The 56,710-nt window shown below is 41.8% G+C and overlaps 2 long non-coding RNA genes, 4 other non-coding genes and 2 pseudogenes across 7 annotated transcripts, besides 1 other annotated feature; 2 read left to right on the forward strand and 6 right to left on the reverse strand.

Moving 5' to 3' along the window:
• COX8CP1 (COX8C pseudogene 1) lies at positions 15,619-15,832 on the reverse strand (annotated as a pseudogene).
• On the reverse strand, positions 16,320-16,391 carry TRA-TGC9-1 (tRNA-Ala (anticodon TGC) 9-1; annotated as a pseudogene).
• Positions 20,822-35,472, forward strand: LOC105374996 (uncharacterized). Of its 2 annotated transcripts, none has more exons than XR_926657.3 (3): positions 20,822-21,294; positions 29,643-29,710; positions 35,413-35,472. It is a non-coding gene; the product is annotated as an uncharacterized LOC105374996 (long non-coding RNA). The 2 variants fall into 2 exon arrangements; XR_926656.4 differs by lacking the exon at positions 35,413-35,472 and adding an exon at positions 30,196-30,518.
• Positions 22,234-22,734: an enhancer, noted in NCBI's record as "H3K27ac-H3K4me1 hESC enhancer chr6:28607773-28608273 (GRCh37/hg19 assembly coordinates)". NCBI's record gives its function as "activates a minimal SCP1, AML or CMV promoter by ChIP-STARR-seq in naive H9 embryonic stem cells {active_cell/tissue: H9 hESC(naive)}" and the evidence as "EXISTENCE:reporter gene assay evidence [ECO:0000049][PMID:30033119]".
• On the forward strand, positions 25,683-25,754 carry TRA-TGC2-1 (tRNA-Ala (anticodon TGC) 2-1). Its single transcript has one exon. It is a non-coding gene; the product is annotated as a tRNA-Ala (tRNA).
• On the reverse strand, positions 30,445-30,518 carry TRT-CGT3-1 (tRNA-Thr (anticodon CGT) 3-1). Its single transcript has one exon. It is a non-coding gene; the product is annotated as a tRNA-Thr (tRNA).
• On the reverse strand, positions 30,524-36,713 carry LINC00533 (long intergenic non-protein coding RNA 533). The gene is made up of 3 exons (NR_135285.1): positions 36,670-36,713; positions 31,134-31,304; positions 30,524-30,889 (listed from the first exon to the last, which is right to left on the reverse strand). It is a non-coding gene; the product is annotated as a long intergenic non-protein coding RNA 533 (long non-coding RNA).
• Positions 36,714-40,474: 3,761 nt separating this feature from the next.
• TRA-AGC4-1 (tRNA-Ala (anticodon AGC) 4-1) lies at positions 40,475-40,546 on the reverse strand. Its single transcript has one exon. It is a non-coding gene; the product is annotated as a tRNA-Ala (tRNA).
• Positions 40,547-56,073: 15,527 nt separating this feature from the next.
• TRA-CGC2-1 (tRNA-Ala (anticodon CGC) 2-1) lies at positions 56,074-56,145 on the reverse strand. The gene has a single exon. It is a non-coding gene; the product is annotated as a tRNA-Ala (tRNA).
• Positions 56,146-56,710: the final 565 nt, after the last annotated feature.

The raw sequence follows: 56,710 nt of genomic DNA on the forward strand, positions 1-56,710 counted from the left end.
TTTGTATGTTACTACATGTATATTTTCTTCATTGTTTCTAATTGTTTCTGGCCAAACTAAGGGTCTGGCTGCTGTTTCTCTATGCTCAATAACGAGATGCAGATGAACTGGGGAGGAAGAGAGTTTTTATTCCTGTAACTGCTTACAGGAAGAAGGCCTGGAAATTATTGCCAGACCAACTCAAAATGTCAAAGTTTTCCAGAGCTTATATACCTTTTAAGCTATATGTCTATGTGTAAGTGTGCATTCATCTAAAGACATAAGTGATTAACTTCTTTCAATCTATAACTAAGGTCTCAGTCTTGAAGACTTTCCTCTGGAGCCTCAGTAAGATTACTTAATCTAAATGAGTCTAGGTGCTGGGGTGATTACCCTTAGCTTGTCCCCTGCTAAATCAAGGTTTGGGGAGTTCCTTCAGACCTCCAGTAAACTTGTTTGTGGAGGCCTGGTGAGTTTCTTCAGACTCCCAATAAAACTTGTTTAATCCTAAATGCGTCCTGTTAAGAACTCCTTCGTTATTTTGTCATGCTATAAGGCCCACGAAAGTCCTAGGCAAAACTCTGAGGGGCTTTTGTTACATTCCAGCCTTTGTATAAGGGCACTGGCTTGTCTTAGCTTTTAATATTTAACTTAACCAGTCAGTCAGTACTGAAACAGTTGTGATACAGGCCTGAGTTGGTGAAACCTGGCCTGCCACATAGTGGATGCAGAGTAGTTCACGTGTAGGTCTACCACTATGATATTTTGAAATAAGAAATACAGACCAGCACAGTGGCTTACGCCTGTAATCCCAGCACTTTGGGAGGCCGAGGCGGGAGAATTGCTTGAGCCTAGGAGTTCAGAGACCAGCCTAGGCAACTCCGTCTCTACCAAAAATAATTTCTTTAAAAATTAGCCGTGGCTGGCTGTGCGCACCTGTAGTCCCAGCTATTTGGGGGGCTGCAGTGGGACATCGCTTCAGCCTGGGAGATCAAGGCTGCAGTGAGTTACAGTCATACCACTGCACTCCAGGCTGGGTGACAGAGACCCTCTCTCAAAAAAAAAAAAAGAAAAGAAATATATATTTTATAGATATGTGTGTGTGTGTATATATATATATATAATATGTGTATGTGTATTATGTTCGTGTGTGTGTGTATACATATATACACACACACACACAATATGTCTGTGCCCCTGGTTACTGACATAGAACTTCTGAAACCCTTAGGTGGGCAGTAGGAAAATCTTTTGTTCTAATGTTTGATCTTTGCCCCAGTTCCTGACACAGAGCTCCTAAGACCTTTTTTTCTAATGAGGAGACTCTTGGTGGGCTCCTGGATAGCCTCAGGAACTGGTTGTCAGGGAAACCAACCATGTGATCAGAGGGATAGAACTTTCAGCTCCAACCCCAAACCTCCAGGGAGAAGAGAGGCATTAAAGGCTGAGTTGATCACCAATGACCAATGATTTAACCAGTCATGCCTATGTAATGAAGCCTCCATAAAAACCCAGAAGGACAGAGTTTATAATAATATATATAGATGATATATGCTAATATATAAATATGTATATAAATAAAAATGTAATATATAAATATCTGATAATAAATGATGCAATAAAAATATTTCCTCATGTCCCTGTACATGTATGTGTAAGAATTTTCTTACAATTTTCCACATATACACAGGAGCATAGTGGCTTGGTGTCACAGGTTAGATTATCTGTGAAGTAGACCTTGAGATAGAGTTGTTTTGTTTTGTTCTGTTTTGTTTTGTTATTTTTGAGACAAGGTCTCACTCTGTCACCCAGGCTGGAGTGCAATGGCGCGATCCCTGCTTACTACAACCTCTACCTCCCAGATTCAAGCGATTCTCGTGCCTCAGCCTCCTGAGTAGGTAGGATTACAGGCTCACCCCACCATGCCCAGCTAATTTTTTTTTTTTTTTGTATTTTTTTTGGTAGAGACGGAGTTTCACCATGTTGGCCAGGCTGGTCTCGAACTCCTGACCTCAAGTGATCTGCCCGTCTCAGCCTCCCAATAGGCATGAGCCACTGTGCCCAGCGAGATAGAGTTTAATGTGCAGGATGTTTATTACGCAGTTTCTTTGAGATCCACATCTGTGGAAGGCAGAGAGTAGACTCAAGATTGAGAAGAAGTCAAGCTAGGATGCATGCAAGGTAGGATGCATGCCTGACAGCCTCAGCTAACACTATGGGGAGGTCTGAGGCTAAGTGGTCCATCTGCTCCACTTTGGGCCCTTAATACTCTTGCCCCTTCGGCTGGGTGCAGTGGCTCACGCCTGTAATCCCAGCACTTTGGGAGGCCGAGGAGGGCACATCACCTGAGGTGGGGAGTTCGAGACCAGCCTGACCAACATGGAGAAACCCTGTGTCTACAAAATTAGCCAGGCGTGGTGGTGCATGCCTGTAATCCCAGCTACTTGGGAAGCTGAGGCAAGAGAATTGCTTGAACCCAGGAGGCAGAGGTTGCGGTGAGCCAAGATCGCACCATTGCATTTCAGCCTGGGCAACAAGAGTGAAACTCCGTCTCCAAATATATATATATATATTCTTGCCCCTTCACTCATTTGATATGAACAGCCTCAAAAAGGATGTGATCTTGGGCAGGCAGCTCTGCAGCTGAAACAATCCCTGAAAGTCCTGACAGTTGTGGATCGTCTGCTGAATGCACTTGTAATAGCTGAAGCAACAACTAGTCCTTCCTTGCAGGTAGATTTGGGCAGAGCATCTGTGTCTATTACATTTGGTCATAGAGAATGTGTTAACATGATTGCCTAAATACTAGCCGATTTCTCTAAGGATGGCTGTGTATTATTCTGCACTTTACCCAGAAGTGCAAACCAAAAACAAACAAATAGAAAGTCAAATAAGGACATAAACAGGCATTTACAAAAAGAAAAGATACAAGAGGCTAATGAGGATGTGAAGATGCAGTATTCGTTAGTAATCAACAATAAATAACAATAAAACTTCATTTTACACTACTGAAACAAGCAAAAGTTAGAAGTCTCAACAATTTCATAGCAAAAACAAATGAACAAAAAGGTTACCTACAGAATGGGAGGGAATATTTGCACATCATATACCTGTAAAGGAGCTAATTTCCAAAATATATAAAGGACTCATAAAACACAATAGCAAAAAAAGGAGTACAAACAAAAACCAAATAACCTAATTAAACAATGGGCAAAAAACTGGAACACATATTCCTCCAAAAAAGACATACAAATAACCAACAAGTATATAAAAAGATGCTCAACATCATTAATTATCAGGAAAATGCAAATCAAAACTACAAAGACATGTCACTTCATACTTGTAGAGATGGCTATTATAAAAAACAACAAAGATAACAAGTGTTGGCAAGGATGTGGAGAAATTGAAACCCCTGTACACTTGTTAGTGGGAATGTAAAATAGTGAAGCAGCAATGGAAAACAATATGAAGGTTCTTCCAAAAATTAAAAATAAGACTACCGGATGGCCAAATAGGAACAGCTCCGGTCTACAGCTCCCAGCGTGAGCGACGCAGAAGACGGGTGATTTCTGCATTTCAATCTGAGGTACCGGGTTCATCTCACTAGGGAGTGCCAGACAGTGGGCGCAGGACAGTGGGTGCAGCGCACCGTGTGCAAGCCGAAGCAGGGCGAGGCATTGCCTCACTGGGGAAGTGCAAGGGGTCAGGGAGTTCCCTTTCCTAGTCAAAGAAAGGGGTGACAGACGGCACCTGGAAAATCGGGTCACTACCACCCCAATACTGCGCTTTTCCGACGGGCTTAAAAAACGGCACACCAGGAGACTATATCCCGCACCTGGCTCGGAGGGTCCTACGCCCACGGAGTCTCGCTGATTGCTAGCACAGCAGTCTGAGATCAAACTGCAAGGTGGCAGCGAGGCTGGGGGAGGGGCGCCCGCCATTGCCCAGGCTTGCTTAGGTAAACAAAGCAGCCGGGAAGCTCCAACTGGGTGGAGCCCACCACAGCTCAAGGAGGCCTGCCTCCCTCTGTAGGCTCCACCTCTGGGGGCAGGACACAGACAAACAAAAAGACAGCAGTAACCTCTGCCGACTTAAATGTCCCTGTCTGACAGCTTTGAAGAGAGCAGTGGTTCTCCCAGCACGCAGCTGGAGATCTGAGAACAGGCAGACTGCCTCCTCAAGTGGGTCCCTGACCCCTGACCCCCGAGCAGCCTAACTGGGAGGCACCCCCCAGTAGGGGCAGACTGACACCTCACACGGCCGGGTACTCCTCTGAGACAAAACTTCCAGAGGAACGATCAGACAGCAGCATTCGCGGTTCATGAAAATCCGCTGTTCTGCAGCCACCGCTGCTGGTACCCAGGCAAACAGGGTCTAGAGTGGACCTTTAGCAAACTCCAACAGACCTGCAGCTGAGGGTCCTGTCTGTTAGAAGGAAAACTAACAAACAGAAAGGACATCCACACCAAAAACCCATCTGTACATCACCATCATCAAAGACCAAAAGTAGATAAAACCACAAAGATGGGGAAAAAACAGAGCAGAAAAACTGGAAACTCTAAAAAGCAGAGCGCCTCTCCTCCTCCAAAGGAACGCAGTTCCTCACCAGCAATGGAACAAAGCTGGACGGAGAATGACTTTGACGAGTTGAGAGAAGAAGGCTTCAGACGATCAAACTACTCCGAGCTACAGGAGGAAATTCAAACCAAAGGCAAAGAAGTTGAAAACTTTGAAAAAAATTTAGAAGAATGTATAACTAGAATAACCAATACAGAGAAGTGCTTAAAGGAGCTGATGGAGCTGAAAGCCAAGGCTCGAGAACTACGTGAAGAATGCAGAAGCCTCAGGAGCTGATGCGATCAACTGGAAGAAAGGGTATCAGTGATGGAAGATGAAATGAATGAAATGAAGGGAGAAGGGAAGTTTAGAGAAAAAAGAATAAAAAGAAACAAACAAAGCCTCCAAGAAATATGGGACTATGTGAAAAGACCAAATCTACGTCTGATTGGTGCACCTGAAAGTGACTGGGAGAATGGAACCAAGTTGGAAAACACTCTTCAGGATATTATCCAGGAGAACTTCCCCAATCTAGCAAGGCAGGCCAACATTCAGATTCAGGAAATACACAGATTCAGAACGCCACAAAGATACTCCACGAGAAGAGCAACTCCAAGACACATAATTGTCAGATTCACCAAAGTTGAAATGAAGGAAAAAATGTTAAGGGCAGCCAGAGAGAAAGGTCAGGTTACCCACAAAGGGAAGCCCATCAGACTAACAGTGGATCTCTCGGCAGAAACTCTACAAGCCAGAAGAGAGTGGGGGCCAATATTCAACATTCTTAAAGAAAAGAAGTTTCAACCCAGAATTTCATATCCAGCCAAATTAAGCTTCATAAGTGAAGGAGAATAAAATACTTTACAGACAAGCAAATGCTGAGAGATTTTGTCACCACCAGGCCTGCCCTAAAAGAGCTCCTGTAGGAAGCACTAAACATGGAAAGGAACAACCAGTACCAGCCACTGCAAAATCATGCCAAATTGTAAAGACCATCGAGGCTAGGAAGAAACGGCATCAACTAATGAGCAAAATAACCAGCTAACATCATAATGACAGGATCAAATTCACACATAACAATATTAACTTTAAATGTAAATGGACTAAATTCTCCAATTAAAAGACACAGACTGGCAAATTGGATAAAGAATCAAGACCCATCAGTGTGCTGTATTCAGGAAACCCATCTCACGTGCAGAGACACACATAGGCTCAAAATAAAAGGATGGAGGAAGATCTACCAAGCAAGTGGAAAACAAAAAAAGGCAGGGGTTGCAATCCTAGTCTCTGATAAAACAGACTTTAAACCAACAAAGATCAAAAGAGACAAAGAAGGCCATTACATAATGGTAAAGGGATCAATTCAACAAGAAGAGCTAACTATCCTAAATATATATGCACCCAATACAGGAGCACCCAGATTCATAAAGCAAGTCCTGAGTGACCTACAAAGAGACTTAGACTCCCACACAATAATAATGGGAGACTTTAACACCCCCCTGTCAACATTAGACAGATCAATGAGACAGAAAGTTAACAAGGATACCCAGTAATTGAACTCAGCTCTGCACCAAGCGGACCTAATAGACATCTACAGAACTCTCCACCCCGAATCAACAGAATATACATTTTTTCCAGCACCACACCACACCTATTCCAAAATTGACTGCATAGTTGGAAGTAAAGCTCTCGTCAGCAATTGTAAAATATCAGAAATTATAACAAACTGTCTCTCAGACCACAGTGCAATCAAAGTAGAACTCAGGATTAAGAAACTCACTCAAAACCGCTCAACTACATGGAAACTGAACAACCTGCTCCTGAATGACTACTGGGTACATAACGAAATGAACGCAGAAATAAAGATGTTCTTTAAAACCAACAAGAACAAAGACACAACATACCAGAATCTCTGGGACACATTCAAAGCAGTGTGTAGAGGGAAATTTATAGCACTAAATGCCCACAAGAGAAAGCAGGAAAGATCCAAAATTGACACCCTAACATCACAATTAAAAGAACTAGAAAAGCAAGAGCAAACACATTCAAAAGCTAGCAGAAGGCAAGAAATAACTAAAATCAGAGCAGAACTGAAGGAAATAGAGATACAAAAAACCCTTCAAAAAATTAATAAATCCAGGAGCTGGTTTTTTGAAAGGATCAACAAAATTGATAGACTGCTAGCAAGACTAATAAAGAAGAAAAGAGAGAAGAATCAAATAGATGCAATAAAAAATGATAAAGGGGATATCACCACCGATCCCACAGAAATACAAACTACCATCAGAGAATACTACAAACACCTCTATGCAAATAAACTAGAAAACCTAGAAGAAATGGATAAATTCCTCGACACATACACCCTCCCAAGACTAAACCAGGAAGAAGTTGAATCTCTGAATAGACCAATAACAGGAGCTGAAATTGTGGCAATAATCAATAGCTTACCAACCAAAAAGAGTCCAGGACCAGATGGATTCACAGCTGAATTTTACCAGAGGTACAAGGAGGAACTGGTACCATTCCTTCTGAAACGATTCCAATCAATAGAAAAAGAGGGAATCCTTCCTAACTCATTTTATGAGGCCAGCATCATCCTGATACCAAAGCCTGGCAGAGACACAACCAAAAAAGAGAATTTTAGACCAATATCCTTGATGAACATTGATGCAAAAATCCTCAATAGAATACTGGCAAACCGAATCCAGCAGCACATCAAAAAGCTTATCCACCATGATCAAGTGGGCTTCATCCCTGGGATGCAAGGCTGGTTCAATATACACAAATCAATAAATGTAATCCAGCATATAAACAGAACCAAAGACAAAAACCACATGATTATCTCAATAGATGCAGAAAAGGCCTTTGACGAAATTCAACAACCTTCATGCTAAAAACTCCCAATAAATTAGGTATTGATGGGACGTATCTCAAAATAATGAGAGCTATCTATGACAAACCCACAGCCAGTATCATACTGAATGGGCAAAAACTGGAAGCATTCCCTTTGAAAACTGGCACAAGACAGGGATGCCCTCTCTCACCACTCCTATTCAACATAGTGTTGGAAGTTCTGGCCAGGGCAATTAAGCAGGAGAAGGAAATAAAGGGTATTCAATTAGGAAAAGGGGAAGTCAAATTGTCCCTGTTTGCAGATGACATGATTGTATATCTAGAAAACCCCATTGTCTCAGCCCAAAATCTCCTTAAGCTGATAAGCAACTTCAGCAAAGTCTCAGGATACAAAATCAATGTACAAAAATCACAAGCATTCTTATACACCAATAACAGACAAACAGAGAGCCAAATCATGAGTGAACTCCCATTCACAATTGCTTCAAAGAGAATCAAATACCTAGGAATCCAACTTACAAGGGATGTGAAGGACCTCTTCAAGTAGAACTACAAACCACTGCTCAATGAAATGAAAGAGGATACAAAGAAATGGAAGAACATTCCATGCTCATGGGTAGGAAGAATCAATATCATGAAAAGGGCCATACTGCCCAAGGTAATTGATAGATTCAATGCCATCCCCATCAAGCTACCAATGACTTTCTTCACAGAATTGGAAAAAACTACTTTAAAGTTCATATGGAACCAAAAAAGAGCCTGCATCGCCAAGTCAATCGTAAGCCAAAAGAACAAAGCTGGAGGCATCACGCTACCTGACTTCAAACTATACTATAAGGCTACAGTAACCAAAACAGCATGGTACTGGTACCAAAACAGAGATATAGATCAATGGAACAGAACAGAGCCCTCAGAAATAACGCCGCATAACTACAACTATCTGATCTTTGACAAACCTGAGAAAAACAAGCAATGGGGAAAGGATTCCCTATTTAATAAATGGTGCTGGGAAAACTGGCTAGCCATATGTAGAAAGCTGAAACTGGATCCCTTCCTTACACCTTATACAAAAATTAATTCAAGATGGATTAAAGACTTAAATGTTAGACCTAAAACCATAAAAACCCTAGAAGAAAACCTAGGCATTACCATTCAGGACATAGGCATGGGCAAGGACTTCATGTCTAAAACACCAAAAGCAATGGCAACAAAAGCCAAAATTGACAAATGGGATCTAATTAAACTAAAGAGCTTCTGCACAGCAAAAGAAAATACCATCAGAGTGAACAGGCAACCTACAAAATGGGAGAAAATTTTTGCAACCTACTCATCTGACAAAGGGCTAATATCCAGAATCTACAATGAACTCAAAGAAATTTACAAGAAAAAAAAAACAACCCCACCAAAAATGGGCGAAGGACATGAACAGACACTTCTCAAAAGAAGACCTTTATGCAGCCAAAAAACACATGAAAAAATGCTCACCATCACTGGCCGTCAGAGAAATGCAAATCAAAACCACAATGAGATACCATCTCACACCAGTTAGAATGGCAATCATTAAAAAGTCAGGAAACAACAGGTGCTGGAGAGGATGTGGAGAAATAGGAACACTTTTACACTGTTGGTGGGACTGTAAACTAGTTCAACCATTGTGGAAGTCAGTGTGGCAATTCCTCAGGGATCTAAAACTAGAAATACCATTTGACCCAGCCATCCCATTACTGGGTATATACCCAAAGGACTATAAATCATGCTGCTATAAAGACACATGCACACGTATGTTTATTGCGGCACTATTCACAATAGCAAAGACTTGGAACCAACCCAAATGTCCAACAATGATAGACTGGATTAAGAAAATGTGGCACATATACACCATGGAATACTATGCAGCCATAAAAAATGATGAGTTCATGTCCTTTGTAGGGACATGGATGAAATTGGAAATCATCATTCTCAGTAAACTATCGCAAGAACAAAAAACCAAACACCGCATGTTCTCACTCATAGGTGGGAATTGAACAATGAGAACACATGGACATAGGAAGGAGAACATCACACTCTGGGGCCTGTTGTGGGGTGGGGGGAGGGGGGAGGGATAGCATTAAGAGATATACCTAATGCTAAATGACGAGTTAATGGGTGCAGCACACCAGCATGGCACATGTATACATATGTAACTAACATGCACATTGTGCACATGTACCCTAAAACTTAAAGTATAATAATAATAAAATAAAATAAAAAAAGACTGCCATGTGATCCTGCAATCCCACTTTTGGGTATATTTGCAAAAAAATTGAAATCAGAATCTCAAGGAGATATATGCACTTCCATGTTCATTGTAGCATTATTCACAATAGCCAAGATATGGAAACAACCTGTATCCATTGACAGATGAATGAAAAAACAAAGTGTGGCATATATATCCAACGGAAAATTATTAGGCTTAGAAAAGAAGAAAATCCTGCCATTTGCAACAATATTGATGAACCTGGAGGACATTATGGGAACTGAAATAAGCCAGTCACAGCACAAATACTGCATGATTCCACTTACATGAGGTGTCTGTAACAGTTAAACTCAGAAACAGAGAATGCAATAGTGGTTGCCAGGGGCTGGGAGGCTGAAGAAGATGGGGAATTGTTGCTCAATGGATATATTTCAGTTATGCTACATGAATAAGTTCTAGAGATCTGCTGTACAACATAGCACCTACAGTTAACAATAAGGTATTGTACGCTTCAAAATTTGTTAAGATGACAGCTCTCACTTTAAATGTTTGTACCACATACAAAAAATAAAGACGAAACAAAACCAAAAAAACCCAAAGAGACATAAGGAAACTTTGGTTGGTGGATATGTCTATTACCTTGATTGTGGTGATGGATCATGGGTATTTCCTTGTGCCCGAATTCATCATATTGTACACATTGTGTGCAGTTCTTTGTATATCAGTTATACCTCAATAAATCTGTTTTTTTGTTGTTGTTGTTTTTTGTTTTTCTGTTTTTGAGACAGAGTATCATTCTGTTGCCCAGACTGGAGTGCAGTGGCGCAGTCTCAGCTCAGTGCAATCTCTGCCTCCTGGGTTCGAGTGATTCTCCTGTTTCAGCCTCCTGAGTAGCTGGGATTACAGGCGCCTGCCACTGCGCCCGGCTAATTTTTGTACTTTTAGTAGAAATGGGGTTTCACCATCTTGGCCAGGCTGTTCTCGAACTCCTGACCTTGTGATCCACCTGTCTTGGCCTCCCAAAGTGCTGGGATTACAGGCGTGAGCTACCACACCAGGCCAATAAATTTTTTTTTAAAAGAAATCTAATGTCAAGAGTTGCTAGATTTGTTATTGCTTTGCAATTGTTCTTTGCATATTCTAAGAATTATTTCATTGCTTGTTTTAAATATTGCAAATAACTTCTCTAAATCTGTCGTTGTGTTAGTCCGAGTTCTCCAGAGTAACAGATTATATAGATATATATTATTATACATATAATTTATTATATGTAAATTTTATAACATTGTAGTATAATTGTAATTAGTATATATTATAACATATCCTAATATAATAATACTTATTATGTTACTATAATAAATATTATGCATATTTACTATATATATAAAGAGACTTATTATAAGGTTTTGCTTTACGCAATTCTGGAGGCTGAGAGGTTCCATGATCTACCATCTGCAAGCTGGAGACCCAAAAAAGCTAGTGTTGTATTTGGAAGGCCTAAGAGCTGGAGGGTGGGTGGCATAGATTCTTATCAAATCTAAGGGCCTGAGAACCAGGAGCATCAAGGGCAGAGTGTGAGTGTTCCTGCACAACCTGTCAAGCAGAGAGAAGGTGAATCCAACCTTCCCCTCCTTCTGTTCTATTCAGACCCTCAATGGATTGGATTATGTCCACCCACATTGAGGAAAGCCATCGGCTTTACTCAGTCCAGCAATTCAAATGCTACTGTCTTCTGGAAACACCCTCACAGACATACCCAGAAATGATGTTTAATCACATGTCTGGGCATCCTGTGGCCCAGTAAAGTTGACCCATAAAATTATCAGATTCATCAATGTGTTAATTTTGTTCTAAGGTATTCTTTGTCTCTAAGGTATTTGAAATCTTTAACAATCTCCAATTTCTTTCAAACTAAAGGCTTGGCCAGCCGTGGTGGCTCTTGCCTGTAATCCCAGCACTTTGGGAGGCCGAGGCAGGTGGATCACAAGGTCAGGAGATCGAGACCATCCTGGCTAACACGGTGAAACCCCGTCTCTACTAAAAATACAAAAAATTAGCCGGGCACGGTGGCGGGCGCCTGTAGTCCCAGTTACTCGGGAGGCTGAGGCAGGAGAATGGCGTGAACCCAGGAGGCGAAGCTTGCAGTGAGCTGAGATTGCGCCACTGCACTCCAGCCTGGGAGACAGAGTGAGAGACTCCGTCTCAAAAACAAACAAACAAACAAAACAACAACAACAAAAACTAAAGGCTAAAATTAAATTTTTTAAAATACATTTTTAATTTTGATTTAATTAAATTTATCTCTCCCTTTTTTTGACTTTAGGGACTGTGCTTGTTAGCGTGTGGCATGCCAATGGATAATAATGATAATGAAAACTATGATGATGACAAAAATGATAATGATGATAGCAGGTAATTTACTGTGTGCATAATAGGGAAGAAAGAATTTTTTATTACTATTCCTTATTAAATTTATTTCTTTTAAAATTGTTTCTTACTATTTCTTATTAAAACTGGGTTGGCCAGGCACTGTGGCTCACACCTGTAATCCCAGCACTTTGGGAGGCCGAGGTGTGTGGATCACTTGAGATCAGGAGTTCAAGATCAGCCTGGCCAACAAGGTGAAGCCCCATCTCTACTAAAAATACAAAAATTAGCTGGGTGTGGCGACATGCATCTGTAATACCAGCTACTAGTGAGGCTGAGGCAGGAGAATCGCTTGAACCTGTAAGGTGGAGGTTGTGGCGAGCTAAGATCATGCAACTGCACTCCAGCCTGGGTGAAAGAGTGAGACTCTGTCTCAAAAGTAAAAAGTAAAATAAAAATGAAAACAAAACTGGGTCATTATTAGAAGTTATTATGAAGAAACAGAACAAAACCATTAATCACAACAACACAATAATAGCTGGGCATACAATGGCAACCCATGCCTGTAGTCCCAGCTATTCAGGAGGCTGAGGCATGAGGATCACTTGAGCCCAAGAAGTGGAAGGCCAGCCTGGGCAACATAGCAAGGCCACATCTCTAAAATTTAAAAAACAAAAATGACAAAAAGCAATGTAATAACTCCTTTGCCTACTGATAGGGCAACCAGAGTGGAGTGAATATGGAAAGCTAGTTTACATATTGATATGATTCGGCTCTGTGTCACCACCCAAATCTCACCTTGACTTGTAATAATCCTCATGTGTCATGGCAGGCACCTGGTGAGAGGTAATTGAATCATGGGGGCACATTTATCCCCTGCTGTTCTCGTGATAGTGAATAAGTCTCATGAGATCTGATGTTTTTATAAAAGGCAGTTCCCCTGCACACGCCCTCTTACCTGCCACCATGTAAGATATGCCTTTGCTTCTCCTTTGCCTTCTGCCATAATTGTGAGGCCTCTCCAGCCATGTGGAACTGTGAGTCCATTAAACCTCTTTCCTTTATAAATTACCCAGTCTTGGGTATGTCTTTCTTAGCAGCATGAGAACAGACTAATATATATATTCAGTTACCTTTCTCATGAGAAACTTTTTGTTTCCTTCAGAACCATTAAAGTCCTGTTCTAATCTATCATGAGAATCCATTCTACTTCAGCTTATGTGTGTTCCATGGTACATATATTTTAAAAGCAGTTGGCTATAATGGGAAACCAGGAAGAGGAGAAACTAGAGTAAATGACATAGTGGCAACAATCATAGTGTTACTGGAAGACAAATGGCTGAGTGGGATACATACCCATGCACTATTCTCCCCTATCCTGCTCCCTCCACCACCAAGAAGTTGATGGAGCCAGAGGTCCTAGCATTGAAAACAATGTGGCTTTATTTCACCATCTGCATGCACTCCTATTTAAAACTAAGATAAAGAAAGGTGGTGGTGACTTAGTTGCTTTACATTTAAATTACTTGGAAATGTTCCATGTTTACATGTCATAGAACACAAGAACTCACAGGCATACAGCGTCAGTGTGATACCAGTAATTTGACAAGTTCTCATCCCTTAGGTCATCAGCCGGTACACCAGAGCAAGTGTGCTATATTGAAAATAAAATAATAGGACAGGCTGGGCACGGTGGCTCACGCCTATAATCCCAGCACTTTGGGAGGCCGAGGTGGGTGGATCACCTGGGGTCAGTCATTTGAGACCACCCTGGCCAATATGGTAAAACCCTGTCTCAACTAAAAATACAAAAAAATTAGCTGGGCGTGGTGGCGGGCACCTGTAATCTCAGCTAGTTGGGAGGCTGAGGCAGGAGAATTGCTTGAACCCAGGAGGCGGAGGTTGCAGTGAGCCAAGATAGCGCCATTGCACTCCAGCCTGGGTGACAGAGTGAGACTCTGTCTAAAAAAAGAAAGAAAGAAATAATAGGACAATAACTGAAAATAAAGAAATTTCTTTGCTGGAACCAAAAGGGAGAAAACATTCATCAAGTGATATTAGACAGGACATAAGGAGATGTTGGGAGCTTTGCAAAAGAATCAATTAAATTCACCACACAAGGCTGGGCGCGGTGGCTCATGCCTGTAATTCCAGCACTTTGGGAGGCCAAGGCGGGCAGATCACGAGGTCAGGAGATTGAGACCATCCTGGCTAACACGGTGAAACCCCATCTCTACTAAAAGTACAAAAAATTAGCCAGGAGTGGTGGCCTGCGCCTGTAGTCCTAGCTACTCAGGAGGCTGAGTCAGGAGAATCGCTAGAACCCAGGAGGCAGAGGTTGCAGTGAGCCAAGATCGTGCCACTGCACTCCAGCATGAAGACAGAGCGAGACTTCTTCTCAATAAATAAGTAAATAAATAAATAAATAAATAAATTCACCACACCAAAAAAAGGTCCTTGCAAAGATCAAAAATCCACTCAGTATCAGCATCTAATCTACTAAGCCAGCCAGCACATGGAATGATACATCAATAAAAAACTAAATAAACATTTATGTCTGTATTTAACTGCCTCAACTTCTGGTGTTTTAATCTATTTTCAAAATTGTTAAGGGGAGAAAGACAAAAGCCTTGTTTTGTTTACAGAATACATGCAATGTCTCACTCTTTAAAAAGACAGGTGGGAAGAGGAAGTTCTGCGGAACAAATGTGGGTCCTCCAATCTTTACCACGGAACCACATCCCCACTGTAGGTATTACTGACTATTCTGATTATTGACCAAAATTGCCACAAAAATGGTGTCTTTATATAGTTTCTTGCAGAATAACTACCAGGAAGTGGGAACAAAGATGAAAAGCAAACACTAGCAGTGACCTCGAAAGAGGAATGAAATAACCTATGAACAAACAGAATAGGTCTTGCTTCATTTTGCTCCTTGTGGGGAAGACAAATTGGAGATACCAAGGATCGAACTGGGAACCCTAGGCATGCAAATTGTAAGCTCTAGCACTTATATCCTTGCAACCATCTCTGTTCTCTCCCCAATCTTGAGTCCAAAAAATTTTCGTAAACACAATTTGCATAGCTGTTTCTTCAAGGTTGTATCAATAATTCACGTCTTATTTTTGAGAAGAAAAAGTTACCCTTTAGTTCATTCAAATGACCTTAAATTCAATTGAACCAGACCAGGTCTCATTCAACAAGCAACTGAAAAGATGGCTTACAATACAATATATGCTATATAAACAGATATTATAGATTGTATATATGACAGCCCCCCCCACCAAAAAAAGATAGCATATTGGTGAAAAGACCAGGGTAACAACGGCAGAAAAGGTATCTTAAGGCAAATAGTTCAGACAGTTCCTGATATAAAGCTCAAAGCTAATTTTTTAAAGTGTTTCAGTTATATTTAATACTTAAGCAAAACATTTTTGACTATACATCTCTATAATGCACAATACTAAAAAAGTCCAAAATTTTTATCATAAAGATGGTTATGAAACTGAATACCACAATGGTTGTAATGTGGTATTACAGTTTATGAAGACAGTTTTGTTTTGTGGTTTTTTTTTTTTTCTTAAAGTTTTTTGGACGTTAACAGGCGCTCAACATCTTCTTCCATTTACTCCTTTCTGAACTGGCTCAGACTGCTTAGCACATACGCAGACGGTGTTAAGAAGGTCGTAAAACACCAGAATTCCAACAGCCATATTTCCATGGCATACATGGGCTGGCGCGGAGGCTCAGAGTGGGCAAGGCAGGGGTCGGGCTGCAGGGCGAGCAGGGCCACGCAGCGGTGGTGGCAGAGTTGAGGACAGAGCCCGGGTAGGCGAGGCATGGCGCGTCAGGTGAGATAAAGCCAGGCAAGCCAATGGGAGGGACCGCGTGAGTGGGTTGAGGCCAAGCGGCGCGAGCTCCAGAGCTGGTGAGGCAGCTGGTTTGCGCTGGAGCCCCAGCCACGAGGAGGCCCCTGCCCAACCCTTCCGCCTCAAAACTAACTCTTAAGATGATCCTCGTGGCTGAGAGAGGGTAGAATCATCTTCAACTGTGCTCCAAATAACTGTATTTCTGGTTACAAATCATGTACCTTCAGTCATAACAATGTAAACCCAATTTTGTTAATGAGTGGTAAGATTTAAAGGTGTTCTAAAGCAGTTAGCAGTTACAGGATTTTGATAGTTGGAGAAAGTTTGGCACTATGAAAGTGTGCCGTGTTAAATACATCTGACCTTTAAAGCCACCGACCTATTTCCAAGTATTTGAAGACGTCAGGAAGTTCTACCCAAGCCTAAACAAAGAGGAGTAACCAACCAGTATGCTAAAGTGGAAACGCCAGGGATCGAAACCGGGACCTCATACATGCAAAGCGCGCGTTCTACCACTAAACTACATCCACCTAAGCACTAAAACCTTCTTTTCCTTTTATTTACTCATATAGCCCTTAACAATATAGAGTAGCACTACCCAATTCCGTCGGCTTTTTCAATTTATATTCATAGAAAATCAAGTCGGTTCAACAAATTGTTATCAATGCCATACATAACTTCCTTGTACTTTCCCTAAATTTCATTTACCACAAACACCTTATAAGAGTAGATTTATGTTAAGTTTGTTCCCTTCTCTAGTAAGGTAGCTTCTGGAGGGCAGAGGCTATTTTTCTTTCATCAGGCTTCCCACACCCTTAGTATAGAGGTGGAGTACAGCAGCCACTCACAGAGCAGTGAGAAATAAATTACAGGTGCCCTCTGTTCAGGATATATTTCACAGTACAGAGACTTGCAATGAAGTGTGAAGGTGGAGGAGGGAGGATTCAAAATTACATAAACAGATCATTCCAATAGCGTATGACAAGTGCTCTGGCAAAGATAAGCATATATAACTATGGCATTAAGCAGAAAGTATACCACTTTCTTGATCAAAAATTGACGACTCCAGGAATTTTGAAAGACTTGACCAAATAAATAAAGGCCGAGAGTTACGCATGAGAACCAACATGGGTTGTGCTTCTCGGATTCAGGCCAAAGTTCTCTGCGCCGGTGGGTGGAGCTTCGTTGCACGAAATGAACACCCAGTAGTGATCTGCCCGGCTAACGCTGGGGCTTTGCGGACCTCAGGTCTTAGGCAGGAGCTTGCGGGCCTAAAATGCATTAGCTGGTTTTTACTGAATTTACGCTTAGCAGAGACCTACAGAAAAATGAGATCCAGCTCGCCGCTGGAGGGAACAGCTCTGGCCTCCCAGTGACGCTGATATAGACGCGAGGCTGGAGTGATTTTTTTGATAATCCTGCTAGAGACAGAATGGGTAAGGATGGGTAAGGGCGACCACCACCGTTAAGCAATGACATGCGAGCTCCAGCACCGCGTCTCCCCGGTAGGATGCTCACTGCGCTAGCGGGAGGGGACCGTTAAGTATTTTCCGGAACCGTTTATCAGCTCGGCCTTGGACATATGTCCTTTTACCCTTCAGCAATAAAAACATGGCCCTTTCTCCCCGCTCTCGGGCGGTTAATTTTAACCCGCAGATCGCAGTTTCAGCGGACTAACATTCCTCGCAGACCAAGCCTCGTCTCTGCCTTCTTAGGATTCAGCTTGGGGTGGTCCATTGACTTCTCCAGGGAGCTCCTAGCGTTTGCGGCCGCGTCACATCTCCAACCTTTGCCTCGCCCTGCCTGTCATCCCGGTTTTCTTTCTTGCCCGCCTAAGTGTGGCGGACAGGGATACTATTCCCCGCCTTCCATACCGCCCCTTCCTCCTTGTCGCGGACTCCTTGTCCTTGCCGGTTCACCTCCCTGTGGAGGACCTCCTCTCTCTGTCATTGGAACAAGCCTTGCTCGGTCGTCAGTGTGGATGTTCCTGGGTCCCCTAGAACACTCGAAATCTCCCCAAAAATACCAGAGAGTAGCGGTGGGTGCCCTGCCCCTTGCTGTACCCCTCTGTCCGCAGCCGTGTTGTGGAGGGAAAGGGAGAATAGAAAACCAATGTGAAAAAAAAAAGGCAAAAGCTAAGATGAAAGCTTTTGAATCAAGTAAAAGAGGCCCCAAAATAAATAAATATAAATCTCTAGAAATAAGCAAAGAGAGCCTAACTGGAGGATAAAACCTTTGGCTCTTTGCTTATTTCTCTTGCTGCGCTTCTCTGCATCCCAGACTAACTCCTTTCCACCCACCACCTGCCGCTCCCCGCTGCCGCAAGTGGTTCCTTAACAGACCGCAACGGGTGGCGGAGAGATCTGGGTGACCTGACTCGGGCGTCCATCCCCCGGCCTGGGCTGCGGGACACGCTGGTAACCAACAGGCCAATGCAGGTTCTAGGGATGTCAATCCCTGTCTACTGCTTAGCCCTGCGTGTTTAGTTAAAGCGGTGCATTTGTTAAAATTGATGACCTAAATTGACACATCAGTATTACTCAAAGTCCACAGTTTACAATAGGGTTTACGCTTGGTGTTGCACATTTTATGGGTTTGGATAAATATATAATGACATACTTCCACCATTATAGTATACAGAGTATTTTCGCTGAGCTAAAAATCCTTTGTGCTCCACCAATTAATCAGTCCCTCCCTCTCCCTCTAACCCTTGGCAACTTCTGATCTTTTACTATCTCCACAGCTTTGCCTTTTCCAGAATACCATATAGTTGGAATCATACAGTATGTAACTTTTTCAGATTGGCTTCTTTCACCTAATAATATGGTACATGTTTCCTCCATGTCTATTCATGGCTTGATAACTCATTTCTTTTTTTTAGCACTGAATGATATTCCATGGTCTGGATGTGCCACAGTTTGTTTATTCACCTACAGAAGGAAATCTTGGTTGTTTCCAAGTTTGGGCAATTATGAATGAAGCTGCTATAGAAATATATGTGTAAGTTTTTATGTGTACATATGTTTTCAACTTCTCTGGATAGATACTAAGGAGTATAATTGCTGGCTTGTATGATAAATGTATGTTTAGTTTTGTAAGAAACTGCTAAAGTCTTCCAAAGACATCATACCATTTTGTATTTCCATCAACAATGAATTAGAGTTCCTATTTTTTGACATCCTCAACAGTATTTGGTGTTGTAAGGGTTCCGGAGTTTGGTCATTCTAATAGGTGTGTGTGTTGTCTCGTTTTAATTTGCACTTATCTGATGGGATATGATGTGGAGCATCTTTTCACAGGCTTAGTTGCTACTTGTTCTGGGTTTGTTTCTTTTCAGTCTTTCTTCTCTTTGCTTTTCGGTTTTGGAAATTTCTACTGATATATCCTTAAGTTCAAAGCTTCTTTCTTCAGCCATGTGAAGTCTACTAATAAGCCCATCAACAGCATTCTTCATTTCTGTTACAGTATTTTATCTCTAGCATTTCTTCGTGGTTGTTTCTTAGAATTTCCATCTCTTTGCTTACATTGCCCATCTGTTCTTGCATGCTGTCTAATTTATCCATTAGAGTCCTTAGCATATTAATCATAGTTGTTTTGAATTCCCCATCTGGTAATCCCAAAATCCCTGCCCATGTCTGTTTCTGATGCTTGCTTTCCATCTTCAAGCTGTTTTTTTTTTTTTTTGCCTTTTAGTTTGCCTTGTAGCTTTTTTCTTGATAGCTCAACATGATGCACTGGGTTAAAGGAATTGCTGCAAATAGATCTTCAGTAATGTGAGGGCAAGATGCAGGGGGACAGAAGGATTTCTGCATTCTTGCAATTAGGCCTGTCTTTTAGTAAGCCTGCACCTCTGCACTGTGAATCATACAAGTGTTGCTTAGATGTTTTTCTCTTCCCTTAGATGGACAGGATGGCTAGAGTGGGCTGGAGTTAAATATTTCCCTTCCATGACATGGAAGGTTAAAGCTGTCTGGGTTGGGTATTTTCCTCCCCCAAGAGCTGATAAAACCACAGCAGGTTAGGCTCTGATTAGTTTCTCCTGAGGGCAGAATTTATTAAGACAAACAGGTGCTATTCAAAATAGTCCCTTTTCCTCTCCCCATGTGGAAGCACAAGGGGATTTTTCTCTAATATTTACTGCAAGAATCTGGTCAAGTTCCTGTAAGTAAAATACACAAAAGCATGGGGCCTTGCTGTGACTGGGTCCCCCTGGAGTTTTTAACTCTCAGACTTGTCCACACCTAGCCTCCAGCAGTTCATTGATTAGAATTCAGGTTTTCTTATCTATGCAATGGTTCCCACAGATATTTCTGCTCGTGTGCTGTGATTTTCAATGTCTATCTGTCTGTCTCTCCAATTTGGGGGGGGGGTGGGCACCAGTTTCCTCTGTGACCTATCTTCTTTTATGAATCTAAAAAGTTAGATTTTTCACTTCCTTCAGCTTCTCAGTTGTTAAAGCAAAGTGGCAACATCCAAGCTACTTACACGCAAAACCCTAAACTGGAAATCCAGACTGTTTTTACTGTCTTATTTTCCTTTTTTAATCCCAATTAATTGTATCTCTATTATATGTACTGTTGTTTCAAAGAAAAAAATAAAACATGGATGGACACAGTGGCTCACACCTGTAGTCCTAGCACTTTGGGAGCCCAAGGCAGGTGGATTGCCTTAACGCAGGAGTTCCATACTAGCCTGGCCAACATGAAACCTCGTCTCCTTTAATACAAAAAGCAGCCCGGTGTGGTGGCACGTGCCTAAAATCCCAGCTACTCGGGAGGCTGAGACAGAAGAATCACTTGAAACCGGAAGGTGCAGGTTGCAGTGAGCTGAAGTCCGGCCACTGCACTCCCACCTGAGTTACAGAACAGAACTCTATCTCCAAAAAACAAAAAAAAAAAAAAAAAGAAAAAACATTAAACAAAATATTTTGAAGTACAAAGGGCTAAAGGGCTATGGGGAAATAGTGGTATTTGTATATATTCAGAAATGTGGTTAAGAGAATAAATCTGACAGCCCCTGAAAATTTCAGCATAACACTGGGTCCGGAATTGGCGGGTTCTTGGTTTCACTGACTTCAAGAACAGAGCCGCGGACCCTCACGAAATTACAGTTCTTAAAGGCAGCATGTCCAGAGTTTGTTCCTGCTGATGTTTAGGTGTGTTCGGAGTTTCTTCCTTCTGATGGATTCGTGGTCTCCCTGGCTGAGGAGTGAAGCCGTAAACCTTCGCGGTGAGTTTTACAGCTCTTAAGGCAGGGCGTCTGGAGTTGTTCCCTCCTTCCAGTGGGCTCATCATCTCGCTGGCTTCAGAAATGAAACTGCAGACTCTCCAGACAAGTGTTACAACTGCTAAGGCGACGCTTCTGGAGTTGTTCGTTCCTCTCGGTGGGCTCGTGGCTTCGCTGGCTTCAGAAGTGAGACTACAGATCTTCCCGGTGAGTGTTACAATGTATAAACGCAGTATAGACCAAAGAGTCAGCCATGACAAAATTTATTGCAAACAGCAACAAAAACAAAGCTTCAACACTGTGGGAGGAGACCCCAGTAGGTTGTCGCTGCTGGCTCGGGCAGCCTGCTTTTATTCTCTTATCCGGCCCCCACCCACGTCCTGCTGATTGGTAGAGCCGAGTGGTCTGTTTTGACAAGGCACTGATTGGTGCGTTTACAATCCCTGAGCTAGACACAAAGGTTCTCCACATCCCCATCAGGTTAACTAGATACAGAGTGTCCATACAAAGGTTTTCCAGGGCCCCACCAGAGTAGCTAGATACAGTGACGATTGCTGTATTCACAAACCCTGAGCTAGACACAGGGTGCTGATTGGTGTGTTTACAAACCTTGAGCTGGATACAGAGTGCCGATTGGTGTATTTACAATCCCTGAGCTAGACATAAAGGTTCTCCAAGGCCCCACCAGAGTAGCTAGATACAGAGTGTCGATTGGTGCATTCACAAACCCTGAGCTAGACACAGGGTGCTGATTGGTGTGTTTACAAAGCTTGAGCTCGATACAGAGTGCCGATTGGTGGATTTACAATCCCTGAGCTAGACATAAAGGTTCTCCACGACCGCACAAGACTGAGGAGCCCAGCTGGCTTCACCCAGTGAATCCCGCACCAGGGATGCAGGTGGAGCTGCCTGCCAGTCCCGCGCCCTGCGCCCGCACTCCTCAGCCCTTGGGTGGTCGATAGGACTGGCTGCTGTGGAGCAGGGGGCGGCTCTAGTCTGGGAGGCTGGGGCCGCACAGGAGCCCACGGGGGTAGGGGGAGGCTCAGGCATGGCGGGCTGCAGGTCCTGAGCCCTGCCCTGCGGGAAGACAGCTAAGGCCCGGTGAGAAATTGAGCACAGCAGCTGCTGGCCCGGGTGCTAAGCCCCTCACTGCCCGGGGCCGGTGGGGTCGGCCGGCCGCTTTGATCGCGGGGTCCGCCGAGCCCACGCCCACCCGGAACTCACCCTGGCCCGCAAGCACCGCGCGCAGCCCCGGTTCATGTCCGCGCATCTCACTCCACATCTCCCGGCAAGCTGAGGGAGCCGGCTCCGGCCTTGGCTAGCCCAGAAAGGGGCTCCCACAGTGCAGCGGCGGGCTGAAGAGCTCCTCAAGTGCCGCCAAAGTGGGAGCCCCGGCAGAGGAGGCGCCGAGAGCGAGCAAGGGCTGTGAGGACTGCCAGCATGCTGTCACCTCTCAACACAAATTGACTTGTTTTCAAATAGATTTGGTGATTTTTTTAAATGCAGGTTTTAATTTCAGGCTTCTATTATCACATACCTTTTTTTTAAGATTTACAGTTCTAGGCTGGGTGCGGTGGCTCACGCCTGTAATCGCAGCACTTTGGGAGGCCAAGGCAGGGGATCACTTGAGGTCAGGAGTTCGAGATAAGCCTGGCCAACGTGGTGAAACCTCCTCTCTACTAAAAATACAAAAATTAGCCAGGCGCGGTGGTGGGTGCCCGTAATCCCGGCTACTCAGGAGGCTGAGACAGGAGAATTGCTTGAACCCGGGAGGTGGAGATTTCAGTGAGCCGAGATCGTGCCACTGCACTCCAGCCTAGGTGACAGAGCAAGACTCCGTCTCAAAAAAAAAAAAAAAAAAAAAAAAAAAAAAAAAAAAAAAAAAAAAAAAAGATTTACAGTTCTAGTTATAGCAAGCTTTCTGTAACACTGATTGGGTTAGGCAAAGATCGTGTCAGTCATTTTGCAAATGTGTTAATCTTCAAAAATAGGCTGTAAAAGTACAAAACTATGAAAACAGAATATAGATTATGTACATGTGGCTCAGCTGTGAACAGAAAAAAAGGTAAATAGTGTACAGTTTGCTGATACAAAGCACTTCATTGCAGTGCCAGCAGACTGATCTCAAATGAGGTGTCCCTTGTAACACAAGAGCGAAGATTAATTAGTCTGTTCACATACTGGAACAAAGAACTACCTGAGACTGGGTAATTTATGAAGAAAAGAGGTTTTTTGTTGTTGTTTTTTTCTTGAGACGTAGTCTGGCTCTGTTGCCCAGGCTGGAGTGCAGTGGCGCGATCTCGGCTCACTGCAAGCTCCGCCTCCCGGGTTCACGCCGTTCTCCTGCCTCAGCCTCCCGCGTAGCTGGGACTACAGGCGCCTGCCACCACGCCCGGCTAAATTTTTTTGTATTTTTAGTAGAGACGGTGTTTCACTGTGTTAGCCAGGATGGTCTCGATCTCCTGACCTCGTGATCCACCCGCCTCGGCCTCCCAAAGTGCTGGGATTACAGGCATGAGCCACCGCGCCCGAAAAGAGGTTTAAATTGATTCACAGTTCAACACGCTTAACAGGAAGCATGACTGGGAAGCCTCAGGAAACTTATAATCATAGCAGCAGGTGAAGGGGAAGCAAGCATATCTTACCGGACGGACCAGGTCAGAGGGGTGGGGGAGGTGCCACACACATTTAAACGATCAGATCCCCAGATCTAATATCACTATCAGGAGAACAGGAAGGTGGAAACTGCACCCATGATCCAATCACCTCCCACCCAGGACCCTGCTCCAATTAGACGTGAGATTTGGGCTGGGACACAGATCAAACCATATCTCAAGACTTCTATCAAGGACACCTTGCATTGCATAATTAAAATAAAAATAGGATTCTTTTACGATGTTATCCTTGCTCTATGGAGAAGAGCAGGGCCAAACTGTTTATTTTTTAAACAGTTTCTTAGTAAAATATTTTGTGGTTGCTAAACCCATGTACTACTGCATAAACTCAGCCATGGACAGCACATTAAAGAAACAAAAGTTTAAACTCTCTAGGAAGCCAGCTGGTGGACATCCTCTCTAAAGCCCAAATTGCATGTGCACTGAGACAAACGTTGCTGCTTCAAAACAACCAAAATTGGGAAAATAACTGAGGTCCAGAAACAAATTTTCTCTCTCCTGACTCCTCCTCTTCTCTTAATATGGTGGATAGATTCTTTAATGCTCAAAGGCTTTCAAATATAAACAGAAATATCTGCTACTGTTTGTCTAATACACAAGTAATTTTTAAAAATTCACATACTATTTTCACAATATATTAAAAATCACTTTTATTTCCCTCACACGTTTAAATATTTTAATACACACTCATAAAAATTCAGGTCTAATATGTCAAATTATTTTATTTTTAAATGCTAGAAACACCTTAGTACTGTGTTATTGTTAGAAAATGAAACAGCAGGCCGGGCGCGGTGGCTCACGCCTGTAATCCCAGCACTTTGGGAGGCCGAGGTGAGTGGATCACCTGAGGTCCGAGGTTCAAGACCAGCCTGGTCCACATGGTGAAACCCCATCTCTACTAAATATACAAAAATTAGCCGGGCATGGTGGCAGTCGCCTGTAATCCTAGCTACTCGGGAGGCTGAGACAGGAGAATTGCTTAAACCCTGGAGGCGGAGGTTGCAGAGAGCCAAGATCGTGCCATTGCACTACAGCCTGGGCAGTAAGAGCAAAAACGTCGTCTCAAAAAAAAAAAAAAAAAAAAATGAAACAGCAATGTTGTATTCATCAATACCTTACATCAGCGGTTCTCAAACATAAGCGTGTACCAGAATCACCCTCAGGGCTTACTAAAACACAGATTATTGAGCCCTACTTCCACAGTCCCTGACTCATAGGTCTGGAGTAGTCCTAGAGAATTTGTATTTTTAGTAAGATCCTAGGTGATGCTGATGCTGTTGTTCTGAGGACCACATTTTGAGATCTACTGCCTGACACTGAATTCTGTTTCTCACATTTTGTAACCCAGATTTATATTTGAATATTCACATTTCTCTTACGCTTTTTATTCAACAAGATACAGATTTACTCACCCAATCTACTGAGTGGGATTTTTCTTCTTAGACGAGGCGGAGGGTTGGTTTGTGGATAATTCCAAGCCCAAAACCTAAGACTGGGTATGCCTTACAAGATCAATCTATCCCAGTACTTTACCCACTGAACTGGCTTCTGATTACAGTTAGACTTTGTATAATACATCAGGAAATTTCCCAGTGGTTTGCTGTAACCATCTATGGTTCTACTTTTCTTTATTCTGGCCATTTCAATTGACTGGATCTGAATGATTTATATACATAGTCCTGCTCAGATAAAAGCCAGTTTTGCAACCCCTTGTTCTGTGTTGGGCCTGGTGAGTTTCCAATTACTCTAAAGGACTTAGTGACATTGATTTAAATCTTCTTTCTCACATTCATGACCTGCAAAATTCACACAATTCTTGCACAACAAACTATTTAAAACTAATTTTGGGGGGAAAAAAAAAATTGATCGAATACAGTATATTTTTAAAAACTTTTTTTGGAACAACAAGGGTCTATGTGTGGGGATGTAGCTCAGTGGTAGAGCGCATGCTTTGCATGTATGAGGTCCCGGGTTCGATCCCCGGCATCTCCAATAGGTATTAAGGTTTTAGCGCTGATTCTTGTTCAACGTACGTGCTGCTGAGCAAATCTTCCGCTCACTGTTATTGCCAAGGTCTCTCAGGCCCTGGAGCCTTTTCTGGAAAGTGGGAGGGGTAAGAAAGGAGGTTAGGCAGAAAAAAGGATTTGTTTGTTTCCACCTCTGCCCTTTGTTTTTTCAACATCTCTTTCATCTTTTCACAGTGCTTCTAGGTTTCCAGGCGAAAACCAAGTATTTTATTTCTCATTCCTTCTATTTTACAAGTGATCATATATATATATCATATATATATGATATATATGATATAATATATACCTATATATGATATATATATGATATAATATATACCATATATATATATATATTTTTTTTTTTTTTTTTGAGATGGAGTCTAGCTCCGTCACCCAGGCTGGAGTGCAGTGGCGCAATCTCGGCTCACCGCAAGCTCCGCCTCCCGGGTTCATGCCATTCTCCTGCCTCAGCCTCCTGAGTAGCTGGCACTACACCACGCCCGGCTAATTTTTTGTATTTTTAGTAGAGACAGGGTTTCACCGTGTTAGCCAGGATGGTCTCGATCTCCTGACCTCGTGATCCACCCGCCTCGGCCTCCCAAAATGCTGGGATTACAGGCGTGAAACACCGCGCCCGGCCACAAGTGATGATATTTAAAGTCAACTGTTGAATAGAAAGTACATTACTGGGCCGGGCCCGGTGGCTGGGAGGGGAAGGAAACATTTTTTTCCTATAGCAGAAAGATAACTTGTAAATGTAAAATAAATGATGGATTTACAAGATCATCATTTGGCAACCATCATACTTCTAACTGATTCAGGCCAGGATCATCAATGGGTGCTAAATTAAGTTGATAAAAGTTGAATGATAACAGGATATTTACATAGTCTCAAAGTCAGGATACTTATTAATGACAGTGGAGAAACCTGGCAAACACTGTCATAACCAGGTGACCAAAATTAATACCACTGGTAATGGGACAACTGCCATTAAATATCTCCTGGTAAAATGCACTGAAAAGGGCACAATGTCAGCTCTCTGGTATTCCTACCCAAAATACATAAACTAAATCCAATCATGAGGAAATAGCAGACTAACCCAAATAGAGGAATACTTTATAAAATAACTGTCCTGTACTATTTTAAAAATACCAATGTTATAAAAGAAAAAGAAAGGCTACAGAACATGACAATTCAACATATGCTCAAAGATTTTCTTTTGCTAAAAAGGACATTTTAGGGACAATTAGCACAGTCTGAATAAGGCCCATATATTGGACAATAGTATTGTATCAATGTTAATTTCTGATTTTGATCATTGTACTGTGGTTATGTAAGAGGGTGTTTTCCTGTTAGGAAACATACATTGAAGTATTTAGGGGTAAAGGATCATTATATCTACAACTTATTCTTCTTTATTTTTATTTATTATTATTATTTTTTTGAGACAGAGTGTCACTCTGTCGCCCAGGCTGGAGTGCAGTGGCGCTATCTTGGCTCACTGCAAACTCTGCCTCCCGGGTTCAAGCGATTCTTCTGCTTCAGCCTCCTGAGTAGCTGGGACTACAGGCACGCGCCACCACGCCCGACTAATTTTTGTATTTTTAGTAGAGATGGGGTTCCTCCATATTGACCAGGCTGGTCTCAAACTTCTGACCTCGTGATCCACCCACCTTGGCCTCCCAAAGTGCTGGGATTACAGGCATGAGCCACCATGCCTGGCAACTTATTCTTAAATGGCAAATGGTTTAGTATGTGTGCGTGTGTGTGTGTCTGTGTGTATACATGTATATAGGAACTTTTAGCTCATATGTATATTTCATATGTATAAAATATATATGTATACATATATACATATGAGATGTGAGATAACAGTATATCTCACACGTATATGAGATAAAGGCATATCTCATATGTATAAGAGATTAAAAGTATATCTCATATGTATAAAATATATATGTATACATATATATATACATAAGAGATATACATATGAGAGAAGGTCCATATTTGGGAAGATTGAGTGAAGGATGCAACTTTTCTGTAAAAATGAAATTATTTTAAAAGTAAAAATTAAAATAAAAAGAAAAGAATGAGATAGACCTTAGGCTAGTCAAGTTGCTTACCAAAGGTCCACATTTGGTAGTGAAGGATCCAGGACATGCATACAGACTTTGTCACTGACAACTCCATGCTCCTTTCACTCCTGTGCACAGTCAGTCACTTTATTGCCAGCCTTTTCTCTGCATTTATATGTGAACAGATTTTTCTCTGGTGTGACTTGATCCATTGAATGAGCATTGCTCTCACTAGAGGGAGGAAAGCATCTTTGGATTGAGTTGAGAGCCACTTCACTTTTCAATCTGTGGTCCAGTACATAAACTTAGAAGTTGTTTGCTAAGTTTGCACAGAGACTGACTCAGCTCTTTGCTGAGTGTGAGGGGACTGCAAAGCTCTTTTAAGGCTCCTTAGATAATTCACCTTGGGGATGAAAAGACCTTAGAGGACTTGACTCCAGCCTCTCTTATTCTGGCAGCTCGGAACTTTATATAAGAAACAGAATAGAAAGCTAAACTTTCGAGAGAACTCCCAGTAAGCACAACTAAATTCTCATTGAAACCTTAGTGAATTCATCACCATTAAGTAAAGAGAAAGAGGATAGGATTATTTCTTATTAATCAAAAATTAAACAAAGGCATTGATGTACTTGTCTGATGAAGTTTTACTCTTAAAACATTTGGAAAAGGAGTCATTTGTGAGCAATAACTCCCCTGAGGTTGCAGATATAGGCTTTTTCTCAATTGGGGGGTTTTCCCCCTAAAACTTGATGCCAATTCCTTTTAAGTATTTCTTACATTTATACTTTCTCCACTTCTGATTATGTTACTGGTTATCTGCTTTTCTAGTTAATTTTAAATTTATTTTCTGAAAAGAACACAATAAATAGGAGAATACATCTGAAACCTTATATTTTTTTCTTCACTCATAATTTTTGAAATGTGTTTATGTTCAATTACACATGGATTTTGGTTGCTCTTAATATAAAATTAAAACTCCTTGGCATGGCCTCTAAAATTCTGACACAGTTTCGTCCTATCCTTCTGCATCCCATCTCTCAGGCTGCTTGCCCATGGCCTTCCCACTGTACTCATACCAGCTTTTTTCCAGTCCAATGCACTTTGTCCAACTTCCTCTGCCTGGGTTTTCCTATGCTCTGTCTCCCTTTCCTATGCTGTCCTCTTTCTTTGCAACTGAAGACTCTCTTCTTATCTCCCTGATGAAACCAAATCCCATCGGTGTGTTCTAAATCACAGTCATTCTTTTTTTGCAGCACTTATCATAGCCACAATGTTATGTTTGTCATTATATAAATAACTTCTATCCATTCACCCACCCCCAACTAAGCTCTTATCTCCTTTGGGATAGAGACCAGGCCTGTTCAGTTTACCTTTCCACACCTTGGTGTGAGTAGGCATAGAATTAATAATTTTGGGAATGAATGAGGGGATGACTAGAGTTCCGTAATTATCACATAAAACAGATGAAGGCATATCTTCCACTGCTTGAAGTTAGCTTTAAGAGGTGTTTATGGACCACATAGAATTCTTTTCAGAATTCACTTCAGTGATCTCACATCCAGAAATATAACTTTTTGAAACTGGCATGCTGGCTCAGAGTCATAACACTCCTGTTGGGAAATCTGCTTCTAATAACCCACTTTAAATCAACCAAGGGAAGGGAGTGATAGTACTATAAAAATCAATGTCAAGAAATAAAATATGACCCCTGTCCCTAAAACAGCTTATTTTTTCTGAACATTCATTTGCGATTTACTGTTTATTGATTTATGAAAGTCATGGATTTTTTTCAGTGGCACATGGACACCCAAGAACTTAAGGAGGTCAGAGAAAATCTCAAAAGAATATGCAAAATTTGTCCGTAAGTCTGTGTGTGTGTGTGTCTGTGTGTTTATAGACAAAATTTTTTTTTAGATAATGTAATGAGTTCATGTGCCATAAAATTTTAAGAACCATTATTCTAAATCACACTGGATACTGTTTGTTTTTATAAATAATATTATTTGTTACTTAAGACTTTGACTTAAATAACTTTGACTTAAGTAACTGAGAAATATTGGATTTAAATATTAGCTTGATTATCAGCTGTAAGATTTGGGCAAGTTTATTTCCTTCTGATACTTCATTTTTAATCTGTAAAATTGGCATAATAATGTTTACTTCAGTGAATATTCTAGGAATTAAAAGCATGTGAGAAAATACACAAAGTGCAACTTAGTAAATGTTCCATAAATTGCAACCATTTTTCATCCATGTGGACTTTAAGCAAGGTTAACATGGAGTTTGAGAAACCAGAAGAATATATTTTTAATGTTTTGAATTAAAAGTTTTACAATTTTATTTTAGAGATTTTTTATCCGTGATTGAACTTGAACCCCTGAGTTTGGTGAAATTCCAATATAACTGTCTGGGAGATCATCAGAAACTAATAGTCTTTGAGGATGCAGGTGTAATGAAGAGAGATTGGAGAGATTAAAGCTCTATGCAGTGGACTTGATATTGTGATTAAGGATTATAGACTAAAAATTGTGATAAATTTACAAAAACAGACGGCCCTTATTAAAGGGGGAAAGAAAAAAAAACACGCACACCCTAAGGCCCCGCTGGGATTCGAACCCAGGATCTCCTGTTTACGAGACAGGCGCTTTAGCCAACTAAGCCACAGAGCCAGCCGTGCTGATTCTGTGGCTTCTTTTATGACCGAATTGCACTTAATTAGGTGACAAATTCTGTTGCCATTAAGAGTTACTGTGTTTTCGAATACATCAACTTTGCAGTAAAGGCAGACTCCTGAAAGGAACTTCTAGAAATTAGACTCCCTTCAAGTCCAACAAAACACACCCACACTCACACAATCACTTAGAAAATGTGCTTAGAACAATGTCAGCGCGTCCCAGAGGGCAAATAAAACCGTGAAATCGGAGAGTGGAGATGAACCATGTTCCCAGCGGAGGAAGAGGCATCGGTCTCTAGACGTGGCGAGAGCAGTTTTTACATTCCATGGCATTGCGGTGATTTCGAATCATCAAGTGGTTGGATTCTAAAAGTGGAGTGAAAAGCTTTTCTAGCAAAACAGATCATTCAGAATTTTCATCACATTAATGGCTTTTCTGGCCAATTAGAAGATAGCACACGGATGCGCTGAAAAACAAAAACTGTTAACGCGTTCAGACTCTCCAAACAGCTGCCAGATCACTGCTTTAGAGAAAGCAGGCGACAGCTGGGAGGCGACCTGGTCGGAGCTCACTTAACGGTTTTGTATTTCAAATCCAAAGAGACTTTGCCTGCTCGAGGCTTGTGTTCCCGCGGCTCCTGAGAGGGGGCACAGATGGAAACCAGAAGGGGAGGCGTCACCGGACAGGGTCTTTCCTAATTCTGCCTTCCTCATTTTGGTTCTTCAAGCTTCAATTAGATGTTTCCTAATATCTTCCTTATGGATCCGCACCTTGTAGAAGCTAAACAAACATTAATTGATTGAAAAATCCCCAAATTAAGATCCATTCTGAAACTGTTAACGATTGTATCCTAGTTTTCTGCCTTTGCTTAGTACTGAGGCTGGTGCCAAAGTGAGGGAGTGAGTTCACCAAATAAAGCAAGCGTCTCTGCACATTACCCAGCTTCCCCGCCATGTTAAAAAGACAACAGGGAGGACTACAAAATTCCCTATTTAACCTGGCAAAGGCTGTAAGGGGCTCTGGGCCGGATAATGCCCTTGAATCCTAAAGTCTTTCTTAATTCCTCTCTTGAGCCAAAATTTGGAGCATTGCCATTTCGTATCCCATTCAGAATGTTTTTGTAGTGAATATAAACTTATTTTCCTGTTAACCAAGATAGTCACGTTTTAATTTAATATAGATTAACAAACTGTTATGATTAGACCTGTACTAACAGTTACTGTATTAAGAGTTACTGTATATTTACTGAGTTTGGGAAGCAACATCCCCCAAAATCATAAGGACCAGGAATCATAGCCTTTCTGAATTTGAATCAGCTGAATTGTTTATGATCAGGATTGTACTAACTTCAGTTACTAAAATATAACTGGGATGGCATCATGTCCAGGGAAATATTGTTCAAGTTTTTTCCAACAAGAACGATGTATTGAATACCTACTATGTGTCAGGCATTGAAATAACTTCTGTAGACACAACTAGGCACAAGGTAGCCAGATGATAAAAATCAAACAAGAAACAGTATCACAATAAAAGAAGTACAATGTGATAGTTGAGTGCCTAGCAGGTCCCAGTAATCAAGTTCAAAGCATAATACTTTGTTTTAGGTATATTTCTGACATTGCCCAGTTCAACTAATTTTAAAATTTCTTTTTGACTTTTGCTGGAAAAAGTCCTAATAGATTTTTCCCCCCTAATGTCACAATTAGTACTTGAACACACCTAGAATACGTTCAAGTTAATCCAAGATATTTAAACAAAATAAAGAATATGGCTGGGCGCAGTGGCTCATGCCTATAATCCTAGCACTTTGGGAGGCTGAGGCAGGCAGATCACCTGAGGTCAGGAGCTGGAGACCAGCCTGTCCAACATGGTGAAACCCCGTCTTTACTAAAAATACAAAAATTAGCCGGGCATGGTGGTGGGCGCCTGTAATCCCAGCTACTCAGGAGGCTAAGGCAGGAGAATTTCTTGAACCCGAGAGGTGGAGGATGCAGTGAGTCGAGATCACACCACTGCACTCCAGCCTGGGCGACAGAGTGAGACTCCGTCTCAAAAAAAAAAAAAAAAAAAAAAATTATTGGACCTCGTGAGACTTACTACCACGAGAACAGTATGGGGGAAACAGCCCTTATGATTCTATTATCTCCCACTGGGTCCCTCCCGCAACATGTGGGAATTATGGGAGCTATAATTCAAGATGAAATTTGGGTGAGGACACAGCCAAACCATATCACTAGCCCAGTGGGATCCTCCTCCAAATAGAGTTGCACTCAAAAAGAAAAAAAAAATATGTGAGTGAATTGAAAGGCTAAATAATTCACATGAGATCTCCAGCCAATTTGATGCAAAAGTGCTCAACTAACATCAGAATCCAAGACAGCTGACTGAGGGATATGAATATCAATACTGGAGCGTGGGGATTTGTCACAACTGCAGTGACTTCATATTACCCTCAGTTATGCTTTCTTTGTTGAGAATAGGGTGATTTACTATACTACTAGTTAGTAGCTGTTAGTCCCCTGAAAATTCATGTTTAAATCCTACCCTCAGTACCTCAGAATGTGATCTTATTTGGAAATAAGGTAATCAAAGAGGTAATTAGTTAACTTGAAGTCATACGGAGTAAAGTGAACCCCTGATTCAATATAACTGGTGTTCTAATAAAAACGGGAAATTTGTCTGGGTGCAGTGGTGGCTCACGCCTGTAATCCCAGGACTTTGGGAGGCGGAGGTGGGTGGATCACCTGAGGTCAGGAGTTCAAGACCAGCCTGGCCAATATGGTGAAACCCCATCTCCACTAAAAATACAAAAATTAGCCGGGCGTGGTGGCAGGGGCCTGTAATCCCATCTACTCGGGATGCTGAGGCAGGAGAATCACTTGAACCTGGGAGGCGGAGGTTGCAGTGAGCCAAGATCACGCCATTGCACTCCAGCCTGGGGACAAGAGCGAGACTTCATCTCAAAAAAAAAAGTAGGGGGATGGAAATTTGAACATACACACACATGCAGGGAGAATACCATGTGAACATGAAGGCAGAGATTTGGTGATGCATCCACAAGGAATTTCAAAGATTGTCAGAAAACCACCAGAAACTAGAGGAGAGGCCTGAAACAGATTCTCCCTCACAACCCTCAGAAAGAACAAACCCCGCTGACACCTCGATCTTGGACTTCTTGCCTCTAGAACTGTGAGATTATAAAGTTCTGTTGTTTGAGCTGCCTAGTTTGTGTTATTTTGTTATAGCAGCCCGAGGAAACTATTGCAGTAAGCAGCATCCTCTGAGAAATAACTAAGTTGTGTCCTAAGATTTTCCCCAAACTTTATTAAAATGAACTTATTTAAAAAGAAAACTAGTAAATAAGAGGTGAGGTGAAGTAAGTATGACAGGTTCATATGCCTAATTAAAAAGCTGAACAAAAATTTGAGTTCAAAGATAGAAGAAAATAAAAGGCACAAGGAAAAGTATGTGTCAGCTTAGCTATCCCAGTCCATAGTTTCTGAGAACAACCAGAGGTGGGGATAAGCAAGGACCACTCAGAAAGGGAGTATCTCACAGGTGTGTGGGAAGAAGAGAGCTTGAATCTGGGAAAAAAAGTTAAGCTAAGAATAGGAATTAGAAAGGATGGAAACCGAAGGATAGAATAGGGATGGTAGAGGAAGAGGCCATCGTAGGAGGTGGTAAAAGCAAAGACTGTGAGCTAGGAGAACAAAGCTGGCTGGATCCTGAGGGTAGTGAGTTACTATAGTGAGTGTAGTGAATGAGTTGAGGTGGGGGAAAGTAAGAGCATCTGGAGAACAGAAGATGGAGATGAATGTGATCTGAGATTAAGGTGGGAAAGTAATTTAGGAATAAGGGATGGAGTGGGTGCACTGGAGAAGGTATTTTGAGGGAGGACACAGAAGTGAGAGGCACAGGTGGTGGCTATAGAAGGGGCCCTACAGAATGGGTGGGCTTAAGGAGAAGCTAGAGAAATGCAAGTTGGGAACACCAAATCAGCTAGAGGAATAAGACTGTCAGTCAGTGGAAAGCAGGCAATTGGCAGGTATCTATGCTAAAGTGTTGGGCATTTTGCCCTAATAAAACTTCGTCATGAGATTGAAGTGCCATTCAGTGTCTAGTGAATAAGGTTGATATACCATGTGTACACCATCTACATTCACCAGTGATTTTAATACAGCATTTGTGACACTGGGTTACCAGAAAGTCCTTTCAAACTTCTCTAATGGTAGCTTTGACATTAGCAACTCAGCACAGTACCCCAGTGTGGTCCTTTTCCAGCCTGAAAAGGCTATGTTTGAGTGTGGATTTCACCACAATGAGGCAAGAGAAAGTAAAAGTACTTACTAACAGTTAAGCACAGTAGAATTGCTAGTCCTATATCAAATGGATTGGCTTTTGAGAAGAAATTGCATTATGTCAAGTAGCCTAGGAATATGAATATTAGATCATCACACTTTGGATTACTACTCAAGTGAAATAGTTATTTGAACTATAAACATGCATTAAAAATCTTGATGAACAACCAGATATAACTGAAGGAAAGATGAAGTACTTGACATTTAAAGGTAGAAACACAGTTACATGCCACATAAGGACATTGTAGTCGACAATGAGCCACATAGATGACAGTGGTCCCATAAGACTGATTATAATAGAGTTGAAAAATTCTGATCACCTAATGACATTGTAGCTGTGGTAACATAGCCCAGTGCATTATTCACATGTTTATGGTGATGCTGGTTTAAACAAACCTACTGCTCTGCCAGTTGTGTAAAAATATAGTACATACAATTATGTACAGTACATAATACTTGATAATGATAATAAATGACTATGTTACTGGTTTTGTATTTACTATACTATACTTTTTATTGTTATTTTACAGTGTACTCTTTCTACTTATTACAAAATAGTTAACTGTGAAACAGCCTCAGGCAGGCCCTCACAAGGGATTCTTGAAGGCATTGTTATCATAGGAGATGACAGCTTCCTACTTGGTATTGCCTCTGAAGAACTTGCAGTGGAACAAGATTTGGAGGTGGAAGATGGTGATATTGATAATCCTGACCCTGTCTAGGCCTAACCTAATGTGTGTGTTTGTGTCTTCATTTTTTAAAAAAAAAAGTTTTAAAAGTTAAAAAAAAAAAAAAAGCTTTTCAATAGAAAAAAGCTAATGGAATATAGATATAAAGAAAAAATGTTTTTTGTACAGCTTTACAGGTGTTTGTGGTCTTTTGGATTTTTTGTCTGTTTGTTTTTGTTTTTTGAGACGGAGTCTTGCTCTGTCACCCAGGCTGGAGCGCAGTGGCGAGATCTTGGCTCACTGCAACCTCCGCCTCCCGTGTTCAAGCGATTCTCCTGCCTCAGCCTCCCGAGTAGCTGGGATTACAGGCGCCCGCCACCACATCTGGCTAACTTTTGTATTTTTTAAAATTTTTAGTAGAGACAGGGTTTCACCATGTTAGCCAGGCTGGTCTCAAACTCTTGACCTCCAGTGATCAGCATGCCTCAGCCTCCCAAAGTGCTGGGATTACAGGCATAAACCACCATGCCAAGCCAGGTGTTTGTGTTTTAAGCTAAGTGTTATTACAAAAGAGTCAAAAAGTTTTTAAAAATTAAGTTTATAAAGTAAAAAAGTTACAATAAGTTAAGGTTAATTTATTATTGAAGAAATAAATACTTTATAAGTTTCGTGTAGCCTAAGTGTATAGCATTTATAAAATCTACAGTAGTGTACAGTAATGTCCTAGGTCTTCACATTGACTCACCACTCACTCACTGACTCACCAAGAACAACTACTACCAGTCCTGCAAGACACATTCATGGCAAGTGCCCAGTACAAGTGTACCATTTTAATGGAGTGCAATGGCGCAGTCTCAGCTCACTGCAGCCTCGACCTTTGGGCTCACTTGATCTTCCCATCTCAGCCTCTTGAGTAGCTGTGACCACAGGCGTGTGCCACCACACCCAGCTAATTTTTGTATTTTGTAGAGATGCGGTTTCACCATGTTGCCCAGGTTGGTCTACAACTCCTGGGCTCGAGCGATCAACCCGCCTTAGCCTCCCAAAGTGCTGGGATTACTGTCGTGTCCCACTGTTCCTGGCCCCATTTTTATCTTTTATACCACATTTTTACTGTACCTTTCGTATGTTCGGATACACAAATACCACTGTATTGCAATTGCCGACGGTATTCAGTTCAGCAACATGCTGTACAGCTTTGTAGCCTAGGAGCAATAGGCTATACCATACAGCCTAGGTGTATAGTCGGCTATATCATCTAGGTTTGCATAAGTACACTCTGTGACGTTCGCACAATGACGAAATCATCCAACAATGCATTTCTCAGAACATTTGCCCCTTATTGACACACGACTGTATAAAGATTTTTATCTTTGGCCGGGCGCGGGGCTCACGCCTGTAATCCTAGCACTTTGGGAGGCCGAAGCTGGCGGATCACAAGGTCAGGAGATTGAGACCATCCTGGCTAATACGGTGAAACCCTGTCTCTACTAAAAATACAAAAAATTAGCCGGGCGTGGTGGTGTGCCTGTACTCCCAGCTACTCGGGAGGTTGAGGCAGGAGAATGGCGTGAACCCGGGAGGCGGAGCTTGCAGTGAGCTGAGATCGTGCCACTGCACTCCAGCCTGGGCTACAGAGCAAGATTCCATCACAAAAAAAAAAAAAAGAAGATTTTTATCTTATGAATATCTATTATTGGAGATATCTCTGAGAAAAATTTACCCACTTGAACAACAACAATAGATCCAATATGATTTTAAATGACAACAATATAAATGTAAAATGACATTATAAATATAAAATGACTACAAAATAAATACATAACCATATCATAAGGGAAATAAAGAGAGGAAGAAATCTCCAAAAAAAAAAAAAAAAAAACCACCAAACACAACCAAACAAAAACCCACCAGTAATTCAAGTCCAGCATAGTAAGTGCATGAAGTAAAACCATTTAACCCAGAGGCACAGACAGAAGCCTTAGTCAAAGATGGCAGCTCTACCTTAGTGCTTCCAGAGCCAGAACTCATGGCCTGGGGCCTATTTTGGGGCAGAGATACAGAACTGAGTCTCCTGCAGGAGGCTGGGAGACTCCAGAGGCTTTCCCACGGTGGAGACGCTCTTAGCTCTTAGGGAAAATAAGAGTCAAAGCAGTATCTCGGTATCCACTGGCCCTTTAGTCATAGACATATGAGCAGTTCGCAGACATTTTAAAAGTCAAGGGCCGGTGGAGGTGATGTAACTTAATCTCACCAGGTACAGTTCTGCCAAGTAGAGAGAAGCTTCTATTTTATGTTTTGTCTTTCCAAAATTGTCCCAGGACTAAGAAATCAGAATTGCCACTCCTTGAGATCCCTGCTTTGCAAAGCTAGGTATTGGGGAAAAAAGCCGATCCCTTAAGAATTCAGGGCCTTCTGGGATAGAAGAAATAGACCCTTAAACTCTGTTCCCCCATAAAATTTGAGGTTATTTGCCAGTGGTCTGAGATGGCTCTGACCTCATCTTAAAGCAAGGGAAGACAATTGAAATAAACTTATCTCATGGAAAAGGGAAATTGATAACTTGGGACTGTCTTACTAAGGAAAGGCTTGTTTTAATTGATCGTATAACTCTGGGTTCCTGATAGGAAAATTAAAAAAATTTTAAACAATATTTCAAAAGATCGCTATTTTAATTGGTAAAACCAGACCTAATTTTCTGTAGCTTTTCTGCCGAAAGAATATTAAGAGAAGCAAAAGGAAGAAAGAAAAGGGGCAATTTTCTGAAAACATAAAAATAAGCGGACAGCTGAAACCTGGAGAAAAATCTTTTATTTGCTGGTCCTATTCCTTAGCATTGAAAAGCTAAAAAGACTCCTTTTTGTTACCAGAATGAAACTGCTCTGAGCCTCCATTTAGTGGTTGCTACAGTCTTGTGCTAGAGAAAATTAGATGTGAATCAAGGTTATTTAGTGAGGAATATAATTTATTATTTTCATGTTAAAGAGAAATGAGATACAGCAGACCTACAACATAATGTAGGAAAATCTTCACATGGTTTATTCTTAGGCTGTGATCAATAACCTCAGTAATTTGAAATAAAATACATCATGGTGGGTAGACAGAAATTTAACAGTGATTCTCTCTTCTTTCTTGTCTGTATTGGGCAAACCTGGGAAAGTTTAAACATTCAAGGGAGGAAATCTGGCAGTGTTTGGCAAGAATCTCTAAAATACGAAGTAAGTTATAACCTGTGGTCAACTGGGATGAAAGGCAGACTTTGGGTACCGCCCTACCCTGCGACAATATAAAGGACCTAAGAGAAAGATGGTAGATGGGAAGGGGAAGACAGTTACATGTTACGCACTGAAAATTCAAATAAATAAATAAATAACTATAAATCTGTCACTTAAATTATTTGCTGAAGGAATAAATGGAAGACTCAGGCTTTCTGTGACCAAAATAAAAGAATCTATTTTTTTTTCTTGGAGGGGATATAAAGCATGCATAGCTTTAACCTGTGGGTAGCTGAAGTATTAAATCAATGAAATGTGTAACTTCTCCAGGTCTCTTATATGAAATAAATTTAGGGAACTGATGGGGGAAAGAGTGGCACTGAGGGCCACTGGGGGCAGACATTAGGAGCAGAGTGGGGACGGAAATTTCAGTTAAGAAACATTCTCCAAGACCCTCCATTTCTGAATGCTTTTCTCATTTGTAAAAAGATTTTCAGGACAAAGGAAAGATCCTTCCAGAAAAGATAGAAAATGTTTTGCCAACGACTGTTTTTACTTAGGGAAACTACTGAACTGCCCCCCGATTCCTTACCGCATCTCTGCATTGTCCCAAGTTGGAAGTTGAGACTAAAGCACCAAGATACAAGAGACGCGGCATCCCAAAAGGAGATTTTTGTGTATTCTGCGAAATACACAAAAGGGCTAGCCAAAGAAAGTCCTCACACACGTGCATGGTATAAAAGCACCAGCTTTAAAAAGAGAAGTGTTTTTGTTTTTTTGTTTGAGAAGCATAATTGAAGTGAGCAGTTTTAGAATCAGTGCAGCAAATTTAGAGATTTCAAAAGAGATCAATATAGAAGGGATCAAATCCACACAATCATGGGAACGCTATGAACTCACTGGCAAAATGCAGTCACTGAAGGAAAAACGTCAGTGTCAAAATGCTACTATTTCACCTCTTTGTGTACGATTTCTGAGAGAACTGCCACGTTTGGAGATGCTAAATTTACCCAATGCCTTCGTAGCCTCCGGCCTGGGAAGAGTACATTTTCTTTCCTGCGAGCTTGAGGAGAAATCCATATTTTTCCCACTAAGCCCCAAAAGGTGAAACCTGAGACCGGACCTCAGCCTACCGTTGGATCCCCCACCACAAACCCAGCAGCAAAACTCAGTGAAAAGATGAATTCGTTCACAAAACATCCATTTAGGATTTTTATTGATAATTGTCCTTTTATTGGTAAATGTTCCTTCCAGCACCGCCCTAATGGAACAGGGTCCAAAGTCACTCATCATATGTAAATGCGGCTGAGAATGGAGAGGAATAAATTTTTTTTTCTTTTTCTTTTTTTTTTTCGAGGCGAAGTCTCTCTCTTGTCCCCTAGGCTGGAGTGCAATGGCGCGATCTCGGCTCACTGCAACCTCCGCCTCGCAGATTCAAGCGATTCTTCTGCCTCAGCCTCCCAAGTAGCTGGGATTACAGGCGCCTGCCACCACGCCTGGCTAATTTATGTATTTTTAGTAGAGACGGGGTTTCACCGTGTTGGCCAGGCAGGAATGAAATTTTAAAAATGAAAGAGCTACAGGCGTAACCAAAGCAAGATATAAATACGGGAGTGGGGGCAATATGATTAATTTTCCGATTCTACAGAAATAGGCTGTGACTGTATCTGTAAAAGAAAGACGGTTCCGGAGCATAAATACAAAAACACTGGAGATGCTGGGGATCGAACCCGGGACCTCATGCATGCTAAGCATGCGCTCTACCACTGAGCTACATCCCCACCTCGAAAAACGTTCGTCTTTAAACTGCTTTTATGAAAGAATATAGAAATTTACCTCAGTTTTTTTTTTTTTTAAACATTTATTTATTCTTTCATGAACGAACGTTAAAATTTTCATTTCCCCTTTTTGTAGCCCTCTATCACCAAGAAATTTTGATTAACCAGCATCTTGCAGACATTTGGTAAGGATTAAGAACAGACTAGAGGAGGAAATTTCAGTTAAGAAACATCCTCCCAGACCTTCCTTTTCTGAATGCTTTTCTCATTTGTAAAAAAGATTTTCAGGACACAGGAAAGATCCTTCCAGAAAAGATAGCAAATGTTTTACCAACTACTGTCTTTACTTAGGGAAACTACTGAACTGCCTCCAATTCCTTACCCCATCTCTGCGTCCTATTCCCAAACTCCAGAAACCGCTACACGCCTTTTCTTAGAAAACAAGGAGGTAGTGAAGGAATTTCTGTTATAAAAATAAACTCGTTCCACTCCGTTAGCAACTGGGACGGTTAAAGGCTAAAGATGTTGGATTGCCTCCCGCGGCCCCCTGATCCGCATTTTATCCAGAGAATACAAATAAAATCCAGAGAGTAGGAATCCTCAGATCCTACTCTGATTCTTTGAAATGAAGAGCCCAGAATGAAGTTGGAGACGTGTTACTTCTAAGATCGAGGCTAAATCTCTGCTTCTGTGGCGCATTATTTTCTGTAGAGGGAATGGTTCTCTCTACAGAAAATGTAGAGATGGTTCAGACTCCTGTCTCACCAAGGGAACAGAGAAGGCTTTATACCTGCGTAGAGAGTGCAGAAGTCCTCGGTTACAGTCACCTGTGACCGAATCTGGAAGGATGGATAGGAATGCCAAGTAGAAATGAGGGAAGGGCTGTGCTTGGGAGTGTTCAGAACGGTTGGAGTTGGGAGAAGGAGCAAGGTGGGGAGGAGGCTCTAAAAGGTAGCTTGGCAAGATGACACCAGCAATTCTCACCCTACCTTGCACTTACAGCATCCAGAACTAAATGCTTTTCCAGAGCCGCCAGAACTAAATGCTTGTCCAGAGCCTTCAGAACTAAATGCTTGTCCAGAGCCTCCAGAACTAAATGCTTGCACTTACAGCCTCCAGAAATAAATGCTTGTCATTTAAGCCACCCAGTTTATGGTATTTTGTTATAGCAGCCGGAAGTGACTAAAAGGTGGAGTTTGTTAAAGGAATGGACATGTGTCAATGAATATTATAAAATTCATTAATCTCATGCAACATATTAGAGGATTAAAAGAGGGAAAAACATGTAATAATCACAACACTTTCAGAAAAGTTTTCTCACTGCTGAGTGGAAAATGGAAGTAATAGTACTAAATATCTTTTCCAGATCTGACATTCACATAATTAATCATGCACTACTCTAGACCCCAGTACACACCTGGAAGGTAAGGAACATATCTAACAAAAGACTCAGACAACCATTAACACCTCTGCTTGGAAACAAGATTTTTTTGGAATCATAGTGTGTCTTCTTGTTTCTTCCAACATGATTCACTTTGAACTTTAAATCTGATAAGTGTGGGAAGTGAAAACCTCTGGCCAGGATAGAGTGACAGGAACCAGAGTTACTATTCCACCTGAATCAACCAAAAATTTCTAAAATGGCAAAATGTGAAACAATGAACATTAGGCAATGAAGGACAGTGATCTCTGAGAAATGCGAAACAAGATGAGCACAACGAATGCCTCAGCTTACTGCCTTCAGAGGTATCTCCAGGCCACCACACAGGTGTTATGGTTAATTTTATGTATCAACTAGACTAGGTTAGAATGCAGAGTTGCTTGGTCAAACTCTTGGTCAAAGTTTCAGAGTTGCTTGGTCAGAGTTGCTTGGTCAAACATCAGTCTAGAAGTTTCTGTGAAGGTGTTAGATGTGATTAAGATTTAAATCAGTAGACTTTGCCTAGGTTGGGCACTATGGCTCAGGCCTGTAATCCCACCACTTTGGGAGGCAGAAGCAGGAGTATCACCTGAGAATAAGACCTGCCTGGCCAACCTGGTGAAACCTGTCTCTACTAAAAATACAAAAATTAGCTAGGCGTGGTGGCACATGCCTGTAATTCCAGCTACTCAGGAGGCTGAGGCATAAAAATCGCTTGAACCCGGGAGGCGGAGGTTGCAGCTAGCTGAGATTGCATCTGTTCCAGCCTGGGCAACAGAGAGAGACTTTGTTTCAAAAAAGAAAGTAGACTTTGAGTATAGCAGATTACCCTCTATTGTGTGGATGGGCCTTACCCAATCAGCTGACTTGAAAGAAAAGGGAAAACAAGAGGACTGAATTCTACCTCCAGGCTGCCTCCAGACTCAAGACCACAACATTTGTTAACTATCGGCATGATGTTCCCTAACAAATCCTAAAAGCAAGACCTTAACAATTTCTTAAAAAGGAATCCATTCACTGCACTGATTTGGGAAATATAAGTTTAAATCATTCTTTCTTTTTAATAGATAGTTGACTATTCTTTGGTAAGAGAGGAAGGCAGGCCTCCCTTTACCACAATCACTTGAAATAATTGTATGGGATAACCAGAATTCCCTATCTCAGAGAGCAAAAAGCAGGACCTTAGAGTGCACTGAGAATACTGATGATGTGAGTTGTTTCAAGAATCAAGAAGGGAATTTCTGGTGGATATATTTTGAGGTGTATTCATTCCATGGTATAGGCATTCTTGTCTTGTCGTAAAAGCTGCCACCAAGACTTTGATGCCAGAATTATTTTGAAAAATATATATCACATCATGTCACATATGTATCAATAGGTTCATATTGTGCCATCATGTCTGGAAAACCGTCTTAGCTACTGAAAAGAATGTTCCCCTGAACTGGAAGGGCAAGGGAGAGAAGGACGCCACTAGGAGTAGATTGAAAAAATATCTGAACAATAAGGAGTCAATCATATAAAGATAAGGAAATGGAACATTCCATGGAGAAAGAAGAGATAAGGTAACAAGCTCTCTGGTAGAAATTAACTTAGTTGGTTCAAAAATTATAAAAAAGGAAAGTGTGATTGAAGTTTGATAAATGATTCTAGAGGCTAGACACTGTAGAACTTTGTAAAGGCAAATAAGAGTTGGAATTTTATGCTAAAGGTAGTGAAATGGAGGGTGCTACTTTGGTTGTTTACCTAACATTCAGTCCTTCTTCCTTGTAAAATTTTAATTGTCTTCAGAGGGTGATGTGCCTCATCACAGGGGATGAATCATAATGTAATTAGGGCATGGTTCTTAACCTTAACTGAACCAATACTCTCTCTTTACAACAAGTTTTTTGCAGCACATCAATTAATATCCTGAAATAAAAGTGATAGTTAATGTAAACTAGCTACAGATACAATTTTTCTTTCAAATTTGTAAGACTCCTTAACTGGTATACATATGAGAAATAAAAATATAGTAATTCAAAATGGGTAATAAGACAACATATATTTCCTTATGGAAGTGGTAGGGAATTACAATCTTTTTAATACTCTCAGCAAAACCAATAAATGACTATTTTAGAAAACATTATACAGTCAAGTTCTTGTACCTTTCAAAAGAATTAGTTTGAATGAAACAGTAATGAAGGCACAGGTATGTAGTGTTGGATGTTTAAAGCCAAGAGCCATGCTTGCCTTGCCAAACTGATTTGTTAATATGGTAAACAATTTTTTTTTTTTTTTGAGATGGAGTTTCACTGTCTCACCCCAGCTGGAGTGCAATGGCATGGTCTTGGCTTACTGCAACCTCCGCCTCCCGGGTTCAAGTGATTCTCCTGCCTCAGCCTCCCGAGTAGCTGGGTGCCATCATACCCGGCGAATTTTTGTAGAGACGGGGTTTCACGATGTTGTCCAGGCTGGTCTCGAACTCCTGACCTCGTGATGCGCCCGCCTCAGCCTCCCAAAGTGCTGGAATTACAGGCGTGAGCCACCGCGCCCAGCAGGTTAACAATTTTTAATAAGTTCCAAACAAAGTACTATGAAACATTTCCACAATTTACAAAGTAGTTACATTCCTGGATTATTTGCTGTATGTGAAAAGTGTGGCCGGGCGCGGTGGCTCACGTCTGTAAGCCCAGCACTTTGGGAAGCCGAGGCAGGTGGATCACCTGATGTCAGGAGTTCGAGACCAGCCTGGCCAATATGGTGAAACCCCGTCTCTACTAAAAATACAAAAAAATTAGCCAGGCATGGTGGCGCACACCTGTAGTCCTGGCTACTCGGGGGGCTGAGGCAGAAGAATCGCTTGAACGCGGGAGGCGGAGGTTGCAGTGAGCCGAGATCTTGCCATTGCACTCCAGCCTGGGCAACAGAGTGAGACTCGGTCTCAAAAAAAAATTAAAAAATTGTTCAGAAATAAATAACTTGTGTTTATACATAAAACAAAGGTTCAGAAACTATAAACGGGTTAGTTGTTTTTTTTCTTACCTGCATGAATTTTCCAGAAACCATATAAAAGTCTTGCAGAATGTACAACCATTTTTGTTATGAGGAATTGCTGTGTTTATTTGTAAGATACTCTTACCCCTTTCCATTAGATGTCTGTAGCAGCCACTAGTCTCTGTGAAAATCAACCCCTCTAAAAATGTCCAAGTGGAACTGTCCTGAGAAACGCTTATTCAATTATTATCATCTATTTCTTGTTTATAGCAATTGATTTAGAAATGAGTATGAGACACTGTTGTGGCTGACGCAATTTAAGTACAGCCTTCCTGAGAGGTTTCTGGGACAAGTATTTCTCTTGTTAGAAGACAAATGTGCTAAGGAAGAATGTTCTTTGCTTTTGCCTTTACTTTCTTGCTTCAGAAACACTACTTTGAAGACAAAACACAGTGTTTGGAGCTACTGTGATCATGAAAGAGACACTCTTGACACTTAAGGATGACAGAATGAAAATGTCGCTGGAAAAAAGAAGGGCCTGATCCAGATCCCAAGAAAGGGTTCTTGGATCTCACCCAGGAACGACTTCAAGATGAGTCTTGGAGCTACTCCATTACCAAGTAGGGTGTCAGAAAGCAGGAGGAGGAACGTACTATCCTTTGTTAGTTTCTTTACTTATAAGAAACTCTGAGGGGCCGGGCGTGGTGCCTCACGCCTGTAATCCTAACGCTTTGGGAGGCCGAGGCGGGCAGATCACCTGAGGTCAGGAGTTCAAGACCAGCCTGACCAATATGGCAAAACCCCATCTCTACTAAAAATACAAAAATTAGCCAGGTGTGGTGGTCTGCGCCTGTATCCCAGCTACTCAGGAGGCTGAGACAGGAGAATTGCTTCAACTTGGGAGGCGGAGGTTGCAGTGAGCAGAGATCATGCCACTGCACTCCAGCCTGGGCGACAAAGTGAGACTCCTTCTCAAAAAAAAAAAAAGCAGACAAAAAACTATGAGGAGCTATAATTAAACTTGTAATATGTAGATGTGCTTACTAAAGGTAGGGGCTATTGTTTCTATCAATGACCATTAATCCTTCAACTCATTAAGCCTGCTCATTAACGTTATCTTTCAGTAAAGTGGGCTGTACTTTTAGGACATCTCGACATTCTGCAGGCTTGGTGGGAGGTGTTCTGTATGACCCATAAATATTCTGCAATTACAATTGGTGGTCAGATTAGAATGTGACTATTTTCAGACCATGAGTATTAACCTTATATGTAACTTTTAAGTGCCTCGCTATTTCATTCTGGTCATGTTTTATTAAACCAGAGGCCTAGTAAGCAGGGGTTCCTCTAACAGAAAGATTCGAGAAGTCTGGGTCCTTGATGACGTTGTTAAGGTGCTTCATCAACCCTTCCTTCTGACCTCTTGTTATGTGGGACCAATAAACCATTCTCATTTAAACGACTGATGGTCAGGTTTTCCGTTAATGGAAGCAAAACATATGCTAGCTGAAGCAGAATTTGAGGTAGGAAATGATACAATGTAATATATATATTTACATTTATTATTATTATTAATTTCGAGACAGAGTCTCTCTGTCACCCAGGCTGGAGTTCAGATCTCAGCTCACTGCAACCTCCGCCTCCCAGGTTCAAGTGATTCTCCTGCCTCAGCCTCCCGAGTAGGCCCGCGCCACCATGCCTGGCTAATTTTTTTTTTTTTTTTTTTTTTTTTGAGACTGAGTTTCGTTCTTGTTGCCCAGCCTGGAGTGCAATGGCGGAATCTCAGCTCACTGCAGCCTCCTCCTCCCAGGTTCAAGCAATTCTCCTGCATCAGCCTCCCGAGTAGCTGGGATTACAGGTGTCCACGACCACGTCCAGGAAATTTTTTATATCTTTAGTAGAGACGGGGTTTCACCATGTTGGCCAGGCTCAAACTCCTGACCTCAGGTGATCCACCCGCCTTGGCCTCCCAAAGTGCTGGGATTACAGGCGTGAGCCACCACACCCAGTCTAATTTTTGTATTTTTAGTAGAGACTGGGTCTCACTATATTGGCCAGCTGGTCTCAAACTCCTGGGTCTCAAGTGATGTGCCCCCTCGGCCTCCCAAAGTGCTGGGATTTCAGGCATGAGCCACCGTGCCCGGCGGTAAGATATATTTTTCAAAGATAATTCTGGCAACCATGTGGAGCATGAATTTTAGGAAGAATGGAAATGCCAGGGGACTGGTTAGGAGGCTACTGTGGTAATCTTGGCAAGAGAGTGTGACGTCTTCCAGAATGTAAGCTCACTGAGTGGAGGGAATTTGTCTATCTTTGTTCACGATTGTATCTACAGTTTCTAGAAGAGTACTGGCAACTAGGTAGTGCTTAGTCAACATTTATTGAGTGAATGTTTTTGGCTTAGGCAGTTTAAAGTGGAAGAGAGGTGTGGGTGGATTCCAGACACACTTTTGACACAAAATAGATATGGTGTTCTGTTGGACAGCAGAGAAAAGATAACAGCCAGCTGTGAAATGGCCTCAATCTAAAGAACACCTGCTGACAAAATGCACTCCCTGTGGCTAATGGAGACCGCTCAAAATTTAACAGGGTCCAGAGGCCATGGCCCAGGTGAGGGAACAGTCATGTACTCTGGGTTCTCAGAAAACATGACCCATGACAAACATCTGCTTTGCAACCCTAGACCAGAGTAGTTCTTGTAACCAGGGCCAAGATAAACTCTAGCAAGAAATCAGGAGATCGAGACCATCCTGGCTAACAAGGTGAAACCCCGTCTCTACTAAAAATACAAAAAAATTAGCCGGGCGCGGTGGCGGGCGCCTGTAGTCCCAGCTACTTGGGAGGCTGAGGCAGGAGAATGGCGTGAACCTGGGAAGCGGAGCTTGCAGTGAGCCGAGATTGCGCCACTGCACTCCAGCCTGGGAGACAGAGCGAGACTCCCTTTCAAAAAAATAAAATAAAATAAAAAGAAATCCCCAGTCGACCACCTAGAAACATCCAATCAACAAGACTTGTAGTTTTGGGCTTAAAAGTCACCCAACCGGGGCTCAACTGCCTTGTCCAATCAGGGCTCAGCTGTATCAACCAATTGGAACTAAGCAAGTTTGAATCCCTCATTTGCTTAAATGAACCTGATTGAGAATAAACACTGGGAAGATTGAATTTTCCCAGCGTATACATTGTTTCTCAGAAAATAAAAGCTGTCCCTTTGGCCTCCACAGATCTCATGCCTGCTTGACATCTCCGCATGGATATCTAATCAGCATCTCTAACTCAACATGTTCAAAACTAAAACCTTGTTTTTCCTTTACCTCCAAATTTCTTCCCTTCACTCTTTCTTATCTTGGTAAATAAGCACTCCTCTCAACTTAGTTGCTAAACTCTTAACCTGTATTAACTGAAGACTATGAGATCTGCAGAGGCCTCATATGGACAAGGCGCATCATTCGTTTTTTGTTTTTTTCTTGTTGTTTTTGTTTTTTGAGACGGAGTCTCGCTCTGTCGCCCAGACTGGAGTGGAGAAATCTCGGCTCACTGCAACCTCCGCCTCCCGGATTCAAGCGATTCTCCTGCCTCAGCCTCCCGAGTAGCCGGGATTACAGGCTTGTGCCACCACGCCCTGCTAATTTTTTGTATTTTTAGTGGAGACGGGGTTTCACCGTGTTAGCCAGGATGGTCTCGATCTCCTGACCCAGTGATCCGCCCGCCTCGGCCTCCCAAAGTGCTGGGATTACAGGTGTGAGCCACCGCTCCAGGCCTGCATCATTAGTTTTAACCAGGATTGAGGTCCTTACCGGAAAAGGCCATCACAAGGACAGAAGGGAAATTGACTTATGAATATGTACAATAAGTTAGAAGAATTTCTGGAGATGCAAACTAGATTAAATGAGTGGGAAAGTAGTGTATGGTTTTGAGAGATAGTAGAGGGTAGCGTTGAGCGTCTTTGGTGGTTAATTAGATATGTGTGGGAGGAAGGCAGCAAGGTGCCTGTGGAATAATACAGTGGCGACATGCTGTAGGCTATATGGACTTAACATTTAATGAGGGTGGTAGAGACTAAAGATATATATTTAAGAAATAGCAGCATACAGAGGATATGTAGAGCAAGTGTAATATATAAGAATGCTTAGGAAGAATGTGTAGAGCATGAAGAAAGTATGCCTACATTTGAACTCTAAAAAACACTCACATTTAACAACAACAACAGAAATTTTACAAATAACTTACGTGAAATCAATGCAATATATTGTAATGGAAAGACAAGGCTGTTTCAAAGCAAGAATCATTTGTGTCAAATGATAAAATGAGTTTAGTAAAGTGAAGGCTAATAAGTTCATTAGATTTAGAGACATGGGAATCATTGGTGACTCTTGTAAGAGTCATTTCACTGCAATTCTAAGAATCAAGTTTATATTCAGGAGATTGAGAAATGAGAGTAAGATGAGGAATGGAGACACAGAGTAAAAATATCCATTTCAAGAAATGTGGCTGGAATTGGAAGGAAAGAGAAATTGTGCTGGCTGCAGAAGAACGTGGAGCTAGGGGAGATTTTTAATATGAAGAGACTTGAACCATTTTAAATAGTAATAAAAAGAAACCAGCAGAGGACAGGGTGAAGACAGAGACAACAGGAATAATTAACAGCACAAATTCCCTGTGAATGCAGGACAAGATGGCCTGAGGACCTTTGAAGAACTAGCTGTGGACACTTTAAGCTCTCCCCAATAAAAGTATAGCATAGAGACCAGCAGCATCAGCATCAGTTGAGAGCTAGTTATAAATGTAGAATCTCGGCCGGATGCGGTGGCTCACACCTGTAATCCCAGCACTTTGGGAGGCTGAGACGGGTGGATCACGAGGTCAGGAATTCAAGACCAGTGTGGCCAAATGCTGAAACCCTGTTTCTACTAAAAATACAAAAATTAGTTGGGCATGGTGGCACGCGCCTGTAATCCCACCTACTGGAGAGGGTGCGGCAGGAGAATCGCTTGAATCTGGGGAGCAGAGGTTGCAGTGAGCCAAGATCGTGCCACTGCACTCCAGCCTGGGTGACAGAGCAAGACTCTGTCTCAAAATAAACAAATAAATAAAAATAATAAATGTAGAATCTCAGGGGTTACCCCAGACATATGGAATTTTCGTCTTAAAAAAATTCACAGGTGATGCTATATAAACATTAAAGCTTGTGTAGCACTGATACAAGGGATATTTATTCCATTTTAGCAGACAGAAATGAAAAAAAAGGATGCATACAAATATAGGTACATTTATAAGTTAATGAAGGAAGTTAAGATGGTTTTCATTTGATGGCATTTTTAAATTTGAAGTAGGAGGCAAAGTCATCAGCTGAAGGTACAGAAAGTAGGATTAGATATCTTGAGGAAGTCAAGCCTTCTTGAAGTAGCTACTATGAATCCTATTAGGGAAATGCAAGTGAGTGGGATAGCATTGAAGGGAACAAGTAAGTCACCCCTCTTCTCTGTACTTAAGTTTCCTGGCCTCTAAAGTGAAGGGTTGGACTGAACTTCCCAAAAGTCCTGTCTGGACCCAAGGTAACAAAGGCCGTAATTATTTCACTAATCTTGCTCTTTCTCTCCTCTTTGAAGATGATACCAAGTTGAATCCTTATGCAGGAGGAGATGGTGAGTACAGAACTGCCCCTTGAGCCCACCCCTAGAAGAGTGTGCAGCAGCCACCTGGCCTCTTTGCTTTTATTTCAAGTAGGTGGGGTACGAGTAACAGCAGCATGAGCATTCCAGGCCTTGTGGTGGGTGGGAAGGCAGGGGAGGTTGTGGGTACAGGCATCCTGGACTGGAAGGCCTACTCCTTATTTAGAGTGGCACTAATCTTCACCGTGGTGTGATATTCTCTAGGAGCACCAAACAGTCTGTGTGGAGTGAATAAGATCCATATGGAATAATCTACAATTGGAACTCTGAGGGAGGATGTTCACTATGAAACAAAGGAGTGTGAGGACACTGCTGAAATGTGGCTGAAGGGAAAGAACAAGGAATCTAAGCTGGAAATGGAAGAAAGAAAAGGTAGGAACAGAAAGATCCATGGAGAGAAAAAAATGTTAAGGAAATAGAAGTTGCATTTCAGTAGATAAACAGAAGTTGAGGAAGTAACTGGATGAGGTTGCCAGAAAAGAAAGCAGATTAGGGACACTATGGTAGGCAGACTAATGCCCTGCCACCCTCCACAAAGATGACCATATCCTAATTCCTAAACTTGTGAACATGATACCTTACATGACAAAGGGGACGTTGCAGTTTGATTAATTTAAGGGCCTTGAGATGGAGCATTTATTCTGGATTATTTGGATAAGCACAATGTAATCACAATGGTCCTTATGAGTGAAAGAGGGAGGCATGAAGGTCAGAGTCAGAGATTTGAAGATGTTACACTGCTGTCTTTGAAGATGGAGGAAGGAGCCACAATCCAAGCAATCCAGGCAAACGCTAAAGCTAGAAAAGACAAAGGAACTGATTATTCCCTAGAGTCTCCACAAGAAACATAGCCCTGTTGACACCCTTATATTAGCCCAGTGAAACCCATTTCAGACTTTTGAACTCCAGAAATGTAAGACAGTAAATTTGTGTTGTTTTAAGTCATTATATTTGTGGCAGTTTTAAGTCATTATATTTGTGGCAGTTACAGGGAAATAATGCAGATAGTAATAATATTAATAATAATAGCAGCTAACATTTGTTGAGCATGTATATTGTTCTAAGATATTGTCACAAGTCCTCCTATGAGTTTTAACTAAATTTATTCTTTTTCTGTTTTTGTTTTTGTTTGTTTGTTTGTTTTGAGATGAAGTCTCGCTCTTCTCCCCCAGGCTGGAGTTCAATGGCGCGATCTCAGCTCATTGCAACCTCCGCCTCCTGGGTTCAAGTGATTCTTCTGCCTGGGCCTCCCTGAGTAGCTGGGATTACAGGTGCCTGCCACCACGACTGGCTAATTTTGTATTTTTAGTAGAGACAGGGTTTCACCATGTTGGCCAGGCTGGTCTAGAACTTCTGACTTCAGGTGATCCACCAGCCTTGGCCTCCCAAAGTGCTGGGATTACAGGTGTTAGCCACTGCACCCGGCCTTTTTTTTTTTTTTTTTTTTTTTTGAGGTGGAGTTTCGCTCTTGTTGCCTAGGCTGGAGTGCAATGGTGCGATCTCGGCTCAATGCAACCTCTGCCTCCCAGGTTCAAGCGATTCTCCTGCCTCAGCCTCCCAAGTAGCTGGGATTACAGGCATGCACCACCATGCCTGGCTAATTTTGTATTTTTAGTAGAGATGGGGTTTCTCCATGTTGGTCAGGCTGGTCTTGAACTCCTGACCTCAGGTGATCCACCCGCCTCGGCCTCCCAAAGTGCTGGGATTACAGGTGTGAGCCACCACACCCAGCCAATTGATTCTTATATATTTAATTTTCATTGAGTTCTTACCATAGTCAGTTATTAATAAGTAGAAACTATTAAATGTATTATTTTATTTAAAATTCACAAAGTCCTGCGAGTTGGCATCATTTTCTCCCCATTTTACAGATGATAAAACCTAAGTTTAAATAAATTAAATGATCTGCCTTATGTCTCACAGTAGCGGAAAAGCTGAGATTTAAACATGAGTATTCTAATTCCAGAGTCTGTGTTCTTATAAACTACTCTATACTGGATTATATTATTTTGGAGTCATTATTTTGGCATAATACTGATGGATTTATTCTTTTGGCATAATACTGATACATGACAAAGTCCAGAGCATGGCCATTTGTGCTAGTGACTAAATAGAGTGGAAATAAAGATTCCTGGGAAAAGAGAGATCAAATGAATGAGAAGCTGGGGTGCTGGATGATCTGTCCACATGGCCCCTGAAGTCACCAAGGGTGAGTGGAAGAAAAGAGGCACCAGGTCTTCATTAAATTAGGAAGAGTTTTCTTGCTGAGAAATGTGAGATTGTGTTTTTTTGTTTTTTGGGGTTTTTTGGATGGAGTTCGCTTTTGTTCCCCAGGCTGGAGTGCAATGGTGCGATCTTGGCTCACCCCAACCTCCGCCTCCCGGATTCAAGCCATTCTCCTGCCTCAGCCTCCAGAGTAGCTGGGATTACAGGCATGCACCGCCATGCCCAGCTAATTTTGTATTTTCAGTAGAGATAGGATTTCTCCATGTTGGTGAGGCTGGTCTTGAACTCCCGACCTCAGGGTGATCCGCCCACCTCGTCCTCCCAAAGTGCTGGGATTAAAAGTGTGAGCCAGCGCACCTGGCCCAGATTGTGTTTCATAAAGCAAAGCCTCCAAGGAACAGGGTTTTGCTTAGGGGAGAGTGGTTGTTCTAATTTTTTTTTTAGAAATGAGGTCTACCTATATTGCCCAGGCTAGTCTTAAACTCCTGACTCCAAGCAATCCTCCTGCCTTGGCCTCCCAAAGTGTTGGGATTACAGGCATGAACCACTGCACGTGGCCAGAATAGGATTTTTTTGTTTTTGTTTTTGCTTTTGTTTTGAGACAGAGTCTCACTCTGTTGCCTAGGCTGGAGTGCAGTGGTGTAATCACAGCTCATTGCAGTCTTGACCTCCTCAGGCTCAGGCCATCTTCCCTTTTGGGCCTTCCAAGTAGCTGGGATTATAGGCGCATGCCACCACATCTGGCTAATTTTTGTATGTTTTTTATAGGGACAGGGTTTCGCCATGTTGTTGCCCAGGCAAGTCTGAAACTCCTGGGCTCAAGTGATCTGCCTGCCTCGGCCTTTCAAAGTGCTAGGCATGAGCCACTGTGCCCAACCCAGAATAGGGTTTTTAAAATGCAGATAGAAGCCTGGGCACGGTGGCTCACGCCTGTAATCCCAGCACTTTGGGAGGTCGAGGCAGACGGATCACAAAGTCAGGAGGTTGAGACCAGCCTTGCCAATATGGTGAAACCCCATTCTGTACTAAAAATACAAAAAAATTAGCTGGGCATGGTGGCAGGCACCTGCAGTCCCAGCTACTTGGGAGGCTGAGGCAGGAGAATTGCTTGAACCTGGGAGGTGGAGGTTGCAGTGAGCCAGAGGTTGCACTCTAGCCTGGCAACAGAGTGAGACTCAGTCTCAAAAAATAATAAAATAAAATGAAATGCAATGATTTGGAAATTGGAATGTGGCCTCAGAAGGTACTAACCTATTTCCTGATCCTGAGATTGGAGAATGTGTAGTTTCTAATTTAAATAGCAATGCATTAGGGAGATCTAGGTTTAAGTTAATGCAGGAACATTTGGATAAGTAGTTAAGGATTGTGGTTGTTAACATGGAAATGTGAGATACAAAGAGTGGAGTTGAAATATGCAGAGAGACAAATTGCAAGTCTACATTATTGAAACAGAAGAACACAGGGGTATGGAGATGAAGGTATAGGTGGAGAATTAGAGGGACATATATCCAGAGTGGTAACTGGGATAGCAGGAATATGAGACAGTAAGTTTAGCAAATCAAATGTTTTCCAAGTAAATTAAACATTCCCCACAGTCCAAAAGATCCCATTGGAAGTAGAAAACTGAGTGGGAAATGAGGTTAATTGAGAAATTAAGAGATTGAGACAGATAGCTTCATCCTTGAGGTAGATCTTGCTGGATATCAATCTCTTGGGAAAAGTCTACAGTTCAGGCCCCTGGGAAAGTTCCAGCATTTGGCTACTCTTACTCTGTTTCCTAAGGAATGGTCATAGGACAGGTCTTCATGTTCTGACATTTACTTCTCAGTGAAAGTCCCCACCAAAATTCTTCTGGACTCTTCCAGTAATATCTGAACTAGTCTTATTTTCATCTTATTTCACCACCATTCCCAATCCATTTTCCACATTATTTATGGAATTAACTTTGTAAAATTCAAGTCTGATTGTAATCCTCCACCTCCCAGGTTCAAGTGATTCTCCTGCCTCAGCCTCCCAACTAGCTGGGACTACAGGTGCCTGCCACCATGCCTGGCTAATTTTTTTGTAATGTTTTCTTATTATTGTGATCCTTGCTTTTATAATGTTTCATTATTTCCTCTTATAATGTTTCGTTGTAATATTTCACTATTATTGTGATCCTCTCTTTTTTATCATGTTTAATTATTTCCTCTTAACAATGGCAGAGAAATACTCATTGGCATTTTTGGTGTATCTTTAAATGTGAACTGAAGCAACAGAACAAATTCATTATCAATATTCCAAAGCACTCAAATGAATCAAAGCATGAACATAAGTGCAATGCAGAAATAACATAAACCTAAAAATTCATTTACTTACAGTTGCCCAGAATGCAACCTCAGTTGGGTTCTCAGTGCTGTCAGGAAATCTGTTATGATTTTCTTTTTTGCCCAGGATGGAGTGCCGTGGCGCCATCTTGGCTCACTTCAACCTCTGCCTACCGGGTTCAAGTGATTCTTCTTCCCCAGCCTCCCGAGTAGCTGGGATTACAGACGTGAGCCACCGCGTTCCACCTGTTGTGAGTTTCTAACCAACTCTGCCTTCCATTTCTACAGGCTATTTCTAACCTTTACTACTTTCCCAAATGTCCCAAATGTTCTATGACCAGCTTTCCCACACAAAAACCTTGAAAACGTGCAGTGAGAAAATGGTTACCAGGTTAGTAACTGTAGGACAAGATCTACATTATCTTAAGGTGATAGAGTGGACCTTAAGTTGAAAGCAACTCCCACCTGAATACTAAAACTAAAAAAAGCATGCTACTTTCCTCTTTTCCATCCTATTCCACTTTCCCCACCCCGCAAAAAAAAAACTATGATACGGAGACATTTTATTTTTACTGATAGTTTTTCACTGGAGACTGGGAATGGATTAGGGCCTCATTTAGTAGATCTTAAAACATTCTTGGATATTCAGCTCTATTCCCTCTTCCTGGATGCATTCATAGGAACAGTACATTTCTGAATTGTCCCTCTGACTTTGTATTACTCACCACATAATAAAACACCTTGGAAGTTTCCAGGAAACAGGAATATGGAGTGTGGCTAGTCAACCAAATAGAAGAGAAACAAACATAAAGACAGGAAATTGATCGATTTAAAGGAAATGATAATGGCAAAAATGAGAAAGGACTAAAATAGTTTTTTCTTTGTTTTTCTTATATTCTGTTCCAGAGGCTGAATTAAACAAAATCTACGTGATCGCCTTGGAGATGCCGGGGATCGAACCCGGGGCCTCATACATGCGAAGCATGCGCTCTACCACTGAGCTACATCCCCTGGCACAAGTCGGTTGTAACGGAGAATTCCTGTCATGTTAAAAACGCGAAGCATTTTATATTACCTCGTGCTCGACCAGGGAGTGACCAACTCTGAGGATGAATTCCACCTAAAGCCTAACCCAGATTACACCTGAGTAACCTCCTTCCGGGACACACTAACAACATCCAGCTTGTGTCGTTACTGAGAGCAAAGCACACTTTTATAGCTTTAGCACAATTAGTCCTCTTGGCGCAATTGAATCCCAGGCGGAAAGAATTAAGGGATTGTTCAAGATCTTTTGACAGATTTTCTGCTAGCCGAAGGCTCATGGAAAATGCAACCCAAATTCCCTGCATCTGAGTACGTTGAATGATGAAATGTACCTTGGGAGCTGTCGCTCCTCTCGCTCTCGACCCCGCTCGAAGAAGGAACTGTCCAAATAGATGAAAACGTGAAAATCCTGCCTGACCTTTCTCCCCACATGCAATGGCTCGGGCCACACATACCATCTAGCTCACCTGACACCGAAGCTTTATCTGGGAACTCTGGCTTCACCAAGAATTCTAGTTTAAGAAGGTGCGTT

This window comes from Homo sapiens, chromosome 6 (assembly GCF_000001405.40).
Source record: "Homo sapiens chromosome 6, GRCh38.p14 Primary Assembly".
NCBI lineage: Eukaryota > Metazoa > Chordata > Mammalia > Primates > Hominidae > Homo > Homo sapiens.